Source organism: Amblyomma americanum, chromosome 1 (genome assembly GCF_052857255.1).
Source record: "Amblyomma americanum isolate KBUSLIRL-KWMA chromosome 1, ASM5285725v1, whole genome shotgun sequence".
Lineage (NCBI taxonomy): Eukaryota > Metazoa > Arthropoda > Arachnida > Ixodida > Ixodidae > Amblyomma > Amblyomma americanum.
Genome location: NC_135497.1, coordinates 217,834,642 through 217,906,730, shown reverse-complemented (window position 1 = coordinate 217,906,730; position 72,089 = coordinate 217,834,642). Strand labels below are relative to the sequence as shown.

Below are 72,089 nucleotides of genomic sequence, written 5' to 3'. Positions count from 1 at the left end.
TAACGACCGCTATAGCCCATTGAAACCTGTTTGCTCTTTCAGACACATCGCCTTGTTTCACTTTACAAGGAATTGAACAATATTTTGCAAGGGAAGTGCCCTCTTAAATGCTCTTCTGTTCTTGGCTTCTTTCCAAGCATTTGGCTCCGCTGTGCTCACGGCGGAATATGCGTATTGATCTGGTCGTTGTCGACCGGCGTAAACCACTCTCTGTGCTAGGATCGGGCTGTTCGAACTCAGAGAGCTTTGCGCAACGGAGAGAGACAGCCACGATCGGGTGCACCCAGTTGCTATGCTCGGCTGGGCTGATCTCACTCGAGAGGTCCGCGAGCCGCCTCGATGGGCAATCCTAGATGACGTGGGCTGTTATTGCAGGACTACGGCAGCGAAGATAGAAATCTTTGAGAGATCGGCATGGAGAATTGTACGTGTCGGAGCTGCAAATAGAACATTGTTTGGTTTAAGGTGACAAATAAGGATATTGATGCCCACCAATCCTTCGTCCGGCATAGGCAGTTTGAGCTGTAGCAGGTTGCCAGGGTGTTCCATAGCACGCAGCGATGTCAAAGCACATAGCGGCGTCACTGTTTTCGTTAGTTGTTTGAAAATTAAGAGGCGTTGCGGCCTGCCCCCAGGCCAGCACCTTGTAAACTACCAGTGCGAAAGTCGGAGTCGAAGTGAAGGAGCACGAGACAGGAGTTGATTCACTATTAATTTTACTCAATTATTTTTAACTATATACAACAGGTCACAGGCGCACAAACAGAACAAAAAAAACATCGAAAGCTTAATCACACGACTGATTAATTTTAAGGCGATCAGATAAACATTAGTAGTGCGTCCGCGCTTGTCGTCTGTTCTTTCACTACGTTTCCGTCTTTCGCTCTGGAAGTCTAGAAGGCGCCACTGAATGGCCCGTCTCGCCATCCTGCTCGGGGGTGAATAGTTTCTGGCCTGCTCCTCAATTTAGAACCACTCCTTTCCGCCGATGCTTCCACGTGGGAGCGTCTAGAAAATGATAGCATAAATGCTAAGCTTAGTAAACGCGAAAATAATGGAGAAACGTGCCAAGTCTGTTTGGTATCTTTCAGAGCAAGAGTATGCATAGTCGGCGTCTTTGACGCTTGGACAACGCAGCCGTCTTTGCAGGGAAATGGGCGGTGTCGACTTCTGCGAGGCAGCGGCATAGGCCTAAATGATACATTGCACTGTGAACACGACTCTCTAGTGCAAGGAAAAAATGGCCAGGCTTAGCTTGGTTAAGCCAAGAATGCGTTGCATATCTCGATGGAGTTCCGTGCTGCTCCGTTGACTCGATAGGCTATTGACTCGATCGCCATTGAAACTGCCCGTGTAGAAGCGCTCGATCACCTTTGAGTCGATAGACTATCGGTTCTAGGGCCCTCGAAATGCCCGTGTGACAGGGGTATAAGACTGTCCCGGCGAAGAAGCGCAGTACTTTTATACATATGCCGTGACGTCAATCATAGCGCAGCGCCCCTAGCGGGATGAGAGGGAGTCAGGTGGTGGCTGCGGCCGCACGCGACCGCGCGAGTTGGGGCCTAGCTTTTCCTCCGTGACGTCACGCGCCGGCGCAGCGCCCCTAGCGGGAGGAGTGGGAGTCAGGTGGTGGCTGCGGCCGCGCGCGACCGCGCGAGTTGGGGCCCAGCTTTTCCTCCGGCTGTCGTGACGTCACGTCACGTGGTTTGGTGGCTGCCCGGCCGCGCCCAAGGGCTGAACTGAGTGATTGCAATATGCAACGCATAAAATAAAGGTTGTTTCAGGCCCCGCTGAAATTCCTTGTGAAACAAAGGACTGAGCAAATACAAATCGCAAGTGTGGCGCTGACAATGAGGTATGAGAAAGGGCTGTTTTTTTGTTTTGTTTTTAACTCGCAGAGACTAGAATTCTTGGAGTTCGATCCCGGCCGCGGCGGTCGAATTTCGATGGAGGCGAAATTCTAGAGGCCCGTGTACTGTGCGATGTCAGTGCACGTTAAAGAACCCGAGGGGGTCGAAATTCCCGGAGCCATTCCCTACGGCGTCTCTCATAGCCTGAGTCGCTTTCGGACGTTAAAGCCCCTATAAACCTAAACCTAATTCTTGGTGTCTGAGAATAGCGCTCAATTCACAATTTTCTTCAGGCTCTACAGCATTGAAGGAACTGTTTCTGCAATTTACTTGCACCCTAGCGCCGCAAGGCACGTGCTTCAGAGACCATGGCCTTATTAATCGTATGCACTCTAGCGCAGCAACGATCGTGATATTGGTGTGTCTCGGTTGAGGTTCAGTGAAGTTTCTTGATTTGTCGTTCAAAAGGTGATTGCAACGAATTTGTATCTTCAAACGTAACGCGAACGTTGGTTATAACTGGCGGAAGCACGAAAACATTTTTGTTCGCATTCAGTTGCATAGTAAGCGGTACCAAGAAATAATCAAGTGAAGCCAGATTAGTCGGGGCTGTACAGCTTTCAATCATTTCCCACATAACTCTCATACGCAAAAATGTGCGATTTATCTTCCAGAAGGCTGCTTGGTGGGATCGGCTCATTCCTGGCTGACGTCCGTGCAATGTGCAGTGAATTTATCTTACAGCACGATAGCCAAGCAAATCGTCCTGAGTACAAAAGATTCCTCAGTATGGCCTCTAGTAATATTCAGTCCGTATATATATAGACCAAAGAACGTATGGAGGATTCTCTACCCCTGTATTCATGGGATGTGACAAAATCAATTAATAGACAATTAAAGTAACACTCTACTCAATTTTATCGACAATTTTTTTTTTGCGGCAGTCGAAAACTCATTTCCCAAATAAAGGAATACCCGGTTGCGGCGCCGAGCACAACACATTAAAGCGCACAGCAGAACAACTTAAAACGTAACTTTTTTCATATGGTATTCTTGCTTTCGCATCGTAGACGGCGTCTGAAGATCCTAACATTGGTGACTCGAAATAGTCAGTAGAGAGACACTATGCAACTCTGTGGACACAACTTCCGCGTCACGTAGACGGCGGGCAGTGGCTATAATGAGCGTGACATTAACCGAGATGCGTAGGTTTTGTTAAAACTAGAGTTGACAGCACTAAGGGTGGTTTTAACAATACGATGAACGAAACAATACAGATGACAACCATCACAGGTGCAGCAACTGCTTTCGCCGTCATGAGCGCTGTTAATGGCAGCGCCGTTGCAAGCATAGCGACGACTTCGGTTGTATGATTTATTTTTCGAGAAAAAAAAACATTAAAAAATTTATTACAGCAGAGTATACAATAAAATCAGCTGTAAGTTTCTGCATGAGCGAAAACTGCGCGGCCTTAAGTCAATATGAACAAAAAAAAACTGTATGTATGACGCTCGGGCATAGTCATAAAATGCAGTATATTCCCTTGAGGCGTCTGCCATGCTAGCAGCAGTGAGAAAACGTGGACGAGTGCTATCATCCGCTCGGATCTGAGTTTTTTTAACGATTAAAAAAATAAATTCCGGTTGAACCGCTAGTTGTCTCGTTATTGAAACCATGTGGTGAGATTGACCAGAATGCGTCGATATTTTTATACACGTCTACGACAGTAGGCTGTCCTTTTAAGACTCTCTTGAGCACTTTTCCACAGCTCCTGCGGTCGGGTGACATACTTTTCAGCCTCGCACAGTCTAATGCGGTGTTTTGTCTTGAATATGTTGCCAAAATCAGAGCCCTTGCGAAGAAAGGGGGAACTTAAAACGAGTCCGTCAGCTGGCCGCCGGTCGACGCAGCAGATAAGTTGCATTCGGCCACCGTTGAATCAGCAGTATAGATGTCACGAATCGATGTCTTCGTCAATACGGCCTGGAGTGTTCTTGCTCTGCTGGCGCCCAGAGATGCAGCTATGCGCACGCAGCAAGATATTGCTGTCTGTTTCCTGCCTACGTCTCGTAGCTGGCGCCCGGCAAAGAAGAAAGCACTTCCTTTATACGAAAGGAAACTTGGCGAACATCCACTGCGACGAATATCACTGACGAAACTAGCCTTAGCTCAGGCTTGCCACAGCAACCCCAGCGCATTTGCATTTAAGTGCAGCTATAGACGCGTTGCGTGGTGCACTGTCGAGTGGAAAAACTGTCCTGAAAATATGAAACCGTAACCTGCGGGTGATTGCTAAGGTTTACGCTATGTTTACAGAACAGTTCACCATGCATGGTGAGCGGAAGGACAACGAGTAAAGGTTAAATAAAATTGGGTTCCATGCAACTTTGCACTCCACACAAACATGTAACCGAGCCCTTCTGACTTCACTTGCATGTTCTCATATAGATGAAAGGGAGGAAAGAATGCAGCGGCGATCATAAGATGTGATAATACAAATCTGCGTTAGCAGTATTGGCTGTACGTTTCTTTGTTATGCTGATCGCTTTCCCACTCTGTCTTTGAACTCGATTCCACAGGGCGCTTTTAGTGGGTGGACTCTTCTGGAGGGTGTGGGTGGGTAGTTGGAGGGGGGGCTCTCTAGATAGTGTATGTGGAGTGGGTGAAAGCTCGTTGTCGGAGGGAGGTGTATACCGGAGATGGGTGCCCTGATCTGCTAGGGGCACCGGAAGTTTCTCTCTCTCTCTCTCTCTATCACACACACACACACACACACACACACACACACACACACACACACACACACACACACACACACACACACACACACACACACACACACACACACACACACACACACACACACACACACACACACACACACACACACACACACACACACACACACACACACACACACACACACACACACACACACACACACACACACACACACACACACACACACACACACACACACACACACACACACACACACACACACACACACACACACACACACACACACACACACACACACACACACACACACACACACACACACACACACACACACACACACACACACACACACACACACACACACACACACACACGCACACACACACACACACACACACACACACACACACACACACACACACACACACACACACACACACACACACACACACACACACACACACACACACACACACACACACACACACACACACACACACACACAGGTACAGAGACTACGGCAATTTCGCTGAAGGAGGACTATACTGCTAACTCAGTAAACAACCATTCAAATGTAACGATGCCGTCTGCCGTTGATTGCAGGGGCTCAAGTTCGGTTCCGCTCACCTTCAGGCAGCATTCCATATACTTCATTTGCTTCAAATCCTCCGACGTTATGGGCCGATTCCGGTCAGACCCAAAGATAGCGTCAAGCTCGCGGCGTATGAGCTCTTGATGCTCTTGATAGAGGCCAATCAGATACAGGGCCCAGCTCATCCCCATGGCCGTCGTGTCGTGACCCTGCGGTTCACAAACACACACACACACAGAGAAAAAAGATAGACATACACGTGAATATGCCATCAGACCAGAACAGGAATATTTGCGCCCCTCAAGAAAATAGACATTGTCAGTTTCATTCAGAACACTCCTTGGAATTCGACGAATGTCTGATGCGGCGTTCAAGCCCGAATTCGGTTTCAGAAATTTTCGTATTCTACGCATGACCGAATGCACATTTTAGGCTTGGAATGTACCTTGTTTTCAACAACGCCAGCTTGAATTGACTGCTTTGACTGCGCTGGAATGTTCGCAGGCGACCTCGCAACAAACCTGCAAGTGTTATTCAATTGGCTTTTAGCACTCAAGGTCGCCATCACCAACGTGGGTTTCTGACGTAGCCGGTGGCAAATCGCATCTTACTGAACCATTTCAAGCTAGGCCTCTGCTGCAGTACAGTTTAATTTTGGTTATATTACAAATTTCCTTGCGCGGAACTGGCGCTTTGAGAGAGTTAGACATGCCCAAGCACCACCTATCTACGGGTAGTGTATCATGAATGCTATCTCCGACAGGTATTTCTATAGCTTATGCGTCAATGTATATGAAACCATATAATCGTATATAATTGTTCATGTAACCGTAGATGAAAAGAGCCCAGCAAGCTATTTTTTAAGTGATACCGAACCGGCGTGTTACGCTGTCGTTTTTTACATAGCGAATGAGCAGTGGAAGCACCAATTAGAGAGCCTAGATCTGTTGGCAAAGAGTTAGTCCGGTTTTTTTGTTTGGGGAAATAAAAGACATAAGTACGTCTGAATGCCCCGTTCTACAGTTGAAATAAAACAACTATCTCGAGAGGATATCCCCTCTTAAGCTAAAGAAAACAGTTTGTGAAACTAAGTTGCATAGATTTGGCAATTTGCAGCCAGTCGGAACAAAAATTAAGGTCAGATACTCCGCTTCTAACTGCCTTTCCCACTTAGTAAACAATCGTCGTGTTAAGAGCACCCCATGATTGCATTGCTTTTATCAGGATAGTCCTGAGACTTAGTGTGCATTACAATGTTTATCTAGAGCTTGTTTTCAAACATACACTTGGCCTAATTTTTCTGTCTTTATTTCTTCACTGCTTTTTATTTTAAGGATGTGCAGGTAGAAACTTGTCGCTCATATTATTTCTTGTCTTGTTTTATTTATTTCACTGTGAGCAATATTTTATATCATGTTTTGGTCGGCTGCGTTGGCCTCTTTAGTGACGTTTGACGGTGGGTGGACGCTGTCGAGCCCATTTCAAGTTTTTGCTTTGTGGTATTTTGCGCAGGGGATCTTCTGCTCTGGATGTTAGCGGTCAAAAAAGTTAATAGAGATATAACCTAACGCTAGTACAAGTTGCACGCTAAACAAGCTGAAGAAATTACAGAAGCTGGTTCGAGAGCTTCATTTTTGAGGATCATTAAGCAATATGAGCGGCTTGGATTAAATGTTAGGGCATTATAAAAACTTTTTCGATAGTTTCAACATAAAGGGGCATAAAACAGTCTGAGTTGCTTAAATTTTTTTATACCTATTAATTACGCACTGCTAGCTCCGATTGTTCAAAGAATAAAGTGCGTGTATATCTACGGCTGTCGAATCGAGAAAAAAAGAACAGCAGTTAGTAAAACAATGTTATTTGTCTTGATTGTTTTGCTGATCACCATAGGCTGACCTTATAAAGCATTTCTAAGCACTCGCTTTTAAGGAGCTATTGTTGAATCTTCACCAAGTGTTTGGTTAACAAACATCGTTGAGACTAAAAATACTACATCATGCTTAATAATCCATTGCGCTCCAGGTGGTGGTAAGCACGTCAACGTTGCATTGCACAACAGCAGCGTCAGGCTCTCACCACTAGGATACGCTGCTATGCGCAGGTTAAGCAAAGGCGCAGACACACCTAAATACAGCTGCTGCCTCGAGAGGTACACGAGGCTTTGCTTGCCTCTCCCTTTTGTTGCTCGTTGTCTTATCGGAAGAAAAGATAACCTTCGCTGCTGCTGCAAGACAAGCACTCTAGGGACGCAAATCTTTCTGAATCGCTCGCCAGTGCTTCATACGTAAAAGACTGAGCTTTTCTCGCAACCTAGCTGAAAGTTAGAAAAACAATAAGACGTGTAGACTGAACAGATGAAAGGATGCCATAGGGGGTAGACAAAGAAAAGCTACTTTTTTACAAATGTTTTGTGACACGGGAAAAATTGGCGAAGTATATTCATATAATACTACCGGAGGGGACTTGATATCTCAAAAAATCTAATGGTTTGATCTGTACGACAGCGTTCGTTATGCAGATTGGGAGCATTGCGAATGAAAATCATACCTCGAACATGAAAGTGTCAACTTCTTCTCGAACATCTTCTTCCCTAAAATTTTCGGGATCTTTAATGTGTTCTCTTAGCAGGATGTCGAGGAAAGGCTTCCTAACTTTTCCTCGTAAACCGTAAGCGTCACTTGCTTCCGGAGCTTCTTCGATGGCTGCTTGCAGTTCGGGACACGATAGGAGTTCTTCTTTTCTTTCGCGTATCACCTGCAGAATTAAAAAAAAAATGTCGAGAGGTAACCTGAAAGCTTGCAAAGGCGAAATATTCATATCGAATTTATAGAGTAAACATGAACACCACAGGAAATGACGGAAAATAAAATATGCTTTTTTGATCAACTTGAAATTTTTGTTCAGTTGCGGGGACCTGGTGACGATGCCTCAGCAGCGGATCATGGTACATACTTACCTAGTACGCCTAAACTTTCGGCACGCTACCTCTTTAGCGAACAAAGTGTTTTGAAAGTGTGGCAGCAGCTTCTCGGATACTCGATAAAGGTCAATTATTTTTGACGATAGAACGTCAGATAAATGTCGTATTTTGATTGCGGAGAGCCGCTCGAAACGGGACTGTGTCGACGGAGCTGTGTCGACATTGCCATCATACTATATCAAAAACTAAAGATTGTTGCGTTCATACACTGTCAGTGTTATACAAGCGGGCCTGGTTTATGTTTGTATGAGTATGCTCTAGCTGCCGTTGAGAGAAACGCTGAAGCGGAGGGCTCTGTGCAGATAGTGGAGGTTATTATACACAGACGGCTCAGTCACACGTTTCTTCCGCGGAGAATGCCCCATTACAGGCACTTCGTCTGTGTTTCAAGCTGATAAATGCCTGCTGCGTAAGCGTACGGCAGTAAAACAGCCACACATTGAACGAATAATAGGAATAGGTTCGATAAATATCGGCTGGGTTAAATTTGTTGTAGCTGTGGTCTGCAATAAGTACCTCGCTAGGGGAAAAAGAATGCAGCGCTGATCTAGTGATTCTGTTCGTTGTTTGAACTGTTGCTCTCTTGGATGAACGACTGCGCCGGTGTGTTGCTCACTTCGCACGGACTATTGCCCCGTAAGCGATGATTCGTAGGGGACTGACGGCTAGTCTTACAGCTGGTCTCGAGAAGGACTAATGGTTGTGGCAACGTCTTCAAAAGGGCCAACTTGTCCAAACGGACGAAAAATCGCTTATAGTGTATATATTCCACGTGGAAGGTTTTTATAACACAAACTGAAAAAAAAAACGAACTTTGGCCGCCATACCACCTGCTTCAGATGGCACAGCTACTCGCAAATTAGAGCTCATGAAATGTGCAACAATTCTGGGTAAGGGTATAGCTAATATTTTTTTTTGCGTCAGCATTCACAAGTCAAAAACTTGGATGTTTTGCTGAAACTTAACGGTAAAAACGATAGTTATTTTCTTCCAACTGAAGTAAATTTCACCGCTGAGGAACAATCGCAATGATATTATGTAAGTTTACTGCTTAATAAAATGAGAAAGAGATAGGGCCTTACTGGGAGCGTCCCACCATTCGAAGGAGTGTTTTCGGGGCGCTTCTAGCACTCTATTGAGGCTAGCGATGAGAAGGCGGTGATCGGCTGCATGAGTTTAACACCGCAGGGCGAACCCAGTACAATATGTCGGAAGTTTCAATTTACAGAAGAGTGGCGCCTCTGTCAGGACAGTGCGTTCATTACGAGGGTTGATTTGTGGATTACCACAGTCACCGATGTCTGAGCGGCGTGTGCAGTGTTCTTGTTTGAGTTAAGTCTAGTAATCACTTTACGACTAACACTGACGCTTGAAAAGAAGTGCCAGATGCTACACTATAGCGCGCCTGTATATACTTTACAGAACGAACTCGCTCCTATACCGTATCTGGGACTGCAAGAAGGAATCGTAATTTTGTGCACAAAAATAAACATAGGGTGATTTAAGTGTAAGCCATGAAAAAAAAAGCGGAACCACGGTTTCTCCTAAGTCTTTGGCGAAATGAGGTAACAGCGATGACTGTATTGCTGTCCCCCATTCCCTCTCTCTCGAGAGTGACCCCTCCAAGCTCGCCGGGACGACGCGACCACCCCCACCATCGTCGTCAGCCTAACTGCGCCCACTGGAGGATGAAGGCCTCGCCCACATCTTTCCAATTAACCGAATCCTTTGCCAGCGCCGGCCACCATCTCCCCGAAAACTTTCTAATCTCATTCGCCTGGCTGGGTTTCTGCCGCTCCCTGCTGCGCTTGCATTCTCCTGAAATCTACTCCGTTGCCCTTATCTACCATCGGCTATTTTGCCTTACTTTGTGTTGCCAGCTATATCCGTATTTATCACGCTTCCCAAAACTAGTCTGTGTCGGTCTACTGAACCAGGATATCATAGCACATGTACGCCCTTTAACACTATATATGTTTCTTCTGTACGCCTAACCTCACTAAGCCCAATGACAACCCTTTCAATACGCGCTAATCCCTCGAACAGGAGTGCTAGGCTAGCTTGCCTTACTCGAAAATGTTCTAGCATTAAAAGTTGCCAGGTTCAGTTCCCATTAGCAGCCTATCTGGAGCCGCAGATTCTTTGCAGCGTCCGCAGCGTGACCGCTCTGACTGCCGCCTTGGTTAGTTGTTCCGCTACCGCTGACAAGTGAGGGTTGGCATTAATTAATGCATTCATGTAGTAGGTTGTGACCGAGTACTATACCAGGTTGGCCAAATTCTGTTGTGGTGAGTGGGTACGTTCTCGACTCTGCACTCCGGGATCAGGTTGCACCCCAGGCCTATTTATTCCATTCTATCTACACTCGAACCATTTTTTATCCGATGCAGAATCACGCGGCACCAGGATTCAAACTGTGGTCCTCTTGCACGCGAAACGGACGTTCTAGCTACGTCTACACCGTAGCGGCATATCACGTGACCATAGTCTACCCCTTATTCAGAGCGCCCAAACGCCGATTCACGTAAACCCCATGACAGATCACGTGATCACAGGTGGCAAAATATCGAGATCGCTCATTCCCTTGCCTACGTGACTCTTTAATTGCTAACCTAACCATTCATCTCTGTGGCGAATAAGTGAGCGCGAGAGTTTTTATGGGAAACAGTGCCACGGCGAGAACGGTGACGCCTACACCGTTTAGCCAAGGGGAACTATCACATATAACAGCCGCGGCAGAAGTAGCTTTCGTAGGAAAAAAACAGCAGAAAGGACGCGTTCACAAGAGGAAGGAGTAGAAGGAACAAAGCTGGAAACAACTGAATTTTACTCACTGAAAGTCGTCTGAATACAGACGGGTGCACATGCGCGAAAGCAACAGCGCCGACAAAGAAAACATAACAACCAACAAAAAAAAACGTCTGATAGTGCAGGTCTGTTACCTTGCACGTAACAAACTATGTCCCGTTCATGAAACGGAATTCTTTTGAAGTAAACCGGACCGAGCTGTCGCTGACGCATTCAGTGCCTAACTTTTCGATTTTAAATGCTTCTAGCATTTCTCGCTGTGTCCTTGTACGGCCGATGATTTTGACGTCATTAAAGAGGGGGTTACAGTCTTGACTGTGGTTGAAGCAAACTGGTGGTTATCCTGTCGCAGAGAGATGTGGTGCTGTCTTAAACGATCGTTAATTCATTGGCCAGTCTGGCCGATGTTGACTTTTCCACTATTCAGGGTGAGAGAGAGTATACAACATCAGTAGCTCATTTTGTGGACATACTGTTGTGTTTGACATAGTACTTCTTTGTGATCTTAGTGGCGGAGGTACGGCTCTTGGGAGCGCGTCTTTTCTGCTGTTTTTTTCCACAATCATGCACCAAATGGTCCATAAAGCTACGCTTCTTCAATACTAGCTTTCGTAGAAGATGAGATAGCGGGCTGGGCTATTGCGCAAGGGGGCCGTCGAACAGCGCACACCCAGCAGCAGCAGCTTGGCCCTCCTCGGTTTTCTTTGTAGCCCTTTGTCGGGGTTCCTCGAGCGGCCACCACTACTGCACAGTTCGAATGGGTTCGAATAGGGGTAGAGCGAGATCGAAAGCTCTACTCCTGTCATAACCCCCCTCCGGCTAGTTTCAGCGTATAGCCTCTGGGTCCCCAATTTGACCTCTAAAGAGCCACACGCGTTTCTATACTCGCGGACAGCCTTTTGTGGCTATGCAGCCAAGGTTAGGCAGGAATGGGAAGGAGGCGCGCCTATGTCCACGAAATGTAGGGGTGGGTTGTCATTTGTTGAGGCCAGGGGAGCAGTCGGATAAAGAGGGAGATGGCGCAGGCTTGCCAAGGCTTAGATAGGCCACTCCCCACGACAATGGAGCTCCGGCAATTGGGGACTCCGTCGCCGTCGCCGCGTTGCGGAGAGGTGTGCTCCGTATTCCCGAGTGGAGCGGGAAAGCGTCTGCCAGCATCGCAAGCGCAGGGCATGAATGTGGGTTCTGCACAGAACGCTGGTGCACTTTGATGCCTTCAACGGAACGCTGGTTGTGTTCGATGCAACGCCCGGTCACCCACAGCCAAAGCTCCCGGACGGGTAAGGTGCGGCGACGTGATAGGGGGTGAAGAGGAAAGTTCGGAGCCCTTGAAATGGCAGTGGTTTAGCTCTGGTTAAACCTGGAGTGACGCGATAGCTAGAGGTGGCCGAGTGGGACTTGCTCAATTGAATTGCAAAGTCAGCCTTTCGCCGCTCCGCTTCGCTAAGCGTTCCTTCTTCATCTTCGTCCCACTTGACACGGCGCATGCGCACAGCTGTGGCCGCTCGGTTTCACCGGCGCACCGCGCTGCCGGCAGCAATAGCTGCTCCGCACCACGTGGCTGGTCACGTTACCAACCATGTGACGAACCATGTGATCAGCCACGGCGCCGCGCCACCGGAAGCTGCTCCGCGCCACGTGACCAACCGCGTGACAGCGTGGGGGCGCAGCCACGGGGTGCCGCCACCGCCACGGTGCCGCCACGCTGAAGGCTCGAAATGCTACCGTAATGTAGCTATCGCTACAAAATAAAACATTGAAATCAGCGTTGTGTCTTATATCACCGCAACTATCGCTAGACATTCGGTTCAACAGCGTTGAACCCCCCTCCGTTTTCTCAAACATGACAAAGTGCGAGTGCGAGCAAGAACGGCGGTTAGCCGACTGCATCGTGGCCGGCTGCGTAAAGACGAGCCTTGCAACGTCGCGTTCGAGCCGCAAAACGGAGCCGACGCGCGGACCCCTGGGGTTTCGAGAGGGGATCGCGTGTAAATTTATTTCTTTTAACGGCACACCGCGTGATAGATCCCATGTTCCAGAGACGAGGAGCAAAGGGTGAGAGCGTGACTAGGGCAGTGCGTGCGGTTCGCACTGTGCGTTCGCCTTCCGTGGGTTTTCGCTGTCATTTTTGTGTGTTTGTGTCTGTGTGCCGTAACTAAACAAAAATGCTCCATGCCACGCGGCGCTCGAGAGTCAACAACCTCGTGACCACAGGCGTGCTATTGGTTCCTTCAGTTTGAAAAAAAATTCTCCTGATTGGCTCTGACAAACGCATTTCCTATTCGTTACAAAAAAGGTCTCCAGAAGAATGCTGGGCCACGGCCGTTTCTAGGCAAAGGAATTTAAGGGCTTTTTTTATGGGCGCGAACGGGGCGGAACTCGGCGGAGACCGGAGGAGAGACCGGGGGAGGTCGTGATCGGATCGGATCGGGGGAGTGCGGATCGGATCAGGGAGATGGACCCTGGAGAGAGGAGAGAAGACGCGGAGGGACTCGCGGAACTCCGAGAGAGACCTCGCTTAGGGAGAGTTTCAGGAGCGATTCAGCGTCTCGTCAGAAGCAGAGCGACGCCACTACCACTCTGGCCTACTGTGAGCTTTTTGAGTAAGAATGGCAAGCTGGGCGAGTTGGTTTGACATATTAACGGTGGTCAGCCGCGGGAATGACAGGGACAAGGGAGACATAACAGGACAGAGGGACACAACAACAGGGAGGGAGTGCGCAGCACACCTGGGACGTCTCCTTCCCTCCGCTCCGCAACATGGCGACGGAGAGCACATACGCCGGAGTGCTCTGCGGCGGGCGTTGCTGCATGAGAAGGAATTCCCGCATCTCTGCCGGCATATCACTTGAGTTGTGTTATTCCCATGTATGGGTATTTGTTCTAGTGTGCGTGTGTGAGTGTATGACGCCTGAGTATGCGCAGAAAAAAAAACGTTTTTGTTTCTTCGATTCCTTTCCACCGAATAAACTAAGTTGCGAGTCAGCGCTTGTCCTGTTGTGCCTCCCTTGTCCCTGTCTTTTGTGCTGTTCACTACCGTTAGCGTGAGTGTTTTGCTTGACCCGTGTATATTGAAGTCAACATAGTATCACGAAGAAGTTGTCCAGTCAGTTCCGTAACGTGTCGCCGGATCACCGAACCATCAGAAGACATCAAGATCAAGATCAACATCCTCTATCTTCGATCATCAACATCGTCAACCCTACAAAATTAACTGTGGCTTTCGCAGGGACCGCCATTATTCGGCACTAGACGGTGGTAGTGGATAGATTCCCATAATTGTGGAGCATGAAGAAATGTCTCTGAGATATATGCCAATGACTGCTGACAGCTGTCGTGATGATCTGTTCACTGTGAAAACAAATATAAGACATTTTAAACACACACGCCGCGTAACTGTTAGTTGGGGATATGACAGATTTTTTACAGAATGTAGCCGCTAAAGTAGACATTGCATAAAAAGATTTGAGACATATCATGACGTTCTTTGCCCAAGTAAAGTTCCAAAGAAAAAGACGCTGTAAAAGAAGCATAAGCGATGGTATGATGTTAGGTTACCTTCATTGTGAACCGATGCAGTTCCCTAATTTTGCTATGAAAGAGCCGCCCTGGAGTCGAAATACGAAATATTGCGTCAACCCAATACAGCGGTGACTCCAGGCGCAGTGTAAACAAGTGCCCAAGCCTGTACGCGTGCAAAAAAAAAAGATAAAAGAAATTATTGTGTGCATTTTTTAGTGAAGCCATTCAAAAGCGTCTTACAAAACTACTCAAAGGTTGTTCTCCAAATGACACACTTACACTTGAATAGCTTGCACATACTCCGAGTGGCTGTTGCTTTGTGCGTTTATTGTGTACCCCATTATAGTCTCTGAAAAGGAATGGGTTGATAGGTTGACACTTGTGTTGAATCTTCGTTATCGGCTCGAGCGCGATGAAATCGCTGCGTGCTGTCGCTTTAGCCAGCGGAAAAAACAAACTTAAAATAGAATTATGATCGATTCATTATATTCTGGCGATCTAAGGTATACAGTGTACAAAGCTGCGAAACTGACACGGAATAACATGCACAAGCTTTGTTCAGGAAACTATTTAAATGGATTAACGCTCTGGCGTGTAATGCCACCATTTGCAAACTCCAAAGTGGGGCCTAGCGTTCTCCATTTAAACTTGGCCGCGTTTTGTCTGCAAACTGCAGATAGGCTGAAATAGGTTAGGATTATGATATTGTTTTGCAGCCCACCCGAAGCCCTCCAGAGGCCGGAGCTGTTCAACAGGCTTTATAGGTTGGATTGTCGTCTGTTGGGTCAAGAAACTTGATAAAATTATCTTGAAGAGCCGAAATTAAGTGTCTAGAACGAATATCAACGAAAGTCTAAGAATCATTAGCCTTTTTGAAGTCTTGGAAAGAGCACGTTGACTGCAGTGAAAGGCTACATATATTCGTTGTTTTCGGCATTAAGTCAGACTGGGCTCTGATGGTTGGTTTAGTTCGTTAAACCTCCCTTGCTCACTTTGTGTGCGTTCTAGGCCCGAATCAATACTGTTTTTATCTGTTTGCTCCAGCATATGGGAAAGAAATTACTGTGCTTAATGTGCATCTGCAAGTTGCGTATTTTTATTTTCCATTTACACTAAAGATGAATAACGGTCGGCCCGTAGCCACAGGATGAAAGTTAATTTGGTGTTATCTGAACATTTTTCGTCGGAATAACAACTTCACTAATATTTTATTGGCCAAACTCTATAATCTGTAAAAAATTGCCCCTAAATGCGGCGGATTTTCCACCACTCACGCTGGCACATTAATTTAAAAAAAGAAACGATCAGCTGGTGTTCGCATATTGTAGTGCTCTTAAAAGATTGCTTAAGCAGAGTAAAAACTTATCGAATGTTGCCATTGTCTACTGTTAACAGCATTCAGCATAGTATTTACTCCCTGTCAGACAGGCCGCTCTGTATAGTGGCTTTTGCATTCGGCTGCTAAGTGTCCAAGGCCGCGAGATCGAATACCGGCCGCACCGGCCGCATTTCGATGAAGGTGAAACGGACCACCTCCCGTGTGCTGTGTGATACCGGCGCACGTTAAAGATCAGATGGACGAAAATTATACGAAGTCTTCCACTACAATGTCCCTCATAGCCCATATGCAGTTTCGTGACATGAGGCCCCACATACCTTATTTACTCTGTTTTTTTTTATAATTCTGTAATCTCGCCAACGAACGCTTTTGAGATAAATGCCGTTAAGTTTTCTTTTGGTGTCTTCACATATGTATGCTTGCCTGTTACTGGATCACCACTGATCGTGTGGTGTCGCGCTGAAAGTGTTGCGTCAGTAAGGGCTCTTAGAAGAGTTTATCTTTCTGAAGTTCCCAGAATACTAATCATTCTCTAGTTCATTCAATGCTATACAATATTTTCAACTGACAAAGAAGCATAGGGCGAAACAAACAAGAAAAGAAAGCAAAGGTGAAAGACAGGTTTGGTTTGGTTCATGAGGTTTAACGTCCCGAAGCAGCTCAGGCTATGAGGGACGTCGGAGTGGAGGGCCCCAGAAAAAAAGATTAAGAAAGTAGTCAATATTAAACACTTCCCGAGAAAAATATGTAAATCTATTTGTACCGGCACTTTTGTGCGTCGAAATCTCTTTAGGCACGTGCAATCATTCTAAAACATATAACCTTGACTCACTGATAGTATTAAGACAGTCACATCCTGTACCAGATCGACTGCCGATATAGACAAGAGCTAAAAGGATCTCGAATTGATCGTAATCACGACATGCGAGCGATTACAATACATGTTTCAAGGTAGAGCCTTGCTCCACATTTCACCCCGAGCAAGCCTGTGCGATAAAGCCCATAGGAATATTTCGCAGCGTTCCTGCATGCAAATGAGCGGTCGGAAAAGCAAAGGCGTTAAGAGATGTCGCTACGCCAAAGGTCGGATGACGGCACGCAACAAGGTTGGTGGCGTGGAGCAGTTTGCCCTTTTGCTGCACGCGTACGACGGAGGCATGGCGAGGAAGAAAGCTTGCGAGGTCATACCTACGTTATCGTTCTGAACATCGTCTGTGTAGGCAAAAAAAGGCTGGCAGTCGGTGTGTCGTTTCCTGGTCACTGGAGGCTAGCGTTCGCAATCGAAGGGTGGACTGAGTAAGATTTAATAACAATCTCTAGTGTAGCACCAAACGCACGAAAGATTCAGACATATAATTTAAAGCCTGCTTAGAGGTATGCGCAGCCTTTCCTGTCGTGTAAAAAGAGCGTCTGTCATCAGGAATCGTTTGCTAGGGATTGATTAAAGTTAATTACGACTGTGCATGCCTGTGAGTTTTCTCAACCGGAATCAAACTCGCGACACCTTGCCCACTACTTAAATTTACACCTAATAGCCACCGCGTAGAGCACGGTGCTCATTCTTATTGGAGCAATGTTGCTGGCTTGATCGAGTGAGAGTCAGGTCCCATATATGCCTTCTTACCAGGCGACAGAGCGAAAACAGCAGACTTCCAAGGTTTTAAGCAAATCTCTATGAGTAATCGATTTTTTACCCATGAGCGACGTTTCTGAGCTTGCTGCTCGTGCATTAAAATGAGTATAGGTCCTGTAGCAAATTGTATAGCACACAGGCCGCATCGGTAGTAATAACCCACAAGGAGAGATGAATCATCTGTTTATTCCTTGCTGTCTTTTGCCTTATCATGTTTACGAAAAACTGACCCTATCTGCATTTTTTAGTAAGGAGGCGCCTTGATGTAGGCATATATACGACTGGCAAAAACTCACCGCAAATGATGTCTAGAGCGCAGAGAGTTACTAAGGGTACAATATCACAGGAACCGTCCTTTCCAAGCTGTCCCAATTTTCGCACAAGAACTTTCGACTGCTCATTGATGGCTGACAAGAAGTCTTCCAGGATTCGAAAGTGAAATGCACGTGTCAGTAGTTTTCGACGAGAGCGCCACTTTGACCCGGAGCTGGAAAAAAAGCCACCATTTGTCAGCGTCAGATAGCAGTCAAAAACTCGTTCATGTTATCATTTCCGTGCAATACTGTTGGTCCTCTAAAACACAACGAACAAGCTGGCAGTAGCGATCTTTCGCAAGTTTAGTCCACAATTGTTAGTAAACGCAACCTTACGTAATTCTTCGAGCTAGTGTGCTTTCCAACTGCTTGTTACAAAAAAGATTAAGCAAGCTGGTAGTACGAGTATAACGAGGAGCTGTTGCATCGACAGTGTGAGAAGTGAAAAGCTATTTCTTCTGCGATTGTTACATGAGAAGACATTATATTTATTTTCATATGTAACGAAATCAACGAACCTATTATACCCAGAAATTTCGGACAGGCGCATTTTAAGCAGGAAGTTGTTTATGAGCGCAATTTTTTTGCTTATCGTAAGCCTGCACCATAACAATAAATTATGCGCAGATCTCCCCATCCGGACGCTTGTAGTTTTTGTTATTGATCATCAAAAACTCACCCGATTGGTTTTCTGTGGCAGTGTTAAGTACACGGTGCGAGCGCCGGACAAACTTTAAAATGACGATTTCGCAGCACATCGGAATAGACTATTCCAACAATATGTTCATAACAGTAACTTACAATGTTCCACACTTGCTTAACAATTGAAAGTGATGTCCAAAAAAGCTGGACTTGTTTTTTTATTCATGTTCAATTTTATTTCGGTGTTCTTGAGGTCACTACAAAAATGAGGACGTGCCGTCGTCCGCGAGTCCACTGGCACTTCCTCAAGCGTCGCAGAAAATTTTATTAATGAGAACAAAACAGCGAAAATGTAAAGGCACAAAGTGTAGGCGTTGGGAATGCTACATTTGCATTCCTGTACATAAATAAAGCTGGTAGAAATGTTTCGTTTCACAATCATATCCACTATTTTCCGACCGAAAAATACACGGTCAAACAAGCCTTCCGCTTAGTTTTAAGGGCTTGGAGCTTTTTCTAAACTGGTCCAATATAAACACTGTACGAAAGAGGGTTCATCTAGGTGCGATCGGTTACACGGCAAGAAAAACTGCTTTCAAGAGATTAGGCACAATTTATTTAACATATAGAGGGGAACTGAGAAATTTCTGTGCTGAATAGACGTAGAGAAAGTCACTTAAATAAAGTGATCCTTGCTCCCCACTACTTATCAGCCTATTGTGCTGATAAAAGAACCAGTGAAAAAAGTTCTAAGCTAGGAAAGAGAACAAAGGACAGAAAATTCAAGAATTCAGTGCTAGAAGGTTTGAATACAAGCGAAGATTAAAGGAGGGTAGAAAGATAAGTAGAAGACAGAGCAAGATCAAACATACCGTAGCACACATGAATTAAGAACTAGAGGTCCCTAAAATAGACCGCTGAAACAACATGAGAAACTATAACTGCTGTGTACATTTCATCAATTATTGTTTACAGCGATTCGCAGGCCCCGAAAAGAAAGTGCTGTGTAAAGAAGTCTGTAAATATTTGCTTTCATTCGAATCCCTTAAAACAGCGTGAAATTGGCTAATAAGCCGCTTAATTATCCGCGGTTATTCACAATAAACGCAAGCTTCCGTATAATAGAAAGCGGTTCTGATGCGATGAAAGTTATTATTATTTGAGGAATCGAATGTTATAGCGAAAGCAAGTGAAAACAATCGAAAATATATTCACCTAGTCAACAGGCCAGTAGCCAGCCAAGGTCCTATCATGTCATATTCTTGGCCTTTCTTAAGTATTGTGTTACTCGTCAGAAGCTCCTGAAAATAAGTAAGCTTTCAGAAGGAGCTTAAAATGACAGTGTGGTTATGTTTGGAAGGAAAAGTACTCACTTCAACGGGACCGGCTTTGAACACCGCTAGGACTGGGTGTGTCGCATCGTAAAATCGAAGCATACCTTGTTTCTGGTATATTCGAGAAAATCCGACAGCCAGCTGAAATAAGTCTGGTAGTAAAAATAAAGAAACAGCGGTCAATGCGCCCATAGGTTCCCGGTGCACTTTTATATGCACAAGGAAGAAGTGGGGCTAGAACACAATACTTTAACGTAGTTAAACTAGTCTCCACAGAAGGAAGAACCAAGGCTGGTTGCCCTCAGGGATTCATTTCTACTCAGTGCGATTCGAGCCAAGGAAAGATGCCTCAGTTGATTACGCCGGCGATGCGGCGATAGCGAGCGCACATCAAGGTAAATCGCGAGATGTAGCGTCAAGGACAGTATCAAGGTACAGAACCATCGTAGCAGCTTACGGGTTCCCATGTCCAGACGGTGCGCTTCTTTGGATAGGGTTCTATGTATTGACCACGTTGTCAGCATCGGGATTGGCTCTGTTCTTCCGGGAAACTTCTCCATGTACACGAGTGTCTCCAGCTGCTTGCGTTTAATGTAGAGCAGAAGACCGACCAAGCACACAAACACGCCGACAGCAGCGGCCAGACAGTACCAGAGGAGCGAAGCAAGCATTGTGGACGCCGTGCCAAGCATTTGAGAAAAGATGTGGACCAATGTTACCTCCATTGTGCTCTGTCGGGCCTTGCTGTGCTTACCCGATGACAGCGCTGTTGGGGCTAAACTGTGCGGAGGCTACTGGATATGTGCATTGTTATAGAGGTCGAGGAGACTACCGACAGCTCAAGTTCCAAACAAGCACAACAGGAGACACGCACGGCTAACGGCGCCAGTCTCTGCGCCTTTAGCGACGGCTGGCATTGCAACGCGCCGCCCCGCGGCAGAATAGCGCGGATGCGGCAGCGTTCGTGGTATCGAGGCTCCCTCCCGGTGCAGCTGAGCAAACTACAGGACCGGGCGTTCTGCGAAATGCAACACAAAAGGCAGCAGATAGCGTTTTGAACGACTCCCTTATCTTGAACACTCGACAACGGCTCCGCGCCCCGTTGTGTGTGGGCCCGTTAAAATCATGCTAGGAGTCTCGAAGAACAGCAGAAAGTGCCCTACTTTTGCGTGGTGTAAAGAAATACTATTTAATGGCAATCTGCTCTCTTTTGTGGGATGATATTCAGTAGCGAACTCTGAGTGTTTGAACATCTGACGGAACGTTAACGATAAACCGCGAAAAAAAAAACCTATGGATACTGATGGGGCATGATAACTAACAGTAGGTTGCCTCTTTGGAGTTTGCGCATCCATATTCGCGGTTTTCACCAGGAACGAGTCTGCTTAGGAGACTTACAAGAAAGTGGCGTATACAGGGGGGATCAAACCCTGAAACAAGCTTTAGCGCATCTAGCTTGGTAAAATACAACGTGAAATGCACATTGTAACAAAATAGCTTGAATAGAAACCCACAACTGTATTGACATTTTGCGCTTAAGGTTTCAAAAGTTAATTTCATTTGATTTTATTTTTAACAGAAAATTCTTGATCATAGTTCCGGAGGTAATTGAAATGCTATGAGATATAGGCACTATAATGCAGTTCAAGTACCACTACAGAACTTTCTAGTTGTGAACACGGACAGTAGTGAACGTGTGATATGCGCGCCCAAGATGTCAGGCACGCTTCTATGCTCCGCTTCGTTGTGCGGACTGGCAGAGGTCAATCGCCTTCACACTGAAGATACCGAAACCTACTGTTGAGGGTGTGCGTGACTTTTATCTTGTTTTGGGTTTCAAATGTCTGGCAGAGTAAGGACAGCTGCACCGACAAGCGGCAGTAGTGTTTTGCCTAGTGCGATAGGTTCCATCATTACAGTTATTTCGAAGCGTGGAATTCAAAAGTTATATACGATTCTGAAGTAAGCATATCTATGTATGCAATATTCTAAAAACGTAATCATAAATTCAGGCTGGGAGCGGTGCTCTCGAAGCAAACAATATAACCAGTTTCTTGCGTATTTCTTCTTGTGGGCTGCACGCAGGAACTTAAAAAGGCATACCTGAATTAATGAATATTATATGCCTTAAAGCGGCCCTGTTGCGTGAATCATCCATCAGGAATAACGCTTTCAGTTCAAAAACGCAGCAGCAAGTTGCAGACAACTTGAAAGATCATCTGACAAAATGGCAGCAAAATAGTTTTACTATGCAATCCTACCGCATGAGACATTCAAGCTGCTTTTTTTTTTTGCAACCGCTCTATGTAAACCGGGTTTTCTACGTAGCGTGGGTGGTAAAAGAGAGGAAAGTAGCGTAGTTTATGGCAGCCGGTAGAGTTAGTCCGAGTATATTCTATGCCATGCTAGCTCAAGTAATTGGCGAGAACCGGTAACCAGTTTTTCGGTTCAAGAAAATGGGAGAAAATTTTCGAATAAAAACCCGCCGATTGACGGTGATGTGAGACCACAAATATGATGTTTATTGTGAAAGGTTTCTTTTTGAAACATTTGCTGCGCTATGACCAAATTCAGCGAAATCTGAATATTTGATGTAGGTACTGTTGTTTTAAGCATCCCGCGTGCGTATTGCCGTTTAGGATGGCGCGCTCAATTAAGTGCAGCTGTACTCATTATTAGCTTGTGCGACCCTGCGTGGTCTTGTTCTGAGAAGTTTCGCGTTCGTTCTTTAAAGCACAGAAAAAGTGTTAGAAAGAAAGTTGTTGCATGCAGATAATTCGTGCCCGATGGTTAATTTTGCTTGCTATAACTTTATAACTAAAATCTTCAGCGTGTTTCAGAGGATTTACAAGTTGATCAATTCCATCCGACTAATTTATCCTTTGAAAAGTGGTGGAAAGCCGCAGAAGACGAAGGTGTACAGTCATGATGTTTACAGCTTCGCCAGTTTCAGAAGTATATACAAAACTCATCACAGGAGAAGTGGGACTCGTCTTCCAGCACACAAAAACACACGGATCGTGGGGCTTACTCTCCCCCTTCTCTATATGTTTTGTGCGCTGGAAAGATGAGTCATAGTGTTACAAACCACCAACTTGCCTCGCTGTCTACGCCACCAGAGACCAGTGACGCCTACCAGTGACCAGCCCATCAGTGACGCCTTGTGGACCGGGCGAGAGCTCCTGCAGTTTCTGTAGGAGCCCTGGACTAGGGGCTCCACCCAAACGCCAGAAAAGGCTTCTCAATAAACGTTTTTCATTCATTCATTCATTCGTGCGGAGTGCTGAGAAAGGCTGCCACTTCAACGTCACTGGCCGAGGAAAAGGCCATTCCTTTACTTACTAATCGTTGTCCTCTTCTAATCTAACCCCGGCCGTATGTTTTCGCCAGCTTTTGCTCAAGCACACACTTTAAAAAATAAGTGGTCTTCTTTGAGGTAAGCAACGTACAACTCAACTTTTCAGTGAATAGCTAGCACGGATTTTAAAACCCTCGGCTGGCGTTGCGTGCAAAGCTTTGTCATATTTCTGCGACACATGGGATGTATGCTTCAGGTGAAAATAATGTAAGCACACTTCGCACTGTGGCGCGGGCAGGGACACTTTATTTTTCGTTCTTTTTGTAGTCCCACAATAATTTTTGTTAGTCCTTCGCACTGTCAGTCCTAGAAGCTCGTTGTGGCTTAGGCGGTGCGGGCTTGGCTACATTATTTTTAGTTCTTTTTTCTCTGCCCACACTAATATATGTCAGTCCTAGATGCAGGCAGGGGCTTATTATTTCCAATATTTTTAGGTTGCCCCAATCTAATATATGTCAGTCCTAGAGGCTCATGGCTGGTCCCTGGTGGTTTATCTTTAATGCAGAGCGCGTCGTGTGCGACTTGTGCGTTGGCGTGCGGAAGCGACATATTTGCGACTTCCTGTAGTGTTATGTGACAAAAAATCAAATAACATTAATGCCAGTAGCTAGGACTTAAAGGTAAGGCGGCTTTGCAGACTTCATTACCCTATCCGGTGCAAATATGGCGATGATGATGCTCCAGACCTCCACCAACCCATTCCACCAACTTTCCACCGACATATACCTGAGTCTGATCGAGACAAATCTACACTGTATATAGGCTATTCTTATTCTAGTTTGTTGTCTTGCACGCTAGTTGATAACGCGCGCTCAGACATTGATTTTGTGAGTTATTTCATTTTGTTTCAGCCATTCCTCAGCTGCAAACTCCACTGCACATACAAGCGTAGTCCATCATCCTCCACTACGCAAGCTGCCGCGTTCAGTACGCGAAAAGAACACCTTAATTTCGCGCAGCGGCTTAATATCTCAAGAACTGTAGGTATTATACTCTGTTGAACGCCGCACAGAAGGACCGGCGGCGCGGCTTGCACCGTTTCGCCTCCGGGGAGGGCCGTTTGGCTGCTTGTGCTGAAGGACGTAGCCTTTGCTCGACAGCTCTTGACTGTGCTTTGTGGTGCGGCGATGTGAAGGGCGGTGTGCTTAGTGTGCATAGATTATACTGAAAGCACTGGAGCCACGTACTTGTGCTGAGCTCAGTATATAATGCGAAGGGGCCAGTTCTGGTGCGTTCAGTAGCAGCCACTTTACGCGCATTGCTTGCGAAGCTGGCGACATAGTCACTGCTCGGAATGCATTAACGAAGTTATTAACTGTGCATGACCGTCGTACGGGTCATGTGCCGGGGGCAAAGCAGTGTAATCACTGTGTAACCGTCGTGTGGGTTGCGCCTAAAATTCAGCACTATTCGTGCTGAGATGTGTTACTGGCGCGCTGTCGGCGACCTGAGAACATGAGCGCCCATTGCATGACATTGCATTGCATTTGATTAAAAGGTAAGAAAGCTTGTGCCTGATTGGAAGTGACTTGTGCGTGTTCGGAAGCGTGTTTACATGAGTCGCGCCGTAAGGTACTGCAAAATTAGGTCTTAAATATCGCGAGGAAAGTGGTGACTCTTGGTAGGGGCTGCTTGTTGAAAGGCCGGAAGTGGGCTTCGCAAATGGTGCAATCCGCCGTGTATTGCACTGCATCGCCATGCATTGCATCGACAAAAATAACACGCCATTCTTTCATTCTCAAGTGTTTGCGTAAATACAGCTGCTATTTCGCGTCGAAGTGTTAGTGCCTTATGGCTGCTGTGGTCACTATGCCTCTGTTGTTTTCCGCACGATATTTAAATTGTTAGTGCCAGGTATTTTGAGTCATATGATGTAATAAGTCTCATGTTGTAAACAGCCATATGCTGTATTTCACCAAGAGGTTTTATTCGCAGGGTCGCAATGCAGGCTGCATCTTCATCAAACACGCCAAAGTGGATTGCATCTCAACTTTGCAGGTGTGGGCGAGGTTTTTGTACATCGATCAACGCGCCGAAAAAATCAGCGAAGTGACCAGCATTAAGCAAATAAGCCAAGCATACGTGAGGGCCCTATGCTTTGCTCTTCGTGCATAAAAATTGACGACCTATGTGATACGGTGGGATCCTTTATACGTTGGATTATTTGAATTTTGTTTACGTGCTTTTCTATCCTACACCGCTTGTACGACGGAGATGTATTGAAGTCACGAGCGTGCAATAAAACAGTGTTGTTAGCATCTTGTTTAGTATCTAGTTGTGCTCTGTCTTATGTAAGCAATGTTTCATCGAGAGAGCTGCTTGTAACTTTAGAAAATATGGTACGCACTGAAGTGATGTACGGAGCAATCAATTTGAAGTAACAATTTTGAATGTTAAAGACCCTCTTCCTTTGCCAGAATTTTCAGTGTGTGCCCAAGGTCTAAGGTAAGAATTTTATAGTGCGGTTTTGTCTCTGTTGTCAAGGCAGCCAGGCATTTGGTGGAGTGTGTCCATGTGCCCATTTCTTTCACTTCACCTGCTGCACAAGGTCTTAATACTGGGATGGAATGTGCTAGTCTCTTTCACTGTAGTCTCTTTCATTTGATTTTTTTTTTCATTCAACGTTTCTTTCGTTTTCAAGCCTCTTTCACATATTTATGCTCAGCTACAGCCTAATTACATGACGTAATGGTTGAGCGCCACCAGTAGGAACACAACGGAACCCCTGCCGAAGAACGAAGAGGGGCACTTTTCCTTCCATCAGCTATAGCTGCATAAGATTTATCACTTGTTTCTTCATTTAGAGCACTTTGCATCAAAGGTTCGTAGATTGCAGTGAGCTCAATAAAAGCTGCTAGGAGAGCAGAACCCTAAAATATACCTTCCTCACTAACTGAAATTAACACCCGTAGTTTCCTCATTATGCACTTAAATGGTCGTAAACTAAATTCCTGGAGGCTACCTTTACCCTTCCTTTGGGCATGAAAAAAAAGAAAACTCCCTCAACACCGTGCACAAACTCCTTGAGGAAATTTCTAAATATTCTCATTGCACATGACAAAAACCTCCCTGGGCGATAATAAATTTATAGTGATTTTTCCAGGCAGGTACGTAAGCTGCGTCTCCCTGCGCATAATAGCTTTAAACAGTGGTTGACCGCAGCAGCCCTGACTCGTCTGCGGCGCCTTTTGTCGTCAGCCTTGGCATTCACTACACTGAACGGGGAGTGTCAGCTCTGACGGGGTGCAAATTACCCACAAAAAGTATTGTCCGAGAGCTATCGTTGTTCATCGTCAAGACTTTTTGCACCCTTCGGGGACAGAGAAGCGACGATAATAATTCTGTCAGACCCGCTCCCCGATAAAAGCTCCCAGTCCCCGGCCCACATGGATAGCATTCTCATCGGCCAGTTCGCAAATGTGGGAGCTTTCACTCACGACATTACAATTTGCTGCGACACAGGCGGCAACACCATTAAAAGCAGAACCCCCCTACCTTCTTCTTTCTCTGTCCACTACAGATATTGCTTCAAAATGAAATGCCTTCTTAGCAAAATGAGCACCCACTTGTTCCCCCACTAGATGCAGTTCACATGCAACAAGTAGGTGGTGTGATGTTGTAATACGCACCGAGAGTTTCAAGGCGCTTCCTGTAACCCTAGAAGTTTTCGCAAGACTTAACCTAACCGACAACGCGATATGACAAGGCTGGTATGGCTAAGATTGTTGTCACTGAGTTAAATACATACATACATACATACATCTTTATTTTCCAGAAGACAACTGGATGGTCTCTTGGGCTAAAAGCTACACAAAAGCTTGACGAGGCCCAAGAGACCATTACAAGGCAGCAGCGTAAAGAATAGAAACATAATAGATGAATAGTACATAGGTAGACAGTAATAGGGAAATAATAAAACAGTTACTGTGACAGGTAATAATGATGTCAATCACATAAAGCTACCAGTAATGAACTGAAACCAAAATAAAACAACTGAAAAGCACATACGCGGAAACAACAAACAAAAATTAATGGATCACAACTGCACAAAACAGGAATGTAATTGTTTTTTGTTCAAGCCCACTGTGTGTCTATATTTGTTTAGTATTGTAGGGAGGAGCAGAATAAAAAAATAAAGCCAACTAGACAGGCTGCGCTTCTATAGCAAAGACATAAATAGGCTAGGGAGCGACAGAAGCACGGAGAGAGAGTCGGTGACCTCGAAAAAAGAAGCTGTTGGAAATGCCGTCTTGGAAGGCTGCTGGTGCTACCACAGCGCTATCGTAGATGCGGACCGACTGATCGACTGCAGCTTTGTCGTGCTTCTTTCGGCATGTGTTATGTCTATCCCGTTAACCTGTGTGGTTTAGATGATTTCGCTTCCGGATTGGCGGCCACCTTGTTTCAGAATCGTGCGGCTTTCACTGATAAACTCTAAGTCGCAAGAACGTTGCGTCTGAAACCAAGGTCACTGTGGGGCCCCCGCGACTTACATCTACCTTCGCTTGCTACTGATACTCAGACTTATGGCCTACGCCCTTCTAGATTTAACCCGTAATATAATTAAGTGAAAGAACATCAGCGCAGGCGCACGTGAAAGTATCCTAGATGGATAAATGATCGTTCAAGCATATCAATCAAGTAGTTTTCAATGAAAAGTGAGGTTTAATTGAAGGTGAATAGCGTAATCAGCGAGCGCCTGTGCCCACTCATTATGCAGCTCTCCCCACAACGAATTCTGGTGGTTTACGGAAAAGTAGGTTGAATACCTGAACTTCGTAAACTACTTGTAAGAAAAGGCAGTATTAAAGCGGTGATAAAGTATATTTGCTTTCCAGAAGCTGGAAAAGTGTGTGTTGCAGAGTATGTTTAGATCAGAGATTCAGAGTATCGCTTGTGCTAGGCCCGCCGTCCATTAAAGAGACAATGAGAAGAAATTGAAGTTGACTTATATCGATAGAATTCCATTTCGAAACCACAAAAAAAAAACGCTCTTACTGAAAACAAGGCAGTAAGAAAAGAAAAGTTAGTAAGAAAAGAGCAAGAACTGAATAACGGTTTCGCCGACACACTTCACTCGGCGCAGAAAGCACTTACTCAATAATTTTGCTGGGCGAACAAATTGCCGCTTAATATCATGGTAAACAATGGTCACTATCATGTAAAAACTCTGACATTGCCGTCCCAACGCCCTCGTATTCAAATTGTAGTACAGGAAAACAAACTACAGTAAAACGGCGAGTTGAGCGAGTTGGGAAGAACAAAAGCAGCGCAGGAACACGGACAAGAAAGAAGAAGACGGGACAGCGCCTGTCCCATGTTCCTGCGCTGTTTATGTTCTGCAAGAAAACAAACTAAATTCGAGAAGCTCAAATGTCCTATCTTTTTGTTCACTGCTGTATATGCGCATTTTATACTGTGTAAAGGAAAACGAAAACGTTCTGATCTGTCAAAAAAGATCGAAAAACATCCGTCGATCACGAGAACTCGTGTCAGGCGCCATACTAGGGATGTCTCCGAACTATTTTTTTCTGTGCGCCCATGAGAGGCGAATTTCAAGCCTTTACCTTTGGTCATACCTCTGCTCCGCTAAACGAAAATAATTTTAAACGGTAATTTCAGGCGTTTAATAAAGTGTGTCACCTTTTGCAGTCGCTACAGTGTCCATTTATTGCGTGTTCAGCCGTTTTGCTGGTGTCGTTTGCGACGTCGTAACTGCCTCATATGCTGCAGCACCTCGGGCACCCACCTGAGTTTGAGTTTTCGGCTCCTGTTTTTTAATGCTTTAAAATTATTCTACCACCTATCTCCAAAGGAACAAAAAAATTAATTCCTAAAAGAAAGGAGATTATAATGTATTATAATGCTATAATATGGTGCCATCACAATGCTGTCTTGAAGTCAAAATGCTGACAGGAAAAAAAATCATGTTAGTTGTGCTTTAAACGTAAAGTACGATTTCAAAGGTTTAATAGACGCTGCCTCTTTCTACAGGCCCCACCGGCGTATTATTCACAAGGTTTTCGAAAGCTGCACTTCCCTGAGACTGTAACCACCCTAATAGAAAAGCGAGCAAAAGCAGCCGCGTGCATTGCTAACAGTGCTGCACAAAATCAACAAAACGCAATACTATCCCTGGAGAGCTGTTGAAACACACCGCCGTTAGTCGGTAATATCTCATCGAGAAAGCTTACACCTAAGGAGGTACGATACAATCACATATCCAGACGGGGCAGGAGTTTGACCTTGCCGTCATGAAAGGGGACCTTCTGAAAAGTTGCGTTCAGCGGAGGCTATCCGGGAAGGGCGATGCGGAGCAGGTAGTTTATCGGTTCATCGAGGACTTCAGCGCAAGGATACCATATCAGCCGCTGTTCGGTAATCGAAGAATATATCGCGTAATGTATTACGATGAATGCAGCAAAAGACAAAGACGGCAGTACTCGGAGCTGGTGTCGGCTCACGGCATCGCGCGGCGAAACAGGTCAGCCTAGGGTGCAGGCAGGGACAGCCGCCGCTCCATTGCCGCTTTTTTGGCTGCCCGTCAAACTTCTTGAGCGGAGAGACGTCAACCACGTGACCGGGTTGTTACGCGGTCGTTGTGCGCGCATTTCAATGACGCCGTATATAACGCTGAGGCCAAACAAGTCCCCAGGAGACTAGTGACCAGCCGGAAGCGAGGAAGATGGACCTGTCTCTCGCGAGTCTACCTTACTTCTTCCATTGGACAGCGTTGAAGATAGTGACGGCCTTGAGTGCAACACTTCTGGGAATTGTGGGCGCTCTCGTCGCGGTCGTCTACTATCGCTGGAAGCGCACGCATGTGCACCTCAAGCACCTGCCAGGCATTGAAGACGAGTGGCCCTTTATTCGGAATATTATCACCCACTGGCATATGAAGCGCCGGGAAAAAGAGCACGATTTGGATTACAACGTCCGTGAGTACGGGGAACGCGCGGCTCGCAGGCCGCTGGCTTTTTGTGTGTGGACGCATTCAACGTAGACCGAGCGCAAGAACCTTCTTGCCTCTGTACACGCAGGATGTGTTTCGAACTAGACAGCTGTGCGCACTGCAAAGAGGAGAATAAAAACAATTGATAAAGAGTACGTGCCGCGTAACTGAGTGACCGGGACTAGGTTGCTTCTTTTTCGGTTCAATTCTAAAAGGTGTCAAAAAAGAAAAGAAGCGGAGCATGCTAACGTGTTCAGCTCAACAAGTGCTCAGCATATACGAGCAAAAGTGTATTACACAGAACTCCTGGAGATGTAGACAATTTTCATGTTGTGACCGCTCACGAATAATCTTGTGTGAGCAGTTATAAAAGGTCGCCAATACTTTTGCAAAACTCCTGACAGCCGTAAATAGCAAGCAACTGCTCTCGCAGCATGATGAAAAGCAAAAAAATTCGCAAACCTGGATATCTAGTGGCGGGAAGCTACTCAATGTGCAACGCAAAGGGAAAGAAGCGCTCAAGCATTAGAGTGCCTTTGAGAGTTAGCGGCTTTATAGACATCGAAAGCGGGAAGGTATCAATGAATGCCTTCTCTAGAAATGTTCGATGCCTTTGTAAGGAATTCAATGCACGGGAGTAGCAACATACGGTGCTCGTAACCTGTTAATTAATTTAAAGAATGTGCTTGCTGCTTCAAACTTCACGATTACATTTCCCAACGTCAACCCTCTAAGAATTCATTCTACGCCTCCAAAAAGTTGCGCTCGAATGAGTAGTTCTGCAGTGTTCCAGTATTGTTGGACCCGAAAAGCCATTCAGTTCATCATACTACTGTACTCCAAATACTCATGCAGCGTTGAGCACCAACCAAAACTCATAAGCACGAGAGTTTTTGTGAGGATGTTGCGTTAGATGAGTAGATAGGTTTGGCGTTCTACGATATCTAAAAGAAGCATAGTGCAAAGCTGATGATTCCATCAAAACGATAGTTCGCGCACAAATGTCTCAGGACAGAGATTTAGCTAGTGGCATTTTTTTTCGCAGTCTTCTTCGAGTACTTGAACGCTGGCTCACAAAGGATGAAGCACCTGCCCTACTTCCGAGCCTACATGGGAGAAGTCCCCTACCTGCTCATCCACAAGGCCGAGGCGGCTGAAGTACGTGAACAAATTTTCGATCAATATCCTGCTGTTAAAATAGGCCACCTTACTTATCTTAATTTTTGCTGAATTGCGTCGATCGCGTACAAAAAAAAAAAAGCACAGTGGCGGTTAAATTGAGCTGTGCTTTACATTGCATATTCTAACAATCTAGACCCCCCCCCCCCCCCCCCCCCTCCCAATGCCATGAAATCTTCGAGTGCCGCTTCTTAGGTGTCTAGTAGAGTTTAACAATGATCCTTGGAAGATGATTATTGTGCCTGAAATAAGGGCCACCTTCTCTTTCTAATCTTCAGCAATAATTTTCCTCAGTAGACGAAACACGAACTTCGCATTTTAGATGCCGACTGCCTATTTTATGCCTAATAAATTAGCCACGATGAGAGCATAACCTTACCGCCCGACTTATCCTCGAAGCACCAAACGGCAAAGGTCCTTGGAGACTTCTAAGTGCAGGGCAGTGTAATTTTATAGTCTCTACAACGTCGTCGCTCACACTTGTTGATTCTGCGGTTTAGCTTTGCAGGCCACCATTATGGACAAATATCTCGGGCACCACATACCTAACAATCTGATGTGGCCGACTCGCTTCTACCGCACTACTTTGCACATTGCACTTCGCAGCAAACCAAGTTGTGGGCTATATTTAACGTGCAAGTAAATTTGCCCCCTAGAATGTAAAACCGCAGAGACTCGCAATAACTGGAGCTTGAAGTACACTGAATGTTTCCTTAAATTATTCGGAGTTTGAACTTATGGCAACCCTTTAGGGTGCTGTTAATGTTGACAGGACCCAAGGTCAATATCGAATAATGGCAAGTTCGAATTCGACGAGTTCGAATTAACGAAGTACACTGTACTGGCGCCGGACTCTCGCGTGGTTGGCTTTTCCCAACCAGCTGACTTCAGCTCGCGCGAGTGGCCGGCGTCATGGCAGCCGGTGCACCGGCCAGTCGCACGAGCCGAAGACATCTTGTTGAGAAAAGCCACCCACGCGAAAATCCGGCACCAGTGGAGAATACGCTCTAAAGTACATGAGGTTAATGACATTTTAGAGTGGACCAAGTATACTGGTCAGACGGGGAGGTGGGATAACACCTGCCTAAGGGAGCGTACTTCCTCGTTGAAAGTAGAACGATCTAGCTTAGCGAATCATGGCAACGGGTGACTGAACTCTGATATTGCCTGACACCCGCAATTCTCTACGCTGCCAGCATTAGCCCGAGATAAATCTTTTTTTATTGAAGAAAATTGTCGGAGCATCAACGGGCCTTGTGCTTTTTATCACTAGAGAGGCTCGTTAATGCGGAGTGAGAGAGATTTTATGCCCGGGGCTTCCTTGGGTGATTTTTTTTCTGCAGGTCTGTACAAACACGTGTTTTCTTGAATCAACTTAAGTTGTACCGGCGTGTGCCTATTGCCTTTTTTGTCTTGTAGTCCTGTCAGCACAAAATCAGTATGAAATTTCTTCAAGTATTGAATGTCAGCAACTAGCCCAGTATGCGATCTTGCTCTCAGATTTAGTTGCTGGAACATGGCGGTGATAAATCGCGTATTTAGAATTATGTCTCCTCTCAATATTTTTCGCATACGCCATAGATCATCAACCCAGTCGGAAGAAGATGATCTGTAAAGCTCTGAAGGCAAACACTCAAATTAAAGATGAGACCTTAAGAAGGGAATTTTAATGCAGTCCCAAGCTTTCAAACAAAGAACCCAGCATTATAATCTAGAGCTCGGCTTCAAGCTATTGAATGGAGCCTCTTGATGGATGTACAGCAATCTTTTGAGGCTCTTTTTTTTATGAAAAGCTCACGCATATCATGAACTTGAGGAGCCTCTAATATATTTTACTTGCAACCAGCTTTCTAATTCATTGCCTTAAGAAAGATACTGCGCCTAGTATCAATGTAATAAAATAATTTTGTGTCGACGAAGACTCAGACGCTGTCTCGTTCCCTAGAGTCCCCTAGACAGCAATGAGTGAAAAAATTCATTCGCGACTTCCCTGGACATTTATTGGCGAGTTAAAAGAAAATAGTAGTCACAAAATGTCCAAGTTTTTCTTGGAATCCCATTACCGAATTCCAGCCACTTTTCTCTCCTTTACTGCATTGAAAATTTCCTTCAATAACCACCTTTTATGACTATTTCTTTATTTAGGCAATTTTCAGCAGTCCAACTATGCTGGAGAAGTCAATAGAGTACACATGGCTGCATTCATGGCTGGGAACTGGCCTTCTGACAAGGTGAAAATTTTTGTCATGTTCCTGTAGTAGTCTGCAAAAAAACAAGGACCGTTTTTTCTCTGTTCCCACCTTACGTCCCAGACTGACTACGGCGACAGAGCTCCGTTTGTACTGGCTACCAAACTGATTATCGCGGCTTTAATACAGCGCAACCTCTTACGGCATATGCAAAAGAGGGGATGAATAAAAGACGACAAATATGATGCAGATTAGAACATTTGTCACGCAATATAATCCCTGGTATCGAATAGCAAAAGTAGATAAGATCTTCACAAACTATTTAATCTTGGAAAGTGCAATAACGTATTTGTCGTTACGAGTACATAAACGTGCGATTACACTGCGTGAAACAGTATACGCCGGGTTGCCAAAAAAAAAAAGAAATCACCACATGTAGTGCACAAAAGTCGATGTGGCACGTAGGTAGGCTAACAATATACCATTAAGGAGATTTGTGTATCTAGACGCAGGCGTTTCAGCCGCAGCGATTTCCCGTTTTTTTTATAACTAATGTGAAAACTATCTGAAACGAAGAATCGCCATATTTGCCTAAATGAATTAACCCACTGTTTGGCCTCCAGCCACAAGCATCATCGATCATTTTCCTAGTGCCGGCGCTGGAACTCCCATGGTGCATGCGCTAACACCTTTTTGTGAGGTGGAATCCGCTTTGATGCCGCCTTGGCTATATGCCAAGAGGTCAAGTGACTTGTGAAGAGCATCTGAGGTTGCTTCGTTTTACTCTTTTCTTTTTTACACTTGTACCTCGGGTTCTTCAGTAGCAGCGACAGGGAAAGCTTTTCGGACATCGCATCTTTTATCCATGCCGCTTTTTCTATTGAGTTGCTTTCAGTGACTGGCTTACAGCGAGCACTCACGACGGCAAAAAAGTATGTGGCACTTAATTTCGCAAAAGTGTTTCCTGTAGTGCGGATTTTGCCTCTGTTATTATTTATTTATTTATTTATTTATTTATTTATTTATTTATTTATTTATTTATTTATTTATTTATTTATTTATTTATTTATTTATTTATTTATTTATTTATACTGTGAGCCTTTACAGGGTAATACAGGAGAGGGTCACAAGGCAAACAGTTCAAGGTAAAAAACAGCATGGAATAGAAAACATGTCAGTGCTTATTTCCGAGAAAAGATAACAAAAAACAAGCACAACAAAAAGCGCAAAGTGCGATGCGGATAATGATAGGCAACGGTCAAGAAGAAGAAGACAAAAAAACTATTATGGCTTTTTTATTTCCATGAGCCTAAGGCATTATAACAACAAAGCTAGGGTTGGCGGATGCGCAGTTGGTAATGTTTCAATGTTCGTAGCGAAAAAAGTATTGGAAATCAAATGAAGAGGACTCAGCACGCAAATTCAACCTTCATACTAGATAAAAATTTCCGATTCTCATCCAGAACTACGCCTTTTTTTTGCAATCCTATTAATATTTAGGCACTTTACTGGCGGCTTCTTCCGCTGTATGAATACAGGTCTTGCCGCTGTGCTCCCGCCAGCGTTTCCATAGCGAATGAAGAGGTCTCACACATCCGCCTCTTTCCTGAGAGTCTGAAAATGCTGTTAAGAATAAAATATTGCGCTGTCATTATTTTGACGTCTGCACATTTTTGATGCCTCATATATCCTTTCTTTGAGTAGTAATTTGCCCGTGCTGCTATTCCCTATTTAATTTGTACGAGTATACTTAGTAATGACCAATATATAATCATCAAAAGGCGAAATTGTGAAAGGCTCCTATGACCTCTTTAGCAAAGTTACCTAAATGAATGCAAGAGAGGAAATTTTCCTTCAGAAAAGAGTGTTAAATAAAATAAGGCCCTTTCATATAATGCTTACTTTGATACTTCGTGAGTACTGGGCTATCTTGCGCCACATTTTTCTCTGCTTTGAAATGGCCACAAGAAAGCATAGCTCCAGCCCCTGTTATACCGAGGGTTCGCCTCTGAAATGGGTTGCCAGGGCCCCCACACTACGTATAGCTGCAAAGCCGGGAATGTGCCGGGTGTTTTATCTGAGATGTTCTGCCATTTTTAAAAATTAATGTTTTCAGTTAGATGACTGCTTTATTTGGCATAGCATTGTCAGCGGGGTAGCGCCTCAGAATACTGCCAAGACGTTCCAACCAGTACGCTATAAAACTAATATTAAGTATTTAATTTTTTAACTACAACTGTTAGCCTCCTTATTTATTGAGAGGCGTGTAGCCCACCGCAATTAATATCCATGTCAATTTTTACAATTTCGAGAATGCACTAGTCCAGGATTCTTGGGCATCAATTTTAATTGTGAGGCAACTGTGGAATGTTTCAAGGTATTGTTATGGAAATTGTGAAGGAAATGGTGCAGTCTTCTGAATAGTAGCAAAATCATTTCTTTTTTCAAGTTCATCCATCACTGGCATCGAGTAGTTAGCACTTCCATACAAAACCAAAAAGGAACGTTCTTGATGACAGCAAAAACATTAATAGCAAAAAATGGAATCCTACCGGACGGCATCTGCGGATGAATTGTTATAGTGGATCGTACGATATATGAAAAAATTGCGTTCAAAGACTTCTTCCGTTGAAAAGTGCGCTTGTAAGCAATTTGTGGGTGGGGTTACCCTCAGTGCTCTGGCCCACAAATTATGCCTGGGCTTTCGATACATGGGCTTTCGAGAAGCTTGCAGGCAAGCAACCCCTCTAGTGCACGTAACTCGTCGAAATAGCAAACATTTGTTGTTCCACAGCGCCGAGGATAACTGCGTTTTTGAAATTCCAAAAACTGATATGAATATTACTTACGTTGGGCTGCACACCTCTTAATATATAAGGAGGCCGACATGTATAGTATGTTGAGGCAACAAAATGAAGAAGAATAATGGCCTCACCCGCACCACTACGGTATCGCGGGTATAATCCCAATAATAATATAAAAGATGTGGCCCTGGGGCCATTGAAATTTTGCCACCCGAGGGTGGAGAGAAATCAATACGGAAATGCTACAATAGCGACCCAAAGCCGGGGGAGCGGGCCCGGGTAGACTCCCCTGATCTCTCCTGGGAAGTAGCGGAACGGGTTGGATAAATGGGTTATGGGAATTTGGAGGGGAATGGGGACAGCGAGTTTTTCGCTCAGGTCCTTCGAATGTCTCGGCTCCATTACTGGCCGGCCTTACCTGGACGGGGAGGGCGTCGAGATTGCTCAATGGTGCGGCCCCCCACTCACGGGATGCCCGACCACCCACCAAACGCAAAGGGCCCCGACCGCGGACAGGAGAACCTACGACGGGGTTAGCCACCTGTGGCCCCTCCACGACACCTGGTTCTACAGTCCGTACTGACCGCAGACCAGGCCGTTGGTTATTCCGACTCACAGGGTTGTTTCGGACCACCCAGCTACAAGCCGTCGAGTGTTTTTCATGGTTTTTCGGACACCGGAAGTATGTGGGTTGTGATCCGACCAGTAGAGGCTTAGGTCGTCAGCATATCGACCCTCCGGCCCTCGGCGCCATAACCTAACACCCCCGGGGGGACCCACCTGTGCTTCGATCTAACCATCCATGCACTTATTCTATCCCCTAGCTTGCTCCGCACCTACTGAGGAGGGAGTGTTCAGGGCAGGGCTGACCGGAGCCACACACCAAGAACGTGGCTTAGGGTGAGAGGACCCGGGCCTACTCCGCCGTTACTCCACAACATCAACGGTTTTTGCTCAGGTTCTAGTACAATCCAAGCCCCCTTCCTCGGCGTCCCCCGACGGCCCTTGCGGCAATAGCGGCAGGCCTAAGGCCGATTCCTCGAGGCGTCGGTTAGAGCCCGGCTACTATAGGCCCCCGCGCGGACCTGTTTTCTCCGGAACCAGAAACCGGCGCGTCGGCAGCCAGACGTGCACGCCCCCGCGTGCGGTGGGAGGTAGCATGTATTTGAAAACCTTTTGACATTTGTACATGCCTTCCGTGCCGGATTCCGTGGGTCCAGCGTGGTAATATATCCAGGCATCCCTCCGCTGAGGCATCGGACCTCACGGGCTCAACTATCTCTCACAGCTGCGTGGGAGTCGCGTCCACTCCCATAGAGTACGCATCCCCAGAGGATGGGTCCCGACCATGCCCATTCCCACCGTTGGCCTAGCACCGGAACAAAGCCTAGTAGCCGAAACTACACCGGCCCGTATCCGTTGGCGCGGGGGGGGGGGGGGGGGGGCACGAGAAGGCCGCGCAATCGGATTTCCCCATGATAGCTGAAAAGTTAACTGCGCTATATCAATTAACCAGCCAACTAGTTAGCAAGTCTTAGCTGTATTCTAGTGCGCTACACTGCTGACAGTGATATGCGTAAGTGAGATATGAGTACATATCTCACTTAACGGGGGGCACCTCTGCCGCGCCCAGGGGGAAGAGGAAGAGGAAAGGAAGAGAAGAAGAAAGGAGTGACAGAAGGTAGAGAGAGGAAAAAACCGTAGCGGTGGGCTCCGCGAAAATTTCAACCACCTGCGGACCTTTAACGTGTACTGACATTGCACATCACACGGACACCTCTTGCGTTTCGCCTCTCTTAAAACACGGCTGCCGCGGCAGGGATTGAACCCGGGTCCTCCGGCTGACTAGCCAGCGCCCTAACCGCTGTACCCCCGCGGCGATTAATTGTCACATCGAAACTTTAGTCGCCATTGGTACGAGTGAATTCAATTCGTCGCATCATCGCAGTGATCGTCAGTCCACTTATTTTTTTATGTCTCATGCATATACCTGTGCGGGGCAACCTTTAGGTTTTGCTGCTCCATTAAGATTCACCGATCTGTTTCTAATCTTGTCTTGCTACACTGTTTGCGAACCTTGCTGAATATGGCTGGCTTCAAAGAGGCGGCAGGCTGTAGCCAAGTGCCGCTAATTTCCCCGTTCTATGAATCGCGACAAATGAGACAGAATTAAAAAAAAATGTTTTATTTACTTCAGTATGACCAGGTTTCCTGACATTTTCAAACGTTTTTATTAGACGTGGACATTTTCTATCTGTTCCCTCCGTTAACCACTAGCAAATGGATGATTCGGTTAGAGTGAGATCGGAATTGCGCGCATATGATACCAGCAGGTCGACTCTTACACACCGACTACTTGCCGGCTCTATGCAGTACTGGCACAAAGTGGAAGACGCGCAGGCGTATGCTGACGCCAGCGTTCCACTTCCGCATCCTGGAGGACTTCCTGCCTATTATGAACGAGCATTCAGTCGTGTTCAAGGACCTAATCAAGGAGCACGTGGGAAAACCTGACGGCGTGGACATCGTGCCGTCGGTCGCTCGCTGCACACTGGACGTCATATGTGGTGAGTGCCCCGACACTCTGCACCTCTTCGAGCACTCATGGACAACATAATAGAGTACTGCCTGGCAATCTTCATGTTGCACAACAGTGATGTGGACTGCAGGCGCTGTGATGGCGGTCGTACACTAAGGGGCTACAAACATATTTACAGATGCTACATAGGGCTTCAAACAGTTTGTGTAAACAAAAAAAAATTGATGGTAGATTTGTGTACTTAGGACAAATACGAATTAGGTGCGCTAGCACTGCAGTTCGGATTTCCTTTCGGTTCCGGTGTTCAAATCCATGGTTCACGAGTGGCAGTTCGTACAGCGATAATGGGTTAATGTCGATATTCGCGGAATGGCTCATTCTCTCTATTCGTAGGTCCGTGGGAGTCTTCCTACCACTCTTGACGCAGTGGCGCAGCGGTCAGGCGGTGCTCCCATCAGTGGGACTTGGGTTGCTTGATTTTGGGTTGCGACCCAGGTTTCTCTTCCCGAGCAGCCTTTCATGAATAAATGAGCTGCCGGGTGGGCAGGTATATATATATGCGAAGGAAGCCAACAGTCAGCTTGTCTGCTAATTGTTTATATATATACATATAGGTCATTTTCTATTTATCTATCGGGGTGGTGAAAATTTCTCTGCAAACTTATGAATATATATATATATATATATATATATAAGTAATTTTCTTTAAGCGATTTATTATTCTAAGTATTATTATCCCACTGATAAGCATAACACATTTAAAAAAATAGCGTTCCCTATGCACCTAGGTTTGGTTCGGACTGTTGGCTCCCTTCATAAATTTGTCAAACGGGCCCCTCATTTCCTTTAACTTGTCTGCTAATAGCTTAACGAGGGTCTCGGTTGTGGCAGTCTTGATGCAATAGGTAGCATAAGAGGGCTCTCGCACAGTTTCCGCCCTCACCGTTAGATGACGTTCTACGTCACGCTCGCGGTATTACAGGACGTGCTACGTCCGCCGCTATGGTCGAGGGTGGCGCTGGTGAACACTCTCAAGGCTCGCTTACACCCAGTAAACATAAATACCCACCAGAGCAGCAGATTGGACAGCCGTCGCCGTAGCTCAGTTGGTAAGCGCACCAGACGCGATATTCGGAGGTCGTGGGTTCGGATCCCACCGGCGGCATGGTTGTTTTTTCTGCTGCTTTATAAGTAATTTTCTTTAAGCGATTTATTAATCTAAGTATTATTATCCCACTGATAAGCATAACACATTAAAAAAAAAATAACGTTCCCCTATGCACCTTGGTTTCGGTGACTGTTGGCTCCCTTCATAAATTTGTCAAACGGGCCCCTCATTTCCTTTAACTTGTCTGCTAATATATATATATATATATATATATATATATATATATATATATATATATATATATATATATATATATATATATATATTGTAGTGTGGTAATCTTCATCGATATAACCACTGACATGCGTCGCGTGCTGCCGCTCTCAAGGACGAAGAAGTTGTTCGCTGCCTTGCTCTTTCGCCACGCCTACGATATGTCGACTCTTACAACTATCGACATGGCTACCGAGCAGCGGAATGACCCCTGGATCAATGCACTTTTGAATTTTCTCTCAAGTCCTACTCCCGGTCATTCCTCCAAAGCGCTCGTCCGCCAAGCACACCACTTCTCCATTCGTGACGGTCTTCTCTATCGCCGCAATTATTTGCTTGATGGACGGAAGTGGCTTCTAGTCATCCCGCGTCATCTCCGCGCCGACATTTGTGCTGCGTACCATGGTGACCCACAATGTGCTCACGGTGGCGTATTGAAAACCTACACACGCCTACGTCTGCGATTTTACTGGCGTGGACTGTACCGCTTCGTAAGACATTTCGTGCGCGCTTGCGAATCTTGTCAACGCCGAAAAACTCCTCAGAAGTCCTCTGTTTCGTTGCAGCCGTTACCCTGCCCTGCTCGTCCGTTTGACCGCGTTGGCATAGATCTCTATGGCCCTCTTCCGACTACTCCTGCTGGAAACCGGTGGATTATTGTGGCAGTAGACCATCTGACTCGCTACACTGAAACATCACCGTTACCCTCTGCCTCTGCAAGAGACGTTGCTTTGTTCATTCTCAACAACTTGATTCTTCGCCACGGGACTCCGAAGGAACTGCTCAGTGACCGCGGACGCGTTTTCTTGTGCGACGCTCTCGAGGCCCTACTGAAAGAATGTCGCATCATTCATCGCACCGCTACTTCTTACCACCCTCAGACGAATGGCCTGACAGAACGCTTCAACCGTACTCTGAGTGACATGCTGGCCATGTACGTCAACGACGCTCATTCCAACTGGGACCACGTTCTTCCCTTCGTAACCTACGCGTACAACACTGCGATACAGACCACCACTGGATTCTCTCCCTTTTTTCTTCTTTACGGGCGCGAGCCAACCTGCACAATGGACGCGCTTTTTCCCTACCGCCCTGATGTTTCTGAATCGACGCCACTCTCGGACGCCGCCCAGTATGCAGAAGAATGCCGTCAGCTCGCTCGTTCGCTCACAAAGGAAAATCAATGGCAACAAAAACACCATCGTGACACTGGTGAGGCGCCTTCATATGCGCCCAACTCCCTGGTGTGGCTCTGGGTTCCTGCCACAACCGCCGGCCTGTCAAAGAAGCTTCTTGCTCGGTATCACGGTCCATACCGAGTGCTTCAAAAAACATCTCCTGTGAACTACGTAGTTGAGCCCGTTACGCCATCTGCGGACTTGCGTCGCCGTGGACGCGAAATAGTTCATGTGGACCGACTCAAGCCCTACTACGATCCGTCTGTCCTTTCAGCACCATGAGTCGCCAGGATGGCTCCTTCTCTGCCCGGGGGGAACCTGTAGTGTGGTAATCTTCATCGATATAACCACTGACATGCGTCGCGTGCTGCCGCTCTCAAGGACGAAGAAGTTGTTCGCTGCCTTGCTCTTTCGCCACGCCTGACGCTTCGCTGCGAGTCTCCCCTGAGCGGCTGGAATCATCTGGGTTCACCGAATAAACACACCCCTACAATATATATATATATATATATATATATATATATATATATATATATATATATATATATATATATATATATATATATATATATATATATCCTTCGGCAGGTTGCCCCAGCACTATATATATATATATATATATATATATATATATATATATATATATATATATATATATATATATATATATATATATATATATATATATATATATATATATCCTTCGGCAGGTTGCCCCAGCACTCAGTGGGCAGTTGAGCAGCCTGCCACAAAAAACCGGCTTCAGACAAAGAGACAGACAATCACACAACGGCTGAATGCGGGGAATGGGCACTGCAAGTACTAGCGCACTAAAAGGCCCATCTGGAGGGTAGGATTCGTTACTGATTTCCATGTTAGGGAACAAGCGAAATTTTGAACTTCCTGGCAAATAATAATTAGCCGCTGATCACTGTTCAAGCTAATTTTGGAACCGTAATGGTGAGATTAGAAACCTCTTAATATCTTCAATAATTGAGTTAATGAAATGTCGAAACAAGGCCTGTGGTTTTATCATCCGCGATCTTTTACGTTCCAAGAACGGTTCTGCCTTCGTCAGCAGCTAAGAGGTGAAAACTAGTCATCTATGAAAGTCAACAAAGATTTTCGCGCTACAGGGCAGAAAGGACGCCTCTATCATACTTATTTATTTGTTATAAAAATTATTCTAATTTTATTACTTAAGAATCATTAAGCCGAATGATCAAAACATTTGCCATGCGGCTTAATTCGAAGATCATTGGATGGTTGAAATATTGGCTTGAACAAGCCAAGCTTGTTTGAACAAAAAAAAATGACAGACGATTTAGTGTGGTTAGGCAAAATGCGAAATAAGTGCGCTCGCACTTCGGTTCGGTTCGAGGCGCGGTTTAAGATTACAGTGCGATAACGGTGTGTTCTGGATTAATTGCTGACGGATGGAAATTGATGAACACGACGCGATCGAAAGCACAGCGCGAGAGACTGGTATTTAAACATGCGGGTTATACACCAGTTTACCCTATTCTATGGGGTCTCCCCACTGAACCCTGGCCAATCCCCCGTCGTGGGTATGTGCCATGTCACGAAGGCAACAACAACAACAACAACACGCGGGATGTTCAGCTGCGTCGATGGCGCAGTGCTCTAATGCAGTGGCCAGCGAAGCTGATCTGTTCGCGCCGCTATGGGTTCGAGTCCCAGTCGCGGCCATAGAGTGCTTCGCCATAAAGGGTTTTACATAACTGGCCATAAGCTTGCTTGCAGGTTGGTGGGCAGGTTGCCACCTGCCCAGAGGCTTCGGAAAAACATCGGCGAAATCCGAGATTGGAGGTGTTTTAGTTCTAGCGCGCTAAAAGTTATTTGAGCCCGGCCCTGTGTCCATACGCTTCACACGCCGTCTTGTGAAGTTTTACAGCATACACCACCACGATGGCAGAAAGCTGAAAAATTAGGCCCACCAACTGCCGTGTCTTTGTCTACGTAGAAACGGCTATGGGGACGTGCGTGAACGCCCAGCGGTGCTCGGACTCAAAGTACGTCCGAGCGGTACTGAGGTAAGTGCAACCATCTCTGTCTTTGATCACTGGTCGAGCGCAAGCACTCCTCTCTTATGCACCGGTATAAATTGACAGTATTAAAGAAAAAATACTCTTCGAACATTTAGATGTAGTATATAAGTATCTCTTGCCGCACAAAGTATTTCAATCTTGACGGTCAAGTCATGTCAACAGATGTTCGACTCATACTAATCGAATAACCACTCGGTCAAAGTTGTGCAATGCTTTTCAGAAAACTTCAAAAATACGGGCCTCTTCAAGGACGTATGTAGCTTTCTTAAGGATGCAAAGAACACTGTACTAAATAAAGAAATCACTGGAAACTTCTCCAGTTTGCACATTTATTTTACGCCGGAGCCCAAACTAGTGCTCACGAAGGGAGGCCACCATAGTCCGGCGGTGTCTTAGCTCCCGCGGTGTTTCGTCAAGGTGAACAGCTCGCTTCCAGACAGCTATTCTAGCGACTGCTGCTGTCCAGAGTTGAGTGAAAGTGCATTGGAAGCCAAGGAGAAAAAATTTGTCGCTCCCTCCTTGCGCCTTGCGGCGCACCGACAGCTTTGTGTGCGTGAGCGGTGTTCCGGAGGGAAGCTCGTGGGAAATCACGCCACCCAGTCACGCGAAGCGGTGCGTGGCTATAATTCCCCGTCATTTTCGCGCAAATGCATTTTATCGAAGGAGTTTTACCTCTCTTGAAGGCAACTCTTATTTTCGAAGGACAAGGGAGAGAGAAAAAAAGAAAACGTTGGTTTCACTGCAGAATATTTGAGGCTTCATTTTTGTTGCAGTGTCCAAATAATATAGAACATGCAACGCAAGCCATTTCGCATTTGGTGTGCTGCACTGCGTAATGCGAAGGATAGCTTTGTAATGCAACAGAGCGTAATTCGCAATAGCAAACTTACATCTGGGCTTTATAGAGCCCAGTTTCCTCATCTCTTTCGCATGTTCTTCCCAGAATTACCTTCACGGCTACTTTCAGAGTGCTTCTTATGTTTTCAGCGCTGTAGTGATAATAAACGTTCCCTTGTTTCTTTGTTTGTGACATTCTCAGATAGTACGGGACGTTCTGCTCGCTGAGATAACAGCAGCTAGATGCGCTGATATAAGTTTTTGAACATAGTTATGCTACCTTTTGGGGAACAACGCAGTCTCAACATAGGCACAAAAATTAAAGAAGAGTTGGGTTACACACTTTGCTCAAAGCCTTTCGAATAATTTTGATATATAGGCTGCCTAAGTTCCTTCCTTCTCAACTCACTGTTAATTTCTGTCTTTTTTTTTCCTTTAGGCTGGGTGAGCTGTGGTTTTCACGTGCCACAAAGCCATGGACTTGGCCGAACTTCATGTACAGATTCACCGCCGATTCTGTCGAGTTCAGCCAATGCGTGAATACTGTCCACACGTTCACAAGGAAGGTACGTGAGCTATTTTAAAAAAAATAGAGCTCCTACCTCTTTTACAGCTCGAAAACGCCACTCATTTATGTGATGCAAAATTTATGAGAAGAACATTAATGAACGAGCAGTCATGTTCTATAATCGCAGCGCTTTATCAGCATTACTGCACTGTTCAGTCACCGTAAATCTAAGCTTTGCAGTCGTCACCCTCCTCGTTTTATCATTTCGTTCAGTCGCAGCGCTACTTTTATTAGAAAACCTAGTCGCACAGTGAATAAGAGCTCACGGTATTCAGCATACCATACTCACTACACGACTAGTCGTGTAAGTCCGGTCTCTTTGACGGATTTAGAGCCCATGCGCTTTCCGGTGTTATTGCACGTTGTAGAACCCTGAGGGCTCTGGTGTTGCTCCGCAACCACGTCCGTTATAGACTCATATGTACGTAGATTCGAAAAGTCGACCAGCACGTACTATGTGTCTACGTTCCCTACACAGGAAACTATTAAAAAAAAGGCACGGCTGAGGTTTATACGTCTGAACACCTGATATTCATGCAAGAGTGGAGGCAACAATTCTAGGGTCAAGATAAAAATTAATGAGGCGTCAAAATCTCTGTCAACAAATACAAAATACTTCCTTGCGGAAGGTACTGTGATAGTAGTTTTCGAGGTACATCCTGTTGCTACAAATCTTCGTAGAAGACATACCTCGGGCACATTATGGAAAGAGAATGATGATTGAACAGTCAAATAACCTATCGGGCTATCTGTGAGTGCACCGTGCGTAAGAAAACTGATTAGGACAAGTTTTCGACGGCCGGAGCGATGAAATCACCATACAGGCGGAGCGGCGTCATAAATACACCCAGCTGGGAGGGGAAAAAAAAAACACTTATTTCGGGATAGGTTGGCTGAGCCAATCTCGGCTGTCGATACGGGAAATGAGGGGAGGGGAGTTGACGCGCAGTTATCTTCTGCACCCCTCCCCCCCCCCCCCCACCCCCCCCAAAAAAAATTCTGGAGCGACCCGCTTCGGAAACCGCCGGGTCCTGTGTGTGATATCGCTTTACTGATATTGGAATACGCAGTCTTCCCGTTGATATTTCGTAACCGTTGATGATAGATAATTTTCGCTAAGGACAGCGTTCGGATAACATGAAATAATTCATTTATGCAGTATACCTAAACCATCGTGCATCAACCATGCAAGTTATGCATCTTAAAGACAATCAGTGGCGAGAAAGCACAAATTAATATATATATATATATATATATATATATATATATATATATATATATATATATATATATATATATATATATATATATATATATATATATATATATATATATATAGAGAGAGAGAGAGAGAGAGAGAGAGAGAGAAATAAGGGCAACAACATTTGCATGTTTATAATTTTCTGAATTTTTTTTCTACTATTCAATATATATATACATACATATATATATATATATATATATATATATATATATATATTAGAGGTGTGCGAACATTGAAATTTTCGAATACGAATCGAATATGAAGAAAAATGGCTTTGAATATCGAATCGAATCGAATAGTGGAAAATAATTCAGAAAATGAGAAACAAGCAAATGTTGTTGCCTTTATTTTTTCCAAAATGGTGTATGGTTTTGCAACTAAAATAAAGAAAACTAGACTGCCTCAGTACTGCATAAGAAACATGATGTGCGCAGAAATATATACTACTTGATTAGACAGCATAACAGTATCCAAACTATAGTGAGGTCATGCAAAACAAAATCCATAAAATGACAAGACTGGCAACTAAAAATAACATGACTAGTAAAACCTCATTCAAGTGAATTTCAAGGGACCGGAAGAAATGCCCGGTTCATCCGAAGGCCTCGGTTTATAAAATTAGCCATACACCCCCCCCCCCCCCCCCCCGTTGGAAAAAAATCAACCTGCCGAAAATGCGAAGATGCTGTGAGGCCTTATGAGGGGGGCTTCATCACGCTAACACCAGTAAGCCAGTGACGAGCCACCCGTTTTAGTGTGCTGGAAGAACAACACAAATGCAGCAAGGGGCCGGGGAAGACACACTGGCGTCGGAATGGCGAGACCGTTTCTAAAAAGGAAAAGGAAATAACCTGCGACGCGCAAGTCGGCGTCTGAAAGCCAAGCGGAGCTGGGATTGGACTACCGAAAATGCGCGGGCCGACAGTTGCAGTTGCCGCGGGGCAGCGGCGAGGCTCAGAAACCGAAACTACGCGGCCAGGCTTTTTTTTTTTTCACCTATAGCGACAGGGGCCTTCCGATCGTTGTCACGCCTGCCGTTACGCCAACTAAAGAGGTGAGCAGGTTACAATGCACAATGCAATAGACGGAATTTTTACAGGATCGCTTGCCCTGTTGTGAGAACTCGACGCGCCCCTTCAGGAAGCTCCCGCGGCATTCCGCAAGTAGGCTTTCTTGCATGGCGTAGTTTACAAAACGGGATGGCGGAGTTCACGCTCGGAGAGTTATGAAGGCGCCAGGACGCATTCCTAGGATGTGGGCATTAAATAAGTAAGTTATTACGGAAGGATTAAAAAAAAGCCGATTTTGTGTTGCGATTGTTCGATGCGGGCCGGCGGCCGTCTTATTCTTGTTCACAGCACTGTGATATGTGGGAAAGCCCACTTGCGGAAATTCTCACGAGGTGAAGTCTAGCAGCGTCGGAATGCGATCGGTCCGCGTGATAAACGACGGAGAAGGAAGGGGAAAGGACCTCTGTATTGTTTCCCTAGAATTTTTAACTCGATAATCGGCTAATTTGCCTAGGTATTGTGGTTTTGCCACGGTAGAATTTATGAAAGTCTGCGCAGTATACGACCGGTGGTGAGTATTCGAGAATTTTCGGATATTCGGAAATTCTCGAATATCAAACATACTCGATTCGTATTCGAAATTGCGAATACTCGCACACCCCTAGTATATATATATATATATATATATATATATATATATATATATATATATATATATATATATATATATATATATATATATATATATATATATATATATATTGCTTCCAATGGGTACGCAAGCTCTCAAACCACGCACACAGGTGCGCATGTCACGTGAACGATAACCGCTGAGCAGCGTCTCACACTATGCCTCCTCTGCGAATAATTCGTGTCTGTTCACCTCCCCCGCGCTACCATAATGTGAACGACTTGACATTCTCCTTACTGGCTTGCTTGCTCGACAGGAGCGCCCCATGCTGCTCTCCCCTGTAATACCAGAAACTCGCTTCCACTAAAATCTCCTCGCGTTCATAGTACCTGTATCTCGAAAGTGTGAGAACCTGTGAATCAGCAAGGTAAATGTTCAATTTAGTGCTTGTTTTCGACCGGAATGTCTCAGGCATGCACTCGGATAACATGATTAAATTTGCAGTGATATGAAATTGTCTTTCCACAAAAAACAAATGCGTAAAAAGGTATTTTACATTGGTTGCTCCACCTCATTATGCGGTAATTAAAAATGTGGCTCATGTAGGTTACTTGACGTGTATGCACAGGAAATAGAATGCTCTGAAGCACTATACTGATTGCTTCCATGGAATGTCTGCAACTGGTGTGGCGGACAGCAGTTACTAAAAATGAAATTAAGCAGTGCCCTCTGTTGCATAAAAGCAGGCAGAAGTAGCTACGCAGCGCTGATTTTCTTATTTCCCAAGCTAATTGGAATTCTGAAGCTACAGCATGTGAAGGTCGCTACCTTTTGCAGGTCTGAAAAGATGCTGAATGACTGCGCACCTTTCGGTTAAGGAATCACAAGGGAATGCTGTAGGCTGTACATCTCAGGGCTGACGGCGTGTGAATGAAATCTATTTATTCATAAGGCATCGGTGCGGCGACCCAATGCAGTTTCTCCTGTCTCAGCAGTCTCATCTGAACATTCATCGCGCATTACTTAGGATGAAATTCGCCGTTTGAAGTTAAGGCTCTCCACATGCAAAGCTGTGCCCACTGTTTCATGGGTCAAGGTTATAAAGAGTACAAGTCTATTTTCTTCTGGCTGTTTTGGTTTTCTTGCGCAACAAGACGGCTGCGTTCTATCTTGAAACGCTTCACCCACGTGCCCTTGAACGTACTTTTTTGCGCCAATTTCATTTTTCTGCGTAGGTGATTAAGGACCGAAAAAAGATGCTCCTGGAGCTTCAAGCAGCTTCTAATGCGAGCAATGGCGCGGGCGAAGCCGATTTCGTGAACATGAGCGGATGCCGGCGGGCCTTCCTTGATCTCCTGCTCTCACAGCACTTCAAGGACCCGTCTTTCACCGAGGAGGACATACGAGAGGAGGTGGACACGTTCACGTTCGAGGTGATCCCAAATGAATCTCTTATACCTGCGCAATGAACGACCCTCTCCATGCCTCCGTGTGTAGTTAAAGTGGCAGTCGTGTATAACGGTTTTTGTTGTGTGTAGCGATTTATTTTCTGACTGCTCGTTCAGTAAACACTATGTTTTTAGATTCCTGTGTTGCATTATATAATCATGCATTTTGTGGAAAAGCAGGTGCGGGAGCAGATGAAGTTGTCGACACATTGCTTGGTCTTTGATGCCAGACAGGGAGGCTGCCTGCCAGTAAGAAGGGAAAATAAATCAGGGAATTCTGCACAATTGCCCTGCGTGATCAAGCCATAACTGTTTTCGAATTGTTGCATTGTGCCCTTTTTGTGTAGCTTGAAAAAAATATGAAAGAAAGAAAATCAGCTTTGGAAGAAACGCTGGGTGAATAATTTGAATCTGAAAAATGGCTTTCTTTAACCAGTGGAGCTGTGACAGTTTCGCTGGGTCTCTTGAAAATAAATTTCCCGTTGATGAGTTCATAATGTACAGTGGCGATTTCATTTGTAAAACAGCGTAACAAGGGCAGGGTTTACACGAACATAGGAAACGGGGCTTGTTGTTCTGATTAGAAACGGACTTACACCCACTTCCCTCATTCCCAGCGCTACTGAAGTTGCGATTGCTCTGCAAGGAAAGACATTGATACTATTGCAGTACTGAGTTTCAGCATTATATTTTGATGTGAAATAATTTATGAGCCCAGGATACTGTTCAGTTAAGGCCTTTGTCACATTTATACAATGCGTAAAGGAGCAGAGCCCATTTCAAGTTTTTTTTCTTGTGACCATATTCCGGAGCACCAAGAATAAAAAAAATACTCAAAAATTGAATCAGGTAAAGCTCAGTTGCAAGAAAGACGTAACTGTGTCGTAATTATTTTCGCTTTACTGCTACAGCGGTCTCAGATGGATGTAAATTTTGTACATTTAGGTGAAGCATTAAACCATGTACATGTATCTAATGGCCGGCAAGCTCAAACAACGCTAATTTCAAAGGCTGTGGCTGTGTTGTACGGTCGGACCGAAACACTGTTGTGTTTCTTTCACGCAATTTTGCATTTTTTTTTCGCCTCTTATTTTTTCTAGTCCGGTATTTGCTCCCCCTGTGTCAAAAAGCGGCCAGGAGCGATTTTTGTTGAAGTATACGCGTTCTCTTGCTCTCAAACTACCGCTCTTACTAAATGGCTATGACGTTCTAGCACTCCGTCATATTGGTGGCTGCGGAATGTGGAAGAGTGATGTTTGCTTCAGTTTGGTTTATGGGGGTTTAACGTCCCAAAGCGACTCAGATTATGAGGGACGCCGTAGTGAAGGGCTCCCGAAATTTTGACCACCTGTGGTTCTTTAACGTGCACTGGCATCGCACACTACACGGACCTCTAGAATTTAGCCTCCATCGAATTTTGACCACCACGGCAGGGATCGAACCCGCATCTTTCGGGTCAGCAGCCGAGCGCCATAACCACTCATCCATCGCGGGGACAGAAGAGTGGTGTTGTGAGCTTTTAGCGCGTGTAAAAATATCGTACAGGGTCGTAGTAAACCCGGATATTGCAGATTATTTCTTCTATATTTCGCCTTGTTCTGTCGCTCTTATGCACAATTTTACAGCTTTTGAATTTTCAAAGAGGATGTATAGGCCTATTTCTGACAACCAGTCTTATCAAGCATAGAAAATAAGGAAAACATTATTTAGTTTGCGTGGGTGCCACTGCGTGCCGCATGGGGCTGAATATTCAAAATTAATTCGGTAATTTTTAATGTTTGGTACACCCCATTTAATTTTTATGGCCATCAGAGCTAGCCGGTGCATGAGCAGACACCATGTTCAAGCGACATTTTCTTGTGCATTTTGAAGAGATAGCCATAGCTACAAAATATTTGCGCACAGTTTTCTAAAAATTACAAGTGAAAACACCAATTCCCTTTCAATTACGCAGTCGTCGCTACTGCGCTAGTTTGCACTGTGCAGAAAAGCTCGTATTGTTAATGCCATAGCTCCATTTAAAGCTTTTCAAACTCGAATGATCGCACGTTGCTCTTTGTCTAGGGTATATGGGCGTATGTTCCAGAAATATCACTTTTTGTGGAAAAGCTTACCGGCTCTCTACGACTTCTCTTTCAGTTTCAGTTTCATTATTTTTAACAACCATAATTTTGGGGGACTTCCGGACAAAAGCTGTAAACACAGCTTGAAAAGGTCAGGGAGCTGGTGACAGGCAGCAGTGACTGCAATAAGAAATAAGAAATAAAGCAATAGCAACAGTATATCATCTATCTTAAAAAAACAAAGCTACCGTTCCAATGCATGCAAGGAAACGGCAAACCATGAATGGACCCATGAAGAGCACAAAACGAAGTAATATTAGGTTAATCACATGTGGTACAACTGCAAGATGAAAGCTGCAATACAACACTGCTCAGACTAGATAAACTGAGCGCAAAAATTTTATGTTGTGAACTCAACTGAGATCGGATAATGCAGCTTGTATAATAGAACTGGTACATTATAGGTTAAATACTGCGCAAGATAATTTTTAGATGGCATAGAATAGCCCATTTTTCAGAGGCTCGTGTTCGAGAGATATTAGAAAGTGATTTAGCATCCGTTATATAGATTAGAATTCCTTATATTTTTCATTAGGATACTGTAAGTGGTAGAGGAGACGGCAGTTGTAAAGAGAATAAATGTTCATAATTTCATAGCGTTGAGATAGTTCTTTTGAAAGATATAAATACGGTAACGTATTTAAGGAACGTATCAATTTTTTTCTCTAGACGAAGAAGTGCGGCAATGTTTTTTTTTTTTGTAGATGTCCCCATACTAATGTACAATATTTCAGGCGCCAGCCAAAAAGGGCATGATAAATTTCAGCCTAACGGTTGTAAGGAAGATGTACCGAGTTCGAAATAGAGCGCCCACAGGAGAGGACAGTTTCCTAGGTATTTCTTGGCTCTTTTATGGTATTGAGATGATGAGTAACTAATTTCATCTTGCCACTAAGAGCCACACGTTTCTTTTTAGGAGCAATTAGAACTAATTTGCTTTTATTTAAATTTATTTTTGAGGCCGTTTACTTGAGAGCACTTCAGTAGTTTTGACAACATACTTTTAGCCGCCCTAAACAAACAGGCTTCATTAGCTGAACTAATGAACAAACTAGCGTTATTACCATAAAGTACAAAAATGTCATTATCGTCGGCAAACCTAAGGTCATTTACACGGACTGACTAAAAACGGCCAAAGAATGCTGCCCTGAACGACACCATTTCCAATCTGTTGGAACGCGGAAATGTAGCCACTAATATCAGTGCGCTGCTGTCGGCAGTTCAGGTGCGACTGCAAAAGCTTATGTTCATTTATAAATACTATAAAGTCATCATTTATTAAGAAGAGTTGCATGACAGAAAGAATCAATGGCTTTACTAAAGCATACGGTAACTCATTAGGTTAGCTTATTAGCCTCGGTGTTTTTAACAATAATCTCATCCCGCAGTAGAAGCACGGATTCGATAGACCTACCCTTTTGAAATCATGCTGACGTTCTGATAAAATATTGTGTTTTGCAAAGAAACCATGTAGCCGCGTAAGCATATTCGTCTCAAAACCCCTGAAAAAGAGCGGAGCGACAATTCACTGTTATGTCTCTCTCTGAACCTGCACAGTGGCAGATATTATGCTTTGCCCTAGAACGGCAAGAAAATAAACAAGTGTCTTGGGTCTCCAATTCTCGTGCAACTTCGAAGCCTGCTTTCCCCTTTCAGGGCCACGACACCACGGCGGTGGGCATCAGTTGGACTCTGTACCTGTTAGGTTTGCATCAAGACGTCCAGCAGAAAGTCTACGAGGAACTGGAAGAAATCTTTGGCGATGACAAAGACCGCGATGCAACAATGGAAGACATCAGGCGGATGAAGTACCTGGAATGCGCTATCAAGGTATGTTGCAGAAACATGATATGACTTCCCTTAACGTATACTTCATCGGGCCGACAAGAGTAGGCAGCCAGCTCCAGTAAATTTAGTATGCGCTTCAAATTTGCAAATATGCAACGGTAGATGACTATTTCTTCTTTCTTCAGGCTTGCGATAAAAAAAACATAAGTAATGAATGACATCGCGGCTGTCTGCCGAATATGAGGATTGAGCTTATTGACACGAGCTTTCTTCTTCGTACGTACTCCACGACCTTTTCGCATTACAAACCAAGCAATGTTCGGGGTTGGGTTGGCCCGAAAACCCAGGCACGCCCGGCCCGCCAAACACTTAGAATCAAATAGTTACTTCCTTCATAATCAACATGGCCTTTGAAATGTCGTGTCTTGTTCCGCCCAACTATTTTAAATTTTCTACGATATAGGCACGGCTTTAGAAAACGGATAGGAAACATATGCTATTTCCCTACATTTTCGAAAGACATTCGATTCTGTCTCACATGAGCTTTTAAAATTCAAGATGAAGGCCCTGCAGATTGATGGCGAAGTTCCCATGTCGCTTGAAGGCTATTTTGATGAAAGAAAACAATGTGTGGTTGTAGGTGGCAGTTAGTCAAAACAGATGTGACATCAGGAGTTCCACAGGGATCGGTTCTCAGACCATTGCCGTTCTTAATATATAGCAACGACATCGCAACCAATATATCTTCTCATATTAGACTATTTGCCGACGATTGCGTAGTTTATAGGACGATTTTAAGTAGCGGCGATACGGAAATTCAGCAGGAAGATTTAAACCACATAGCCCCATGGTGTCAGTATTGGGAGCTGCAGTGCATTACTGAGAAATATTATCATGTCCCATTTTCGAGGAAAAAGGTTAATAGTTTTAGTTCGCACGTAATTGGAAGTAATTAAGTGGAAAAAAATAACGTCTGAAATAAAGTACTTAGGTGTGACTCTCACTAAATATCTACATTTAATCAATACCTTAATAGGATGATAAATAAACAAATAGAATTTTTAGCATAGCAAACCAGATACTTCGTAACTTTCCCCATAAATGAAAACTTACAGCTTATCAAGAACTGGTAAGGCCGCACTTGGAATACGCTAGTTCAGTATGACACCCTCACCAACACTATCTAATAGATAAAGTAAAACGTATACAAAACGGGGTAGCCAGGTTCATATCCAAACAATATTCAAGAGAGGCTAGCACCACTGCCTTTCTAGGCTGAAGCTGATGAACTCCATATATTTCAATTTGATAAAATTTGAGCGGGATAAATACATTCAATCACTCCACTACACGTCGCCTAGAGGGGCCACGAAATCAAGATTCGTTAAATCAAGTGTTAAACTAATTACTTAAAATTCTTTTTTCCAAAAACAATCACTAAATGCATTGCGCCTCCTGCGCATGAGGCGGGCACCGCAACAACACTTTTGTTTCCTTGCTGAGAGAGATGTAATTCCACTGTTCTTGTTTTTTTTTGTTTCTGCCTATAAGACCTGTTTGAATTTTTTTCATTTTTATCTTTTGGAACTGTATAACCTGTTGTTATCGATTACCTTGTGAAGCCCGCTTCCCTGCTGTAATGCCTTGGAGCTGCAGGGTAGATTGCAAATAAGCAAATAAATAAATGAATAAATCCCGCACTTCTACACCATTGTAGGGACTATATGTTCTAGTTACACGAAATTTTACCAAAGATTTTAGAAAACTACACGAAAGACATCTAAAGAAAACGACAGAGCAACAAAGCACTTGACGGGAGGGAAAGCTGAGCATGCAACCAAGAGGGAGTGCCACTCTAGTATAAGGCCTGTCTGTTCAAACACTTCTCTCAGATGAACAATCATAGGGTATAAATGGGATTTCGTCGAAACAACTAACTCAGTGTTGGTCCATCGCTCTAGTTTTCCTTATGCTGTGTAGTACAACCAGAAAAAAGCATATCAAGGGGTTTATCAACATACACTCCGGAGAGATTTCGGATGTTATGAGAAAAATAAATTTGCTTTTGCAAGGTCCGTTGCAAGATGTCCAGGAACAGAATTGTGTCGTTACAATTGATGAAGGCATGTTCACTTTTTTCAGTTCACCAGCGACACAAAAATGCCCTTTTTCTGAAGTCAAATCTTCACTGGCAATTTTTCTGTATGTAGCTTGTAGAAAAAAGTCTTAGTCCACGGTGAAAATTCCGCCGATTTTCATCGGCGAATAGGACGGCTAATACGAAGTTGCATTCCCGCGGCGACAAATATGGCGGCGCCCTACGATGCAGGACGCCTCGTTTCGGACTGGAATCGTTGTTGTTCTTGACTTTTTCAGCGCGTTCACTGGCCATAAATGGGCCACCGGTATTTCGCCTCGTCTCATCTTGCCCATGAGAAAATGTAAGAGTTATAAATTTGCTTTACTTTCTTATCTTGAGGGACGATTCCGCCCTTTTTAGGCTTAATATGGACATCGGTTTGTTGACAACAACGGTTTCCCTCCCAACCACCAGATGGCGGCACTTGGCTAAACTTGTCGTTTTAAAACAGAATGTTAGAAATGGCGTAACGTCCGGCAAAATCGCTGCATTTAGCGTACGTAAGAGTGCGTATGGTTTTGGTACGTAGACAGCATGGATTAGCCTCTTGCCATATCAGTGTACGCCGTGAGCAGACGACACACAGACGACGAGCGGGCACGTGGTGGCCGGGAAGTGTGAACTATATATGCTATAGGCAGAATTACGGCGGCCGCGGATTACGCTCTCTCTCGCCGCCGAATGCCCAAATGTGAACGAGCCATTAGATATATATGCGAAATTCGGTTACCTCGTATGCGAAGAGTTTGAAATGCCGCGTCTCTCTCAAGTAGGCCTCCTTGATGTTCTCTGTATTTTTACAAGCGAAGATATGCAGTTCTAAAAGGTCCAATTTTATGGTAAAAGAACAATTTTAAAACTTAATTTAATTTTGATTTACAAAATTCTGTGGACAATAAGCCCAAGCAGGGTGGGCGCGAAGGTTAGTGAAATTACAAAGAAGCAACATCGCAAGAAAGGCACAAATAGCAATTGTTGGTTAGACTTCACAGGGTAATAATTCAGTTATCTTATTCCGATCAGTTATTGTGCGTGAAAAAAAAGGCAAATTTTTGTATGCTTTAGAGAGTGTAAGGCTTAGAGAACTAGTGTGGTAACGTCGAGTTTGTCGAGCAGGTAACTGCGGCAAATATAATGAGGGGTCTAGACCGAATTCGTTATCAGATCATGCCCAACAATTCACCACAGAAACATTTTTGAACGGGAAAGAGTTCATGAACGCATTGTTTTTCATATATTGTAAGGTTTCACTACAACAATCAATACATCCTTAAATCTCCCGTCGGCAGGCTTGCACTTCTTTGCTATTAAAGCTTTTGCTGTCGTCAAAAGCGTTCCCCATGGGTTTTCTATGGAAGTCTTAAGTGCTCGATGCGAAAGATGAAAACACTACAAAAGTAAGATTTTGCTACATATCTGAAGAATGGACCATTATCTTAAATATTTTTATGCCAGTACCTTACAGTTTTCTAATGCGGAAAATTTTTGTTCATGAATGTTGGACAAGTAAGAGTGAAAGAAAATCTATCCTGAACTTTTTTCTTCGAAGCTCAGGTTGTACATTCTTGTTATTTTTCATTTATGTGATGGGGGAGTCAGTCCTTGTATAATTATTAAAGATAAACCTAACAACCCTTCTCTGTATACTTTCGAGATTTTTTCCGTTAGATTTTTTATAGGGGCAGCACACTATGCATGCATCTTCAAGTTAAGGTCGTAGTTTAAAAGAACGTAGTATTTTATTAAGCTACTTTTCAGCAAAGTAGCATAATATTAGGAGGGCGTGTTTCAGTTTATGTCTTAAGCAGCACAATTTTCGACACGCAGAGGAGCAAATATAACCTATATGCAAGTTCTATGACAGATTGCTTGTTATAGTTACACCTAAGTCTTCGTAGTTAGACGCTTATTCAAGAGGCAAGCAACGTAAATTAACTGTAACGATGTGATATGCTCTTCAGGGTTATCGGAAGGTACGCACTTTTGCCAGTATCCGTGCCGCACTGGTCGCACCATTTCGAAACATTGTTCAGGTCATCCTGATCATCCTTACTTGCAACTTCTGTGAATAAAACACAATCTTCGGCGAACAATCGAACATGTACCGATAAGCTAACCACTTGATCAGTATCACTGACATAGATAATAAAAAGCAAAGGGCCCAAAACACTTCCCTGAGGGACACCGCATGAAACGGGAAGATAGTCCGAAATTTGACCATCACCTTGAAAAACGGGCTTCGGTCATTTAATTATTCGCTAATGCACGTTATGAAGTTATCAGGAAATCTAACTTCTTTCATTTAAAAATTAATTTATCAAAAGGAACTTTGTCGGACGCCTTACTAAAATTAAAAAAGTGCATTAATTTTGCCCTTGTTATCTACAGACGATGCGAATGAATTACTTAGTGTAATTAGTTATGTTGCCGTTGAGAAGCCCTTCCTGAACTTGTTTTGGAATTTGTTTGGAACTAAATTCCGTTCTAACAATTCTTTCATGCAGAGTGCAATTATGTGTTATAGTAGCTTGCAGCACGATGACGTCAATGATATGGGACGGTAGTTCTGCAACAAAACACGATCTACTTTTTTGTGAACGGAAGCAGTTCGCGCGGTCGTCCAGTCATCAGGCAATTTGTCTGAAAGTAAAGAAATACGAAAAGTAATCACAAAAAATGTAGCCAGAGTTTCGGTGTGACGACGCAGGAATATATCTGGGTTATTGTGTGGACCACATGATGCGTTGGTTTTTAGGTTCAGCAGCATAGAAAAGGCAGCTTAAGAAATAAAAAAGTACTTCAGAGGGACAATGCACTCGGCTGCTCGCGCACACAAGCTCTGAGCAAGAAATACGCTATGGAACTAACTATAAAAATGCTAAGCAATAGCGATCTGATCAAGCACCATTATGCTGCTCACAGAAACTTGCAACAGTGCTTTCTCTTTTTGACTGATATACTGAAAAAACTTAAGTGGCTCATTTTTAATGAAGTTCTGTAGTGACATATCAGAAAAATAACGTACCGCATCACGTATGGCATGGGCTAGATTGTCCAGCAAGTCCTTCAGCTGATTACGCTTTGCACGCTTCTTCTTCTGCCATTTTGATTTTCGCAGCAGTTGAATTATGCTTCGTGTCATCCATGTAGTCTCCTCGCGTTCTTTTCTGTATCACCTTGGTAAAAAAAGCTTCGGTGTAACTTTTTGAGTTTCTGAGACTTTTCCTTTAGTCGACTGCCTCGTAATACTTGTAGAAGCAATCTTGAATTCTAGGGCAACTTGGCTTATGCATTCGAAAGACTGTATGCCACATTTGACGTCTTTTTCCCAAGTCATTCTTGCAAGTGTTTACCCCCTTTTTCTACAAAACCAGTGGTTGAAACACCATAAAATTGATGTCATTCCATTCCTAGAGTCCTTATGACTGCTATTGTAGTATTTGTACGCATATGAGACACGCACGCAGCTCCCGCCTTATAAAAGGTTAAATAGCATTTTTCAGTTATTGAAAAATAGCTCCGTAAGAACGCTCTCACCGTTTCTAAAGCGCAATGTCCAGCCGCGGGTAGCACCACTCTGGCGTTCTTTGTGAAACGTTGTAACGCCTGAGATACGGCCATTTTAACGAGTGCGTTCGCTTACTAACGTACAGATCACCACTTGGTTGGGCTGCTTCAGCTATCAGCAAGCACGCGACTTCGAATCTACCAAAAGGTGCTCCGCATCTGCGAGGTTGTGCGTTACGGCTCGCGACTTCACTTCTTAAGCCTAATAAGAACCGCTGCAGAGAGACTTTCATTGAATTGCTGGACGTGCAGCCATCTGTTCCAAGATGGCCTTTCATTGTGTGTCTTTACCTCTCAAAAACACATCTCTACGCTTTGAAAGGCGCCATTGGGGAACAGGATACTGGTTTAGGACACGTCGGGTGCTTTTTTTCTTTCGCCTCCAATGAAACGTGGCCAGTGTAGCCACTAGTTCAACCCGTGAAATCGTGCTCATCAAAAAAAAAAACAAAACAGAAAAAGGAAACGTCATTGCTAAGCCTGCGAGGACGTTTTAAAACTTCGGTTTTGCTGGCCGTGAAAGTTGACATTGAAAACATAAAAAAACAGTAGTTTATTACGTGTCTATGCACTTTTCTCATGCGATTCTAGCAACATTGGAGCTTCTCACAGAGGAGATCACTGTTGAAAACACCGAGCGGGCAAACACGCCTTATCTTCCCTTCTTTTTTATGCTTACCAAACCAATTCCTGAAGCGTAGTTGCGATATTTGCACACCCTTTGCCAGCGACTTCTTGTGTATGAGAAGGCTACATGCACATATATTGAGCAGGTTACCGCTTGAGCTGCTGCGAGAACAGGCTCGCGCCGGGCCGGGCCTCTAGCCATGCTAAGTCAGAGATCTATTCCAAAACTCTTGCGATCAATATTTAAGTGTCGCTACAATGGAGCGATTGGCGACCGAATAATTGCAGGGCTGACCACAACAGTACCTAACAACTCAACTCACCTCAACTTATGTCGACCCGCCACGGTGACTCAGTGGTTATGGCGCTCAGCTGCTGACAGGAAAGACGCGGGTTCGATCCCGGCCGCGGCGGTCGAATTTCGATCAAGGCGCAATTCTAGAGGCCAGTGCATTGTGCGATGTCGGTGCCCCTTAAAGAACCCCGAGTAGTAGAAATTTCCGGAGCCGTTTACTACGGCGTTCCTCATAGCCTGAGTCGCTTCAGAACGTTAAACGCCCGTAAACCAAACCAAGCCAACAACTCACGTAGAGCTTGGCGGGCCGGGCCCGGGCTCAGTAGAGTTGTAATCTAGCGGGCTTGCGCCGGGCCTGGGCTTGAACCCGTTGAACTTCTCCGGGCTAGGGCCGGGCTCGGTCCTCAGAATGAGTTTCGTGCAGTGATCTAGTGCAGACTGTCTAGTGTTTCTTTATAGTGTCCTCTCTTATTCGCAAACTCGCCTGGGAAACGTTCATTCCCGCAATACTGGAATATGCGTCACCCATTTGGAATTCGCACCAGACTTATAATATCGACGCATTAAAATCAGTGCAAAAGCGCATAGCCCGATTTATAGTATCATGTTACGTCCGCAGCGCCAGTGCTTCAGGCATAAAGTCTTCACTTGACATACCGCTGCTGTGTTTTCGTCGCAAAATTACCCAACTTTGTTTTCCATAAACTATATTACTATTTCCCTCTCTTTAACAACACACTCTTACTTCCACCCAACGGAACATCGCACAGTCTTTTCAACAGTTTAAGTTGGCAGCGCTTACATTGTTCCAATGACGCCTTCCATAAATCCTTCGTGGAATCAGCCACACAACAATAGAATGACTTGCCAGAGCCCGTAGCAACTGACCGCCATCCGAATAAATTCGAGGGTCTACTCTTAGAGCATATTTGTCATTAGATGCCATTAGCGCGCATCGCCAACTATTCCTTATGTACAATAGATGCAGTTCTTATTAACCTTTTTTTTCTGAGTTGCTTGTTGTACCTTTAACCATGTTTATGTGCACCCTTTTTATCTTACTTGCATTGCCGTATGGAAGCAGTATGCGTATGTACGTTCACTTCAACTTTTTGCAATGCCTTGTAATAATCTATATATGACGGACGCCAACAGTCACCGAAACCAAGCGGATTTGGAAATCACCTATGCTCATTCGTTTCGGTGACTATTGACTTCCGTCATGTACGTCATAACGAGCACCTCTTTTGCCTTGACTTGTATGCTGAATAGCTCAACGAGGGCCTCGAATCCGGCAGTCTTGATGCCAAAGGTACCTCAAAAGGGTTTTCGCACAGCGTGCTTCATCTGCGTTCGATCTTGTTCCTACATGGTACTCGAGTCAATACAGGACGTACTACGTCCGCTCCTATGGACGAGGGCAGAGCCAGTGAACACTCTCAGGGTTCGGCTATACTACAGATAAGTACCCCGAAAGCAAAAAGTTCGACAGCCGCCACCGCAGCTCAAGTGGAACTTAGTAGAACACCGGACGCGAAATTCGGAGGTCGTGTGTTCGGATCCCACCCGAGGCACTTGGTTCTTTTTTCTTCTGCTTTCGTATCAATTATTGTTTATGCCACAGCATTATTGCAGTATTAATTTCAAATTATTCGACACAACAAATTCTTCGCTTCCGTCATGTATGTCATAACGAGCACCTCTTTTCCCTTCGATTTTCTATTGTAATAATATATGTTCCTCAGCTTTCGCTATGTGATCACAATGTACTTATATTTTTGCCCCCCCCCCCCTCTTGTGTAATACTGCAACTGGGGGCCCTTAAAGGACAATAATTTATAATGATTTAACCTCGCCGAGGCATGGCTCAGAACAAAATTTCCATGTTAGGATTTTCAGTGGTCAAAATGTATCAATTTCTGAGCAGGTAGATGTTCTTTGTGATGGATGTTCTAGGTTATTTAATTTATCCACTTACAAATACTATTGGCCGTGAAGCCGTTACAGTGGTGGGGCATAACGCGAATAGATTAACATGATCAGTTGCAAAAGGACTAAAAATACAGATTTGACGGTATTCTAAAGATCGCATTGCACGTAACACATTACACATTGATTCTATTATTTATTTCAGGCATACTGAATAATGAATTAAAAAACGACTGGTTACGAGAGCTTTAATGCGTCAAGCCATCAGCAAAATAAAAATGCCCGCTAATGAGTTGGGCCTGAAAATGTATTTCACTGTTAAGGACGTAGTCACATGTAACTATGTCAGAGGACAATTCATATTTGATATTTATATAGCAGGCGCATGTTCCGTAAGGGCAAAAACGTGTTTTTTGTTGCTTACGCCTCTTACACCACCTACTCTAAATTACCTTCGACTAAGACTTCCACGTGTTACGCAGCTTCTATACAACGACCATTGCAACAGTGTATTTCACAAGTTATCGTCAGTGTGAAAATGCTGACATAAATTTTATTTCGGCGAAATCACGGCCTAAATCATCGTGATCTTAAAAATGGGACGTTGGGTGAATTTCGTTGAGGCTCGCATACAATTCTGACAGTTTCCGATTCCTTCCTTGCCTAATGTTGAGAGAAGTTCAAGATGCTGATCACAACCACTTATTAACGGATATGAAGAAAACGACACCAGCTGATAAGGGCGACTGGATTACAGTGCGACTAAGAAAGCTGTGTAGGTGAAATATTGCAGGTTTGATGCTGAAATTACAAGTGCACAATACGTCGCTGAAAGCACACCAAATGTAAGATAAGAGCAATAAGCGGGGGCCAAGCGTACACACTGTGCTGCGGCAACAAACACAGAGACTGCATGCTCAAATAAATGAAGATTACGTGCACGAATCGAAATTCTATGTAGCTTGAGAGTTGGTATGCGTTGCCAGAAGCCTGGACATGCATTCTTCTTTGTCCAGGTTACGCAATTTCGCTATTAACGTTGGCAGGAAATACATGTGTAAGTGCGCAGAACTTGGACACAATTACAGCAGGGGTCATTTTGCACAAAAGCAGATAGGGAACGAATTTACATTCTACGTTTGTTGCTTGTTTTACAGGAGGCACAGAGATTGTTTCCGTCGGTGCCACTTGTAGGGCGACTGCTTCAAGAAGACTGGACGTACGGTAAGGGATTTATAAAAATTATACTTTATTTTTCATTGACTGTGTGGTTGCATGAAAGGAGTAGACCGGCAAAAATCTTACTGGATGGAAATTTTTAGTCTTATACGGTTATTCGGTTGCCGTTCCCAAAAAGCTTTACGTATATTTTTTTACATCAGGAACTCGTCAGCGCTGTGTTTGTTCCTTCGTTTTTTTGTTAGTCTTGTGCCCTTGCGCTGCTTCACTTGGATTATAGATGAATAGTAAAAAATTCTAAGGACGATTACGATTCTCCCTAATGCGAAATTGGAGCGCCGCTCTCTCGGTGTGTCAGGCTCTGTAGGATCATTGTTTTGCTTTGCTGCACGTCGTCGGCATGTCTGGCGGCGATATTAAATCGATAGTGGTATTAGTTGAAGGAGACGACGATCTGCAATCCACAGCGAACGAGAATGTGTATATTAGTACGATAGCAGTATTAGTTGAAGAAGACGACTACGTGAAATACAGTGCGAGAGAGTGTTGCAGTTTAACACAAGGCGTGATCAGCTGCCGCATTCTGTACGACCACTGCACTGCCATTTGTTGATGAACCCTTAGATATGTTGTTTTTAATTAGATTACACAGCCTGTGGAAAACACGCATGATGAACCGACATTGTTAATCTGTTGTTTCTGCTAAAAACCAATTCAGTAGAATGATCGTACACTTGAAAAAATTGTATCACCACGCCGAGTTTGAACCGGAGTGACACTCGCTCTTTGTGCTGTGCTGTTCATTGCCTTATTTTTAGTTTAGTTCTTTGTTTCTTAGATGTGTGGTAGTATCATGTATAGCTAAGTGCTCTGCATTGACTCTTTTCTCGTGCTTCGTTGCTTAGGTGGGTTGATTTGCTACTGTGTTTTTATATTTGCAGATCGCTGATGTACATGAAATATCGCATGATTGTGATAAATACCGTGTCAGGAAGAATAAAAAAGTGATAGCCTAGTGCTCTCGTGCAGTGGCCAGCGAAGCTCACCTGTTCGCGGCGCCGCGGGTTTGAATCCCAGTCACGTCAATGTTTATTTTTATTTATTTATTTAAGACTTGGCTCGGTTGCACCGACGGCGGCGACGCGGCTGAACCTACGGACGAGCGCTTAAGAGCTGCGCTTTAAAATAAAAGGCTTCAGTAAGAAAATGCCGACAACGCAAATAGTTTAGGGACAATACGTGTTATTTTTCCAGGATCAATTTCAGAGGCTTTTAATGTGAAAGCGCTATTCCGATCGATGTTTGAGTGCTTGTAATGTTTGTGGGCTTGTGCCAAGGTAAGTAAATAAATAAATAGAAATCAAATTAATATGCGCGACTGGGATTCGAACCCGCGGCGGCGTGACCAGTTCAGCAGCGTGGGCTATTGCGCGAGAGCACTAGTATAAAGCCGCAGCCGAACACGCCTGTGTACTGCATATCGTCTTCTTCGTCAACTAACTACAGTCAAACTAATATTATCGCTTTGAGCTGTCTGGTGGCAGTGACAGAGAGATGTTAGTTGTAGCGGTGGCGTGGACAACGTTGTGGCAGAAGCACGGCACTATAGCCATAGGCGTTGCCGTTGACAACATTGCTGCAGAAACACGGCATTGCAGGAATTGCAAGAATTGTAGGGCACAACCAATTTTAATGGCAGCCATCTTAGATTCGAGAAACAGAAACTATGGCACCATTTCGTCTCCTGACGTTATACTTACATAGTTCCTTCTCTACAGACCATATTGGACCGTGACGTCTTCATTGCACGCGTCAGGTGGCTGTTTCTTCAATGATTTGTAGATGGCGCTACAAGTCTCAATGCGAGATGTGCTGCTTTCTAGATGCTGCCACAGATCGCGCTGCAATCTCAGGGTGGTAGCAGACCCCACGAAATCTCGAAACGTGATGAGTAGGAGCTAACGCTCTTAAAAAACTGAATGAAAATTCTTATATTTATTTTCTGACATTGCTGTCTGAAATTTAACGATGCCTGGTGGTGGTGGGAATGCGACGTTCCTTGAATGAGGACATTATATGGCAACCAGAGCCTTCGGTTCATTTTACCCTACACGTTAAATCATCATTGTGCAAACAACAGAGCCATTTTTACAGCACTCATGAAGGACTTTAAATTATATTTCTTTCATGCAGCTCCGTCGTCGTTTTCCTTGCCTAGGGGGCGCTACCTTGAGCACTTCATTTCTTAAGGTTTAGGCCACGGAGCGTTGCATAGTGTTCGGCGGTCTTTGGTGATTTACTGCTTTTCTTTTTACTTTGATTTATTTGTTTAGTGAGCTGAAAATTCGCTGTTCTGTACTGTCATGCCGTGCTTCATGTACATTTTTACATGTGAGTGTGTACATGCTCTGTTTCTCTGTCGTTTTACTTTTATATACTTTTTTAACTTGCCCAACTTGGCCTGGGGCACCTCTCAAGCTACACTCATAGTTTTTCGTCCGAGAGCCATTTTACGTATTTCACTGAAAAAATAACCATTCACTTACATTCATTTAATTCAATAAAAATGGCCTTGCAGACAACATTGGCTAGTGTGGGCTTTTCAAAAGAGAACAAAAATATTGTCGCCCAGCCCGCACCGCCTAACCTTGTAGGTGACAAGGCGAAGGAACGCTAGTAGGCAGGCTTCGATGTTAAATTCACTGTTCTCTCGGATACCTACACTCCTCACTCACAAAGCTCATACGGTTTTATTGCAGATGGCTACATCATACCAAAGGGTACTGTGTGCACAGTGTTCATCTACATGTTGCACAGAGACCCAAAAGAGTTCCCAAAGCCAGAAGAGTACATACCTGAGCGCTTCTTACCAGAAAACTGCGTCGGCCGACACCCATTTGCTTACGTGCCATTCTCAGCAGGCTACAGGAATTGCATTGGTAAGATGCTATTATGCTCACCACAGGAAATAGCGAGGAAAGTTAAAAGTAAATAAAAAATATTTGAAGAACACCGTTGGCTCAATTAATCTCGGCAAATTGCAATGTTCTTGTCCTTCAGCTTTTGCGATAGGGCGTTCGCTGCATAATAACTTCGGAATAAGTTAACATATTGAACATATTTTAATGTGTATATGCCGGTTCAGCAATCTTCCAGATCGTTTAATGCAATTGGGAACTGTAGTGTGCTTGCAAGTTTGGCTGTCGAAGTCATGGAAGCCAATTTATGCAGGAGTTTTAGGACAACAAAGCATGCTTAACAAAACGCAGTAACTCAACGCTAGTGGTTCTAGTGTCTTATTTTTTTAACAGTAAGACGAAAACATATTGCTCTAAACTAATCATGACCAGAAACTGATTCGATTCTGTCAACGACGCTGGCATATAGTTCCTTTTCAACGCGTGAAAAATCGGTGGGAAACTTGTACATCTACTGAAAGATAAGGCATATCCACTTTAAAATCAGACTGCGCGCAGTATTTTTTAAAAGCGTGCCGTTAATTTTGCCGTCGTGGTTGTTTTTAGGTTATTTTAGTGTTGACCTCTCTTTCTCCTCGTACGATGCACAAATTTGTGCTGTGCTTCGGTTTTCCATACCGTTACTCCCCGAAACATTGTGAATATCCTGATAGCAGATATGATGCCCGTGATGCGGCATTGACCAAAACAACATTAGAACTAGTCGATAACAAACAAGATAAGCAACAAGATAAAACTCACCGACCAGGCTAAGCAGCACTTTCAATTTATCATTGTTTTTCATTACCTTCGCATCTTTTCAGGCCAAAAGTTCGCTTCAATGGAGATGAAGACGCTGGTGTCCCGGGTTCTGAGAAACTACAAGTTGGAGTCTATGCATCACAGGGATAAAGTGCAAACCGTGTCCGAACTTGTACTTCGTGCTCGCAATGGCCTCCGGATCCGCCTCACTTCACGAGAATAGCCTCAGTGCTGCTTTTGCGTCAATGCCTTTTTTTAGTGCGTAGCACTATTAGCCGCAATCACGGATTTCGCCGATGGCAGTCCGGGCCGGGCCGGGCGGTCTGAAACCTCTCTCGGCTTTGAGAAAAGGAAAGCCGCATAGCTATTTAACTTTGTCGGTGGACGCCTCAAGCGTGCCGCGAACGTCGACTGAAACGCTGAGTTACTAAGCTTTAGTCAGCGTTCGTGGTGGCGAGAGAGGTTTTGCAAAGCGAATAAGAATAGACTGGGGATAAGACTGCCTTATTTGCTTTGTGCAAGCTACCCCTGCTCTCTCTTTCTTTCTCTCTCTCCTTCAACTTGAGGCGCGAAGGGGATAGTGGTGACGTCGCGTCGAGCGTCTCAGCCGTTGAGGAGGCGGAGCGGCCTCATAGAACGCCGGTGCTCTTTGCGTAGCTTGTAAAATTATAGCAGGGGCAAGCAATGCTAGCTCACCTACTTCGAAATTTAATTAACTGCGCAAATAGGCTGTATCTTTTTTCATCAACCTCACACACCTTGAACAGACGCTAGAACCACTACTTCGTACGTACGAAGGACATATGCGCAGACCACTTGGTTAGAAACGTCTCTCTACGATCGTTTGTTAAGTTTGATACCTAGTCTTGACATGCTGTTGCTGCTAATCTTTCATGCCAAATGCAGGCAGCTGCGACAAGCTGTACATTTGAACAAACGGCCTGTGGCGTTCTTTTAAATAAGTGGCCTCGCCTGTAGGCATTGAGCCCGCTTTCTTACACTCGGTACATTAACTTTGCGGAACAATCGTGAATGGTTTTAGCTCCGAGAAAATCGTGATTCTCTGCTGGGATGCGCTGGCGCGGGGGTCATGCTTACTGCACCTCGGCATTCCGGCATGTGGAGGAACGCGTTACAATAAAGCTCTGTTGGTGGGTTCTGGGATAAAAGTTTTGCAGCACTCACCATACACCTAAGTACAATCGTCTCGTATGTAAGGTACAGTTTTTTCTCGAAAACCCGGGATTTTCTTTATTACTGCACATGAGAAAAAGGATCATTGCTTTTCGACTTTACTTTAAGGCGTAGTAAAATATTTCGTAATGATAACATCATTGTATCAATAATTTCAGCAGACTGTTTCCCACACAAACAGGTAAGGAAAGACGAGCTTTAAATGTAATAAACTGTGATCCTTCTGTTGTGTTCTCTGTGCTTGTTTTCTGTCCAATAATTTCATGACACCCTTAAAAAAAAAAGCGGCACTCAAAGCTCAGTGACGAAAAAGGAAACTAGTCTTTATTAACGTTTTAATAAAATTTATGTACGATAACTCGACCTTTCATATCTTGTGCACTGTTTTCACTTCAACATAAAATTAAGGCACAAATGCGGAACAAATAAAAAGCCCAGGATTTACATATGGGCAAAAAAGAGCTTCTGTGCCAGTTCGCAAAAAAAAAAAAAACCTACTAATTTCTTGGACACTTAGATGCCTTCAATTCAAGGTCGACAAAATAGCCTGACAGTGAATGACGTTCAACCTGAAGTGAAAAGTCGCTTTGGTAGTGCTAGGCATTAAAAAACTTTCAAGTACAAATCACAGCGGCAAACCAGACAAAGCATTGCTCGCAGAAGGGGCAGATTATGCAGGCACAACTGGTACTCACTAATAAAACATGTACAAAGTACAGGCACTCGACGTGAGCTTTCATGACGCTTATCTCGTGGTCCCCGTTCTTTTTATACTAAACCAAATTTTGTTCTTTTTTACACCCCTGGCTTTTCCCCACTCTCCGGAAAAGCCTAACGGCAGACTGCTTCGCAGCCTTCAAGAAGGTAGCCATTGACCTTGACTTCAGTCACAAAACAAGTGGTGCGAAGCGGCGGCGGTTCCTCGATGTTCAGTCGGCTTTCATACCGAATATACAAAATTAAACAAGGAAAAACATTTTTAGGTATAACACGCGCTACATCCGGCTGGTAAACAGGGCTATCGATAGCCTTGCCGATAATTCCATATGTGCCTCCAAGCGAAGGGCGGATTTAAGGGGGGTCCGAGGCCAGGCGGCCGGCAAAGTCAGTCCTGTCGAGGAAGTGTCACGTGTAGTGCAAAATTAAGCCAGGTGGAATAAAGGGACATTTTTACTTTTAGAGCCCTCAAATGCCCTTCACTGACTGTGCAGCTGCTGCGTCGCTGGGGCTTGTCCGCTGCTTGGAGCGTAAATAACACGCCGGAAGGTGCAGGGTAGGCCCAGCGCAGAAAGGGAATATGCAATGCATGCAAGGTCAACCAAGCAAGTGCCGACGTGCTGTAATTATTTATTTCATCTACGAAGAGAAGTTAGTGAACGTTCTCTCCTGTCCTACAAAAAAAAGCTAGCCAACAGTGGGATTTTTTTTTTTCTGTGACGCAACACAAGGGCCGAAAAGCGTCAGATGGAAATAAATGAATGAAACGCAACAGTCGGTCCAAGAGGAGTGCTTCAGGCATTGTTCGACGGCCGAGAGCTCAAGTATACATGAGCATGCTTTTTATGGTTGCACAGAATAGCAGAGTCCCATGCATGCTCAGAACACTAAGGTTCCGTGCATATACAGGGTGTCGCAGTTAACTTCAGCCAAGGTTTAAAAACATGCCGGGGCATTCTAAGATGACGCGACTAAATGCATGTTACTAGCTATTGTATGGAGCAACTCACACTATTTTTGTATTGAACTTAAGTGCATAATTAGTCGAGACTAATTAACTAACGTCGCAAGCAACGAGGCGAAATATGCCAATGAGAAAGTTTTAGAAAGGCCCGCGAAACGTCCCACTGAACAGTGTCGAACTTTCCATCTATTACGCATCGGCTTTTTTTCGCTCTCTGCTGATGCCTGCGAAATACAAAAAAAAAAATACCACGTGACATGTCCGCTTGCGCGCCGCGATAGCGGGGCTCTCAGACGTTCCGCCCAACAAACAGCTCATTTAGCCGGGTGTGCTGCTGTTTAAAAGGTGACAGGGCTGCGGCGCACGCACGGGCTGCGAGATTACAGGAGCGCAAGCGATAAGGACCAACGTTCTTATATCCCTTATCAGTTTGAAAGCTTCGGCGCGCGGAGTGTCACCTTTCCGGTTCCTGCCCCGCGGTGGCGCTCGCTACGCTGTTTTCCTAGCGCACCTCGATTCCAGCGCCGCCGTTCAGGGTGGTGTCATCCTTTGACCGCACCCACGCCGCCTTTTCTCGCTGCGACGCCATTTTGAATCACAGCCGGCGGGCGCAGTTGCTCTGGGCAAGCAGCTGTGCGTGCGTTGTTCCAGGCATAGTGGCTGCGGATTACTTCTACTTGTTTAGGAGTGTTCAACCGCATGACTGACGAGCTTGTCAAGTCCACCGAGCCATCATGAGTTCATGGCGGGCTCTTGTGTGCCAATGTGCTCCTGGTTAACGCTTGAAGGCCTGCGTTGTTTTCGCTTCCCCCAGGACTCGCAGCAGTAATGAAGCCCAATTTTTAGGTAGCAGTTATTTTTCCAAAAGCCTAACCCATCTCCACCTAATTTTGCAGGCAAAATAGGAATTGCACACATAGGCATCGTTAAAAATTGCAGTTTTTTTTAAACTATACCGTTTCTGGTTGATTCTTTTTCATAAAGCGTGACTTTTCAAAGTCGATCGCAGTCGTCCCTCATTAATATGGACACTTTGGTTCCCGAGCAAAACTGTCCATAAAGCGAGTCGCCCGTGATCACGAATCAAGAAGAAGAAAAAAACAAAATATGTTGTGATTAAGGCCTGCAACTGTGTATATTGGTGTCCAGCGAAGTTGAACTTAGACCTGATTTTCGTAGCTGCAGACCGATTCTCCTGGTCGCCATTGTGCTTGAAATAATGTGCAGCTTTACGCGCCTAGCGGTGTATGATATGCTTGAAGGAATCTCGTGGCTTAATGACCCAACTGCTACTACGATTGCTGACATCTCATGAACCGCTACTATACGTATATCAGTACACAGTCGGCCGACGACTGCTGAATGCAGCTTTCTGCGAGGCACAAGCTTGAGAGAGTTTTCATCGCAGTCGTTCGTGCGATATGGAAAATGGTGAGGCGCGGCAATTGAGCAACTGTAAAGTATGAAGCCACCAAAGAAAATGGCCGTCACTTAGCCATTCGCACTTTTTCATTGCATTCCTCTGATGTCCTACGCTCAAAATGGAAAAATCTAAGCTCCTCGTCGGGAAAGTAGAGATTTTGTTCTCATCTCCGTCCATATTACTGAGACAAAAATACAGGGGCCCTATTGGGCACTGAGCATTTTACCCTTGTTCATTGTCCGGATAGGAAGTTTTCACATTAACGAGGCCGAAATGCATTGAAAAACCTTGGTCCTCAGAAAAACTGTACATAATTCGAATCGTCCATATTAACGGGGGTCGTATTAACGAGGCGCGACTGAACTTTCATTTCGTATTTAAAATTTTAAGGAAAGATTACTGCAGTTATTTTTGTGTAGGTTTATATGGAAGGTTTATAATGAGTACAAACGGGCTTGAATAACATAAAGACAATAAAAAAATATATGCAGAAATGGGTTTCACAAACTGTGGAATCGCAGCCGAGCAACCGGTGCGCATGTTCATGGCGCAAGCGAAGTCTGCAAATGAGCGCACGCAAGAGCACTAGCTCAGTGTTTGTGCACCTGTCAGAAAACCGCAACGAGTGAAAAACTTGCGGTAATCCCTTGCCCTATCGCCAACGAGGGGCAATCAGTTTCCGTGGAGCCTCGAGAAAGAAAACGCAGGCGGAGTGGCAACGTTGGTATACGGTGGCATCATTTTTATATACCAGCGCCCGCCTGTAAACAAATGTAATTGCATCCCTGTGAGCAATAAACAGGCGAGCAACTCGCAATTACACTTTAAAAGATTAAAAAGCAGAGAGACAACAGTCTTTGCGAGCACAATAAACGGAAACGGCCCGCACTATGAAAGCAAAACACACCGCAGCGCGCGAGCGGCTGATGACGCGCGGCTGTTATCAAAGCGCAGGACTTTGCAAACCAAAAACCACGTAGAAAAAGAAAGAAAGCAATTTTTTCCACTCACGCGGAGCGGAAGCACCTGCTGGGCAATGGATCTTTGAAATGATAGCCCGTTTTTCAAACCAACAGACGGCAGACTAATTGTTCAAGCGCGACCACTCGGTGCCCTAAAATTAATTCGTACAATTACGTCTTCGATCCTCGGATGTTAAAATGGCTATTACGAATAAAAAGATGCGCAGTGCGATACTGATGAAAAAGACAGTTCCAGTCAAAGCACTCTGAAGCGCACCGAGGGATGAACGGCATCG

The 72,089-nt window shown here is 44.7% G+C and overlaps 2 protein-coding genes and 1 long non-coding RNA gene across 4 annotated transcripts in view; 2 read left to right on the top strand and 1 right to left on the bottom strand.

Annotated features, from left to right (window-relative positions):
* Positions 1-20,687, bottom strand: part of LOC144114626 (cytochrome P450 4c3-like) — a 41,889-nt gene extending 21,202 nt beyond the window's left edge. Inside the window, exons 1-8 of one of the 2 annotated variants that reach the window (XR_013311070.1) lie at positions 20,217-20,687; positions 19,799-19,911; positions 19,641-19,726; positions 17,766-17,956; positions 14,777-14,846; positions 14,534-14,660; positions 7,735-7,941; positions 5,220-5,393 (exon numbers count right to left, since the gene is read on the bottom strand). Coding sequence is in view for 1 of the 2 variants with exons in the window: in XM_077648486.1 (XP_077504612.1) it covers positions 5,220-5,393; positions 7,735-7,941; positions 14,534-14,660; positions 14,777-14,846; positions 17,766-17,956; positions 19,641-19,726; positions 19,799-19,911; positions 20,217-20,484 (1,236 nt within the window). In the remaining variant the exon portion in view is untranslated. The remainder of the gene's footprint in view (positions 1-5,219; positions 5,394-7,734; positions 7,942-14,533; positions 14,661-14,776; positions 14,847-17,765; positions 17,957-19,640; positions 19,727-19,798; positions 19,912-20,216) is intronic. The other variant, XM_077648486.1, reaches the window with a different exon arrangement.
* Positions 20,688-24,354: 3,667 nt separating this feature from the next.
* On the top strand, positions 24,355-25,375 carry LOC144114631 (uncharacterized). The gene is made up of 2 exons (XR_013311073.1): positions 24,355-24,615; positions 25,053-25,375. It is a non-coding gene; the product is annotated as an uncharacterized LOC144114631 (long non-coding RNA).
* Positions 25,376-29,605: 4,230 nt separating this feature from the next.
* LOC144114627 (cytochrome P450 4c3-like) lies at positions 29,606-67,951 on the top strand. Its single transcript, XM_077648487.1, has 11 exons — positions 29,606-30,055; positions 31,115-31,227; positions 33,394-33,479; positions 38,615-38,808; positions 43,324-43,393; positions 44,685-44,811; positions 48,954-49,151; positions 52,946-53,119; positions 62,793-62,859; positions 65,574-65,753; positions 66,596-67,951. Exons 1-11 carry the CDS (start codon positions 29,803-29,805, stop codon positions 66,754-66,756), a joined length of 1,623 nt encoding a protein of 540 aa, XP_077504613.1. The 5' UTR covers positions 29,606-29,802; the 3' UTR covers positions 66,757-67,951.
* The last annotated feature ends 4,138 nt before the right edge of the window (positions 67,952-72,089 follow it).

Excerpts from the sequence above, each read along its gene's own strand:
- LOC144114627 (XM_077648487.1), top strand. The coding sequence starts at position 29,803 with ATGGACCTGTCTCTCGCGAGTCTACCTTACTTCTTCCATTGGACAGCG. Across the intron at positions 31,228-33,393 it reads ACAAGGCCGAGGCGGCTGAA|GCAATTTTCAGCAGTCCAAC; the intron begins GTACGTGAACAA and ends TTCTTTATTTAG. Across the intron at positions 38,809-43,323 it reads CACACTGGACGTCATATGTG|AAACGGCTATGGGGACGTGC; the intron begins GTGAGTGCCCCG and ends TTGTCTACGTAG.